Source organism: Arachis hypogaea, chromosome 12 (assembly GCF_003086295.3).
Source record: "Arachis hypogaea cultivar Tifrunner chromosome 12, arahy.Tifrunner.gnm2.J5K5, whole genome shotgun sequence".
NCBI lineage: Eukaryota > Viridiplantae > Streptophyta > Magnoliopsida > Fabales > Fabaceae > Arachis > Arachis hypogaea.
Window position 1 is genome coordinate 101905532 of NC_092047.1, and position 72089 is coordinate 101977620.

General features: G+C 37.5%; 2 protein-coding genes across 5 annotated transcripts; one reads left to right on the plus strand and one right to left on the minus strand.

Moving 5' to 3' along the window:
• Window positions 1-26054: 26054 nt before the first annotated feature.
• On the plus strand, window positions 26055-42833 carry LOC112727940 (disease resistance protein RPV1). Of its 3 annotated transcripts, XM_072209587.1 has the most exons (8): window positions 26055-27058; window positions 36306-37404; window positions 37488-37763; window positions 38015-38782; window positions 39100-39526; window positions 39802-39866; window positions 40417-40500; window positions 42306-42833. In XM_072209587.1, exons 1-7 carry the CDS (start codon window positions 26586-26588, stop codon window positions 40486-40488), a joined length of 3180 nt encoding a protein of 1059 aa, XP_072065688.1. In that variant the 5' UTR covers window positions 26055-26585; the 3' UTR covers window positions 40489-40500; window positions 42306-42833. The 3 variants fall into 3 exon arrangements, with proteins under 3 accessions (XP_072065688.1, XP_072065689.1, XP_025633679.1); XM_072209588.1 differs by lacking the exon at window positions 40417-40500; XM_025777894.3 differs by lacking the exon at window positions 42306-42833 and having other exon boundaries at window positions 40417-40724.
• On the minus strand, window positions 41792-51315 carry LOC112727941 (disease resistance protein RPP2A). Of its 2 annotated transcripts, none has more exons than XM_025777895.3 (8): window positions 50447-51315; window positions 49026-50067; window positions 48315-48784; window positions 47083-48178; window positions 46624-46902; window positions 45862-46542; window positions 42879-43796; window positions 41792-42681 (listed from the first exon to the last, which is right to left on the minus strand). In XM_025777895.3, exons 1-8 carry the CDS (start codon window positions 50923-50925, stop codon window positions 41902-41904), a joined length of 5745 nt encoding a protein of 1914 aa, XP_025633680.2. In that variant the 5' UTR covers window positions 50926-51315; the 3' UTR covers window positions 41792-41901. The 2 variants fall into 2 exon arrangements, with proteins under 2 accessions (XP_025633680.2, XP_072065686.1); XM_072209585.1 differs by having other exon boundaries at window positions 50451-51176.
• Window positions 51316-72089: the final 20774 nt, after the last annotated feature.

Genomic DNA, 72089 nt, shown 5'->3' on the forward strand with positions numbered 1-72089 from the left:
GTAGCTTAAGACATAGCCAAAAGAATGAGGAAATGAATAGTGCTCTTCTTCTTCCTCTCTTCTCTCAAAACCAGTGCCCCTCCCTTTGTGTGTGTGCTGAAAATGAGTTGAAAGCTCATTAAAATGTGCTTTTATATGTTGGGCTTGGACCCAATTTGGGTTCAATCCAACCGCATAGCGTTTTTGGTTCGTTTTGCCCAACTTTGGGCCAAACCTTTAGGATAAGTACCCGGTTTGCTATTTCAAATACTTTTTTAAGGTTTTTCTACTATTTTATTCTCTCTCACGCAGTACTGAACAGACTTAGTCAGTACTGCTGGCTAATCTATCAGTACGTGTTTTTATGCGAAAATTTTCAAAAGAGAACATTTTTCCACTCAGAAAAATTCACTGAATCCGAATCTCACATTTATATTTTGGAAAAATATTTTTATATTTTCAAACCTATTCCGGACAATTAAATTATTCTATTCTACTTAAATGGTTTTACGTGAAAACTCTTGTTCTTACGAAATAAACCCTTATCAATAGATCCTCGAAGGTATCTTAATATACATTTGACACCATTCCAATGTCTTCTAGTTAGAAAAGAACTAAATTTCGATAAAAAGTTTACTGAAAATGCTATATCTGGTCTTGTATTGTTAGCGAGATACATTAGTTCACGAATAGCACTAAGATAAGGTACTTCCAGACCAAGGAACTCTTCATTACTTTCACAAGGTTGAAATGAATCTTTATTCACATCTAATGATCTTATTACCATTGGAGTACTCAATGGGTGTGCCTTGTCTATGTAAAATTTTTTCAAAAGTCCAAGATGGGTGGCAAAGTCCGAATTTTAGAGGAGATGCTGCCAAAATTATTATAAAATTGGAGATCTTGGGTGAAGAAAGATGATTGGTGGAGAAAGATGATTTTGGGTCTTTGAAAAATTATTGAACTTGAGAATGAAATCGAAAGGGAGTTTTAAGCAATTATTTCAAATTTGAGAGATGCTTTTGGAGATTTCAAACGAAATTGAAGAATAGGTTTTTGAAGTTGATTTGAGACTTTTGATTTGGTGAAATAAGTTTTATGAAAGAGAAATAGATTTGAATTACTTTAAAAAAAAGATATTTTGCTATTGGAGCTTCCGGGGTGGACGCAAGGATTGTGGTTTTGTCCTGCTTGCTCCCAGTTGGTATTTGAGTTTCTTGGTTGGAGGTGAGGATGGTGGTGTTGTCCCGCTCATGTAAAGGCGAGCTGAGATTGAGAATTCTCTCTCTTGTGGTGATAGACAAGTTGAGGTTGAGAATTCCCTCTCTTGTTGCAGTGGACAAGCTTGAGGTTGAGAATTTTCTCGCTTATCGCACTGGAAAGTCGGATAGAAGATCGAGGATTTCTATCGGTTCAATTCTGTATTGTTCTAATTTGGGTTATGTTTGACTATGTTGGATTGAAATGAGTTTTGGATTGATATGGTGAGGACGGTGGTTTCATCCTGCTCACGTGTGAATAGCAAGGACGATGGTGTAGTTCCGCTTGCGGACTAATGAGTTTTGAAAGAGATATAGGTTATTATGCCTACAAGGTGTACAGGGCACTCAACCTTGCGAGAAATATAGGCTATTCTGCTTGCAAGGTGTACAAAGCACTTAACTCTACGAGGTGAGCAGAGCACTCAACCCTGCGAGGTTCCCTTTGTCTGCAAGGTGTACAAGGCACTAACCCTGCGAGATATACAGAGTATTAACTCTGTGAGGTGAACAAGGCACTCGCCCCGGGAGGCTATACTATTTATATAGCGAGTAAATAGTAGAGAGGACAATGTTCGGGTTAGCTACCGGATGTGTCGGGTTCTGGCAAAGTAACCGACATGTGAGCTCACGGCCAGTAGGACATGCATGTATCATACTGCATTTGTGTGTATGTTGGGTGTGCATCTTGTATTTGACTTGCCTATTTGAATAATTGTATATACATGCTAATTGAACTAGTTGCTGTAACTATTCTCTCTGTTTGTGTATTCCTTGTATTGTTTTGATTGTGTTTGAACAATTGAGAGATTCCTTATGCTGGCAGTTGTGATGTTGAGGGTTGTTTCTGATGTGGTACTAGTTGCAATTGTTCATTGAGTGTTTTTTCATTGTACCATTTGATACCAGTAATTGATTCTGTTTTGAGATTGAGTCATGATGGTGATTTGATTTGAGTTAGGCCGGAGGCCATATTTTGAGTTGATTTCGGCCGGAGGCCGAGTTGATTTAATTTGGGCCGGAGACTGTAACGAGATTTTATTATATGTTTGGTTGGAGGTTGAAGTTGATTATGTTATGAGATATTAATTGAATTTTGAAATTCTTTTAACTAAAAAATTGAATTTTGAATTTTTGGATACTTAATTATTAATGTTTTTGAATAGATTCATAAGACGAGCGATAATCACTGCAGTTGAAATCAATTCTTTCCTTATACATTTCCTCTTATGACAATTCTTAAAAATTTTCTACTGAGAACCAGCGAGGACGATGTTCTCACCTCTACAGATTTTCCTTTTCAGGACGGACGAAGAGATTAAGAAGTTCCTTCTGTGCATCTGGTTATGTTGTATATCGTTGTATATATTATAGTTTTTCATCGCCGTTATTATTATATATTGTAAGAGGGATAAGAGTTGTAATGATATGTATGCTTATACTATTTATAAGTTACTTGTATACAAAGTCTAGTATATTTGTATGTAAGTATATATATGAGGATTGTGATTTGAATTATTATTATATATAGGAATGTTTGATCAAGAAAAAGTATTTTTCGGTCGTTAAAAGAAAATGACGATACAATTTCGAGTTAAAGGCTCATATCTTATTATTAGATATATGGGAGTCATCGTAACATTCTCACTATCAGAGTGACGTAGCCAAAAGTGTGACATTTTGACAGTAAGGATGTTACACAACCCAATCCCCCAAACCCTCAACTACAACCTCCACTGAACCATCCAATAACCAAAAAGCCCAACCAAAGGATGAATGTTAAGAGACCTCCTCTAAGTGCACCTTCCTATGTAATACCTCCTATCTATCAGGCCTCCATCAACAAACCCTTTCACAAACAATTCTAAAACTATACCTACGATCACACTCCAAACAATGCAAGGTGCTAGTGCTGGGACTACCACTTATTTTATGCAGTTTATGCCTACACCGGATAGAACAACACCTGTTAGAGGTAGAGGAACGCATGCTAGAAAAAGAGAAACAAGTTTTAGAGGTACAGGTAGATTGGTAGTTTCTGGAAGAACAGATGCAGCTAGGTTATCAACCTCTAGTGTGCCAAGTAATGCTATATCAAGTGGGAGCAGTAACGCAACACTAATTCCATAAATGTTTACTTGATGAAAACTATGTTGCAGAATGATATCTTATTTTGGTTACAATAGACTTTTGCATTTCTTTTTTTTTTTGGTATTTTCATGTAATCAAGAGAGATACCATACTCTTATTCTTGGCTTTTGGTGTTTCTATTTACTCGATAGAGATACTAGACACTTATCTTTCTTTATGGAAATACAATGTTTATGATTTACATTTTGCTTTTACCATTGAGGGTTCTATTCTTGTTTAGTCCTACAATTAATATAATTGAATTACAATAATATGGTTCAACTTTGGTATGACATGATTTGTTTCTTAAGAAATGAGTATTTACCTTATCAGCCCAATCCTTACAAGACCTATTTTGTCGGATATGAAAATCATTTATAGTGCAATATGTCAAATAATGAATCATTCATGGGTATTTATGTCAAACATTTATAAATCACATGATTCAAAATCGTATTATTTCAAACCTCTTGTCATTCGATGAACAAGAAACCGTTTGCAACAATCTGTTCCTCTTAACATCAAGTCTAACTTTTTTCATCTTCCTTGCCATCATTGATAAGGCCTCATGATTCTCCTTTCTAACTATAGTGATTTTCAACCCATCTTCATGTCTCGCATAAGAATGCTCGGTATTCCTTTTAACTAACGATCTTGCTAGACCCTCCCAGCAACCTTCTTTGATCTCATCCACCCACACAAAGTATTTGCAGTCTCTTATTTAGAACAACAAAATACCCACCCCAGTGTCAATTAAAATTAAAAAAAGGTAACTGTTACGGCCTGACCCAAACCACTAGCGGGCCGGCTCGACCCAAGCGCTACCTGACCCGGACGGTCGGGAGCAAGACACTAAGTCGCCGACTCGAACACGCGTCCCTACCAGCTACGCTTCAGCTGTGAGAAGGAGGCATCAAGGAAGGTGGGCCTGTCCTTGATGGGCCCACCTCTGACATGGTATATATGGGGAAGGTCTTGCCCTTCCCCTAAGGTACGTTACATGCCACATACCCTTTTTCGCCTGCACATATCACTAACTAGAGTATCGGAGTGTCTTTGCAGGTGACACCCCCTCCTCACGCGAAGTGCTCGGGATGTCACCTACCCCAACCCGGTGACGTACGACCTCGCGAGATCTCCCCCTCTTCAACCAGGATACCAACCCGAACGTCCGGTACCCGACCTACTGAACATTGGCGCCGTCTGTGGGGAACATCGCCTGAATGGACGTTATACTCGGCCCAGAAAAAATAGGTCGCGAGACCGAGCGCAGAGGGAAGCCTCCGCGGCTTCTACCCGGCAGCGCGTGAGGTCCCCTCCAAGACGAACCACACGATCTCCCGAAAGATGCTCTTTCGAGGGAACTGGTGACAACAGCGCCAGAATAATGCAAGAACTACGCCACAGGATGCAAGACCTGGAACGCCAGCTGTCTGACCGAGAACTTCGTCAACAAACTCCCGAATCGAGCTACTCCCGATCCATCTCGAGAAGCCGCTCCCGACGAACAGCTAGCCCACAATCCGAGCCCGAAAATGCCAGGGAGGGAGCACGCGTAAAAAGGCACCATGACCCCCTGATATACGCCAGGCACGACAGGCGTACCACAGAGCGAGACCATGAGGACGCTCGTCGGGAAAACGACGAGGGAAGAATGACCAGAACGCGGGGACCAGTGATATTGGGCGCAACCCCATTCCATCGTTTCATCCTCGAGGTACAGCTACCAAAACACTTTGACAAGCCAACGGACATGAGGTACGACGGAACTCAAGACCCGCAGGAGCACCTTACGGCTTTCGAAGCCAGAATGAACCTGGAGGGAGTGGGAGACGAGGTAAGGTACCGCGCTTTCCCAGTCACCTTAGCGGGACCTGCAATACGGTGGTTCAATAACCTCCCGCAGGGCTCGGTGACCAGGTTCTCGGACATTAGCCGCGCCTTCCTAGCCCAATTTACAACCAGAATCGCGAAGGCAAAGCACCCAATCAATCTACTTGGAGTGACCCAGAGATCTGGCGAGCCGACCAGGAAATACCTAGACCGATTCAACGATGAGTGCTTGGAGATCGACGGGCTGACAGATTCGGTCGCAAGCTTGTGCTTGACGAACGGACTTCTAAATGAGGACTTCAGAAAGCACCTCACCACGAAGCCGGTGTGGACAATGCAGGAGATCCAATGTGTAGCCAGGGAGGACATTAACGATGAAGAAGTCAGTCAGGTCGTGGCTGCCAAAAAATGGCAACCCTCTTACAATCAGGCCCGGCATCACGGGAGCGGGAAAGACAAAAAGAACACGCCAGGGACGACGGTCCGAGTAAGACTCCCAGGACTTTTTCTCGTGTCGGGAAGTTCACTAATTACACCCCCCTCACCGCGCCAATTATGGAAGTTTACCAACAAATAGCCGAGAAGGGGATCTTGTCGAAGCCCCGACCTCTGAAGGAACAAACAGGAGGGAACAGGAGCCTTTACTGTGATTACCACAAGGGCTACGGGCACAAAACACAGGATTGCTTCGACCTGAAGGATGCACTGGAGCAAGCGATCAGGGACAGAAAGTTAGCCGAGTTCTCCCACATCATTAGGGAGCCGAGGAGACGGAACCGAGACCACGAAGGCGAAGACAAGAGCCGGGCAGCAAAGCGACGCCAAGAGCCAGAGGACCACGACCACGGCCTTACCATAGTAAACGTGGTAATGGCGAGAAATGTGGCGCCCAGGTCCAAGTCGGCACATAAGAAAGATGCCAAAGTCCTGGTGGTTTCCACATCCTCTGCGCGAAGCCACAAGAAGCTTCCATCCATTTCATTTGGCCCGGACGACCAATGGTTCGATGAAGTCGCGGAAAGCCCTCCCATGGTCATTACGGCCAGAGTGGGAACCGGCCTCGTCAAGCAGATCCTTGTTGATACAGGGGCAGATTCGAACATCATGTTCTGCAATGTGTTCGACGCCTTGGGTCTAAAGGACGCCGACTTAAAGACTCACCAGCACGGTGTTGTAGGGCTCGGCGACCACTTCATCAAGCCGGATGGGATAATCTCCTTGCCGACCTCCGTGGGACAAGGCCAAGGGAGAAGAACGGTAATGACAGAGTCTGTGATCCTACGAGACTCCACGGCCTACAACATCATCCTAGGGAGGAAGACTATCAACGACCTAGAGGCGGTCATCAGCACGAGGATGCTGATAATGAAGTTCATAACTGAAGAAGGATCAGTAGAGTCTATAAGGGGAGCCCTAGAAACGGCATTCGCTTGCGACAACGCCAGTCTCTCGTTAAGAAAGAAATCCAAAGAAGTATCAGGAGTGTTCCTTGCCGACATGGATGCCAGAGTCAGCGACAAGCTGAGACCCGAACCAGAAGGGAACCTAGAAAAGTTTCGAGTCAGCGACACAGAGGAAAAGTTCACCTTCGTGAACAGAAATCTCCCTCACGAGCTGAAAGAACCTTTAATCGAACTGATTAGGACCAATGGCAACCTATTTGCCTGGACACCGGCCAACATGCCGGGAATAGACCCCAACTCATGTCGCACCATTTGGCCATCAAGCCAGAAGCCAGACCGGTGGCCCAGAGGAGGAGGAAGATGTCACAAGAAAGAGCAGAAGAGGTGGCCAAGCAGACGGCCAACCTCCTTGAAGCAGGATTCATCCGGGAACATGACTATTCGACCTGGCTGTCGAACGTAGTCTTAGTAAGAAAGCATAGTGGGAAATGGAGGATGTGGGTGGATTATTCTGATCTCAACAAAGCATGTCCCAAGGATTGCTACCCCTAACCCAACATTGACGTACTCGTCGACGCGGCGGCGGGGTACCGGTATCTGAGCTTTATGGATGCTTATTCCGGCTACAATCAGATACCGATGCACCGGCCAGACGAAGAAAAAATGACATTCATAACGCTAAGAGGAATCTACTGCTACAAGGTAATGCCTTTCGACCTGAAGAATGTAGAGGCCACATACCAAAGGTTGATGAACAAGATATTCGGCGACATCATTGGGAAAATAGTGGAAGTCTACATGGACGACATCCTGGCCAAGACCACCCGACCCGAAGACCTTCTGAGTGACCTGGAAAGCGTATTCGCGACTCTCTGACAACACGGCATGAGGCTCAACCCTCTCAAGTGCGCCTTTGCCATGGAGGCCGGGAAGTTCCTAGGATTCATGATAACCCAAAGGGGGTGGAAGCCAATCCTGAAAAATGCCAAGCAATACTCCAAATGAAGAGTCCGGGCTGCGTCAAAGACGTCCAGAGACTGGCGGGAAGGCTCACCGCGCTATCTCGCTTCCTCGGGGCGTCGGCTGCAAAGGCCCTATCTTTCTTCAACCTAATGAGAAAGGGAATAGCATTTGAATGGACCCCGGCATGCGAGGAAGCGTTCAACCATTTCAAAAAGATACTTGCAACACCGCCCGTGCTCGGTAAACCTGTAGTCGGAGAACCGCTCTACCTGTACCTGGCAGTAACGGAGGAAGCGCTGGCAGCGGTCTTGGTGCGGGAAGAAGCGAAAGCCCAACAACCAATTTACTTTGTGAGTAAGGCGCTACAAGGAGCAGAACTTAGGTACATCAAGTTGGAGAAACTAGCACTAGCGCTCCTAACCTCTTTCCGCAAGCTACGACAATACTTCCAAGGTCACCAAGTGGTCGGAAGAACGGACCAGGGAATTCGTCAAGTGCTCCAAAAACCTGACCTAGCGGGAAGGATGATGACCTGGGCCATCGAGCTGTCTCAATATGACATAAGGTACGAGCCTCGACATGCAATCAAGGCGCAAGTGGTGCACGAAATTGTGATCATCAATGGCGCCAACAGCTTGGTACGCACAATTGTAATCTCAACTCTTTGTCACAACTTCGCACAACTAACCAGCAAGTGCACTGGGTCGTCCAAGTAATAAATCTTACGTGAGTAAGGGTCGATCCCACGGAGACTGTCAGCTTGAAGCAAGCTATGGTCATCTTGTAAATCTCAGTCAGCCGGATTCAAATGGTTATGGAGAATTGATAATTAAAAGATGAATAAAACATAAAATAAGATAGAGATACTTATGTAATTCATTGGTGAGAATTTCAGATAAGCGTATGAAGATGCTTTGTTCCTCCTGAACCTTTACTTTCCTACTGCCTTCTTCCAATCATTCATACTCCTTTCCATGGCAAGCTTATGTTGGGATTCACCGTTGTCAATGGCTACCTCCCGTCCTCTCAGTGAAAATGGTCCAAATGCGCTGTCACCGTGATAAACCCATATTTTATGATATATATTGTGCTCAATTTAAGTGATTTATTCAACCCTTCACCCACTTATTCATGTAAATTGCATAGTTTTACTTTCCCTTCCTTATTATGTGATATATGTGAAAAACATGTTTCCTATACTTTAAAAATAATTATTTTAATCACCCTTTATTACCATTCGATGTCGTGATTTGTGTATTGAGTAGTTTCAGATCTTCTAAGACAGGAATAACTTAAAGGATGGAAAGGAAACATACAAAAATGGAAGGAAAGCACAAAATGGAGTTTTTGAAGAAACTGGCAGCGACGCGAACGCATGGACGACGCGGCCGCATGCCTAGCGCGAAAAGGCAACGACGCGAACGCGTGACTGACGCGGACGCGCGCCTTAAGCAGAACACAGATGACACGGATTCATGACTAAAGCGAACGCGTGATAAGAAAAACTCCAGATGACGCGACCGCGTGACCCACGCGGATGTGTGACAGATGCCACGCACCAGAAACTGCAGAAAACTCCCCCAGCGATCTCTGAAACCCTTTTTGGCCTAGATCCAAGTCCAGAAAGCACAGATTATAGGTTATAAAGTGGGGGAATGCATCCATTCATGGAAGGCCTTCAGTTATTTACTTTTCATAGTTTAGATGTAGTTTTTAGAGAGAGGGGTTCTCTCCTCTCTCTTAGGTTTTAGGATTAGGATTCCTCTTAAGGATTTAGAATTTCAACTCTTCATCAGGTTCAATATTCCTTTTACTTTATATTTCTCTTTTACTTTCAGATGTTTTAATGCTCTCATTCAATTACTTATGTTGCCAGATTGATTTATGAAACTCTTTATGTTTAGATTTATTTTCTCTTATTAATGCAATTGAGGTATTTCAGATCTAAGATTCTTATTTAGCTTTTTATATTATTGGCTTTAATTGATTGTCTGGAAACACTTGAGTTATCAACTATCCGTGATTGGTTGTTATGTCGGCTAAATTGACTGGTATTCCACTAACTCTAGTCTTTCCTTAGGAGTTGGCTAGGACTTGGGAATCTAACTAATTAGTTCACTTGACTTTCCCTTGCTTTCATAAGGGTTAACTAAGTGGGATTAACTTCCATTCTCATAGGAGTAACTAGGATAGGACTTCCAAATTTTCATACCTTGCCAAGAGTTTATTTTATAGTTATTTATTTATTTTTCTTGTTATTTAATTTACCTGTCCCTTACTTTCAAAACCCCCAATTTACAAAACTCATAACCATTAATAAGAACATACCTCCTTGCAGTTCCTTGAGAAGACGACCCGAGGTTTAAATACTTCAGTTATCAATTTATTTAGGGGTTTGTTACTTGTGACAACCAAAACATTTGTACGAAAGGATTTTCTGTTGGTTTAGAAGCTATACTTACAACGCGAATACATATTTTTACATTTCTTTACCGATAGAAAAACCGATCGTCAAAGTGGCACTGTTGCCGAGGAATTGCAAACGTGTGCCTTATTATTGGTTATTGTAAATATTTTTCTTTTACTTGTTTATTTATTTTCACTCTTCTCTTTTATTTCTATTTAGCTACTATGAGCTCTCACCCCTCTCGCTTTGAGTTTGGTTCTGAATTTGTTGAAGGGAATAGAAGCTATAACAGGAATATGCATCAAGGTCTAAGAAATCAAAGATGGATGGAGCCAAGAGGATCTGATCAACCCTTCCAGCAACAACACCTTCCAAGATATCATGGACAAAGACCATTCTACAATGTATACCAAGCTGATAGATATGGTGGACCTCCTGATAGTCACCAACAAGCCCCACCCTGTGCTTATAGACCACCCTCTCAACATAACTTCGAACCACCACACTCACAAGCTCCTTTTCACCATTCACCACCGTATGATCCTTATTTACTCCAATTCCAATCCAATTACTCCCAAACACCACCACTTCCCTATGTACCATGTCCACATCCATCACCTCGAGAATCACATGCTCGCCTCAAGGAAACAGTAGATCAACTTCATACAACCCTTCATCAGCTGGAGCAAGTAATATATCAATTATCTTCCAGACGTTTAGACACTCAAGGAACTCCAATAGCTTTATGTGGAGAATCTAATGACGAACATAGCATGAAGGAGACACTAGAAACCCCAGTGGGCAGTAATGAGCATAACTTTGTTCTGGAACAATTGGAGGAAGCTCAAATTATCCAAGAAGAAGAAGTACTGGTTGAAGATTTAGGAGATGCTGAACCTCCATGGGAATCAAGAACCGTAAAGGATTCTGCTGAGAAGTCCGAAATTGATGCCAAGGAGGACAGTGCACAACGTCCACAGCATATGCCTTGTGAAAAATTGGACGGAACAGACCAAGAAGTTGATTCCATGGGCAGTGATGATCTTGAATCAAGCTCTCCTAGTCACGAACTCACATCCACAACTGAATTCCTTGAGCCTGAAGAACCTTACTCAAGTGAATATGAAGATGACGTCGAGGTAGATTTCTCTCAACCTCCAACGTATGACTTAAGTGATGAGGAAGACATAGAAGACTTTGATCAGGACGCAATTGCAGCTGAAGAATTTTGCAAAAAAGTGGAGGAATTCACAGAAGATTACAAGGGAGTAGAACTTACAGAACCACTGAAAACACCTATCCCAAGGCCGTTACCACCTAATACAAGCTTCAAGTGGGTACAATCCTTAACCTTTATCTTTACTTTTCCACTTGAATATGGTTTGCTTGAAACAGATGGCCAGCTTAGAGCTCTCTGCGGCTTTAATAGTAAGAGGGAAATGGCTCGTACTCAGAGCTGGTGCGCAAGGTTTAATAAGGTTCCACGCTTCAATTCGAAGTGCACGGATTGGTACCAAGTTCAATTGAATGGGTCTCGGAAGACGTTTGGTCATCTTGGTGAGAATACAATTTCTAAACCGCCTGGATGGAAGAATATATATCAAGACAAGGGCGGATTTAAAAACAAAGTTTGGGATCCTGGAAAATATTATGATATTCGTCACTCCGGGAACCTGAGAATCTGTTTGAAGCTGCTCAGAAGCTTTACATGCCTAGTTTGGGACCCCAGAGACTGTTGGCATTCCAAACATTGGTGGAGATTTCTGGATGAATTTAAGCATAAGCCACCATAACAAGAAGCTCATCAAATGTCCAACTTAAGGACTTTAACTAAAAGTGCTAGGTGGGAGACAACCCACCATGGTATGGTCGTCTCTTTTTCAGTTTTATTTCGTGTTGTTTGTTTTTATATTATATTATTTTTCATTGAACCTGAATATTATTCATTAGCATTACATACTGCATATACGCATAATTGCATAAAAAAAGTAGCGTGTGCGACGCGACCGCGTTGCTCACGCGTTTGCATCAGTTGCGAAACTACTCCCCATGCATCCGCGTCAATCACACGAACGCGTGATCTGGAAATCGGCATAAAAATCCAACGCCCAGAAATCTGGGCTGGAATCGTGCGGCTGGTGTGTGTTTAGCACAAAACGGCTCACGCGTTCGCGTCCATCACGCAAACGCGTCACATGAAAAATACCCATCCCACGCGAAAACGTGAGCGACGCGTCCGCGTCGCGTGAATTGCATACCCCCATAAATGGAGACAGAGAGTTGCGCTGAAACGACGCTGGAATTGTGTGTTTAGCACAATTTTCAGCGACGCGGTCGCGTGCCTCACGCGACCGCGTCATTCATCCTTTTACCCATTCCATGCGACCGCGTCAACCACGCGACCGCGTCAACCCCATTTCCCCTGGCCACGCGATCGCGTACCCCACGCGTTCGCGTGGATTCAAATTCATTAACCCCCAGTGACGTGAAACCTACCCCCATCGCGCCCCATTCTCTTCCCCCCAACCCTTCTCTGCTCCCCACTCCAACACCACCACCCCAACCACCTCCGACCGCCGCACCACCCTCGACCACCCAGCCACGACCACGACGCCACCCCCTCCTTCTTCCTTCCCTCTCCTTCTTCTCTCTCTCTTCTCTTCTTCCCTCCACCACCGCTGCCCCCTCCGCGGCGAACCACCACTACCACGCCATCACCGCTGCGCCTCCCACCACCACCATCCTCATCCCCATTTTTCTTAAACCACCCCCTCCACTGTTAACCCTACCCCCTGCCACCACGAACAGCCACCCACCACCGCGCCAACCTCTCTGTTCCGCAACCGTACCGCCGTGCCCCCTCCCAGCACCACCACTCCGCCACCGCCATCTCTCTGATCCCTACCTTAGTTCATACGCCTACCAGGTTCCGCCAAACGCCATTTTTTTCTTTCATTCGTAGTTAGTTGCCTATTTTTCCAATTATGTTCAAAATAGGCTAGTTAGAGATGCATATTTGTAGTGGATTCTAGGTGGTTAGGTAGCTAGGATGTGGTTAGTGGATTTAGGCCTGATAATTGCGTCGTACTTGCTGTTTGTTTTACCTATTCTGCAATTTTGGTCTGGCTGTGATGTTATTACTATTCATATGTTGTTCTTTCGTATTTCATGCTGCTGTTGAGACTGTTCCTTACTGTTCCTACTATCTGTGTCTATTTGCAGCTCTATTTTGATTCATATGAACTGTTTTTTATACTGTTTATTTCCCGGGAACATCCATTTTTTGCCGGAATGCTGCCCAATTTTCTGTAAATTGTTTTGATTTTCATTCATGTTTTGGTTTTGGCAATTTGAATTTTGCATTACTTAACTTTTACCAAACCAATTCCTGATTGCACGGGCCAGCATTCTTCTTCCTTTCGATTTCCTGGTTAATAAATTGCACTATTGATAATTCGATTTTCATTTTTGCTATCTCTTTATGAATCATCATCAATAACCTGATATTTTTGAATATGAGCTGCCTAGTCTTTAAATTTATGAATTTCTTGTTACTTATGAAACATTTATCAATGCCACTTACTTCAAGTTTCTTTCTCCTAACTCACTGCTTTCCACTTTTTCACTTTTTAACCACTTTTAACTTTCTAACTTCTCCCTTTGCCTTTTTACTAACTCCTTCACCTTTTTAATTCATGGCATGATTCCTGTTTTTCCTAATTAACAGGTATTCTCCTTATAATACATTTTGGATTGTGATTTCTCATCTCAGCTTTTTAACTCTGAAACAATCCAAAATGCACAATTATTCAACTCATTTCATAATTCTACTGCTCTTTTGCCACTATGCGCTTATATTACTATTATTCTATCTGCCTACTTGTTTTCCTGCTTTTGTTCTTCAATTATATCCTAGATTTCTGTTTTTCAGGATGTCTGACCCTCAACGAAAGGGAAAAGGAAATGCAACAACTGGTAAAAGGAAAAGAGGTGAATCCTCTATGTCTATCCTGGATATTATGCATGATGACTCCTGGCGGGAAAAGCACTTTACCCTGCAGGAGAAGGCTGACCAGCTCCTCACTGCTAATGATCTGGTAAAATTTGCAAACAGATACTGTGAGCTGAAGTACCCAGTGTTTGCCACCTCCAGAAACCTATACCTGGAGAGAACTAAAAATTCCAGAAGAACTACAGCAGTACACCTCCGATCAGATCAAACAGAGAGGCTTGTTCTTCTTGGAGAAAAACCTGACAGAGCTTAATGCTTCCTAGGTTAGAGAGTTTTACTGCAACTATTTCAAGACTACCCTGGATGCCGTGCACCTAAGAGGGAAACAGATATTGGTAACTGAAGAAGCCATTGAGGATATTCTGTAGCTTCAGCCTAAGTCAGATCAGCCTGACGGTTACCAAAAGGCTAAAGAGGATATGAGGTTTATGCGATTTGACTGGGATGCTGTCAAGCAGAGGATAGCCCTTGATCCTACTGTCCCATGGGTCATGGAAAAGAACACAAAAATGCCAAAGGGAATCAAGCTTATGTATCTAAATGATGAGGCTCGGCTCTGGCACTAGATCCTGAGCAACTTTGTTATGCCGAGCACTCACGAGACGGAGCTGCCTGCTACTATGATCCCTCTTCTCTGGTGTGTGCTGGAGGGTAAGGACCTGTATCTGCCACGATTCATCCGGCACTATATGGCCAGGGTCCATATCAGAGGCACCCTTCCTTTCCCATATCTGATTACCCAGCTCAGCCGTCGAGCTGACGTGCCTTGGGAGCTTGCTGATGAGAAGCCACCTACTGCAGATTGCAAGAAGATTATCCCTCACAGCAGGAAGTTTCAGGCTTTAGGCTTTAGACCTCCATTCCTCCCCGCTTCTGATGATACAACCACGCCTTCATCTGCCCCTTCTTCATCTACTGCTGCCCCAGCTACCACCACTGCCCCTCCACCTGCCCCTGAGCCCATTTATCACTTAGTGCATCGACTCTTCGCCCACTTGGAACGTATGGAGCGTCGCAACAAGCGACGCTATGAGCACCTCAAGTTGATGATCCAATCCGGCGGTGACATCCCCTCCGAGCCTGACACCCCTTCTGATACACCTGAGGCAGAGGCGAGCGATCATGAGGAGGAGACATATGCCCAGGCTTAGCCAGCAGAGGGAGCCACACCAGATACAGGTCGCAGATCCCGAGATTCCTATCCAGTTAGAGCCTCCACTCCAGCAGACAGATCCTCCTACATTTATCCAGTCTGCAGACCCTCAGGCCTCCACAGAGCCTCCAGCAGCCCATCCTTCCGGAGATGACACTCCTTCACACCAAACTTGAGTGAGCATCGGGGACGATGCTTTATTTTAAGTGTGGGGAGGTCGCCATCTCTAGCGTATCTTTTTGGTGAACCACTACAGACTCTTTTTATCTTATTTTATTTATTTTTCTGTATTTTTATCTTTATTTTTACTTTTTAGTACTTATACATTGTTCTTTTGCTATATTTTTACTTTATTTCTGCATTTTGCACTTTAGTTTATATTTTAGCCATTTAGTTTAGTTTTCAATTCTAAACTTATTAGATATAGAATATGTGGATTAATTAGTATAGTTTACCCTTTTAGCATGTGATAGTTTGGTTTAAATTGAAAATAAAAAGGAAGTAAATTGGAAACTTTAACATAATCAAAACAAGCCACACACCTTGTATATATAGCATTACATGTTAGTTAATTAACAACATTTCATCAAGGAACAATACTAAAACTTTAAAGCCACCCAAAAAAATTTTACATTGAGAATAATGGGAACTCTTAATTTTTATTTGCATGACATATATAACTGATATATGCTGTTTGAGCTGGAAAACACACAGCCTGTGAGTTTTGAGCTTAATTGTATGGTTGCATTCAAACCATAAATTTTATTCATGTGTGTTTTACCCTTCTTTTTCATTCTGATGTTCTTTACTTTGTTTTAATCTATATGTCCAATTATAGAGTATAGATACATACAAAGAGATGATTGAGGCCATCATTTGAATTTTTCCCACTTATCCCAAATTAGCCTACCTTTTTACATCACCCTTGTTAGCCCCCTTGAACTTTTTAATCCCCTCTTGTTCTATAAACCACATTACTAGCCTTAAGCGGAAAAACAAAATAAAAATCCCAAATTGAATCCTTGGTTAGCTTAAGATAGGTATTGTGTATAATTTAAGTGTGGAGAACTTTATGGGAACAGGGATGATAGAAACAAAGTAGGAATTTAAAAAGAGTAAGATGTTTCAAATTAAAATTTGGGAAGCATGCTCATATGAAATCAGAACAATTGAATTACCAGGTGCATATAAAAAAAACTTTTTCAGTAATTGATAAAGGGGATACAAAAAATTCTCCAATTGCAAAATAAAAAGAATCAATGCACATGGAATAAAATTAAAGTTAATGCATGAGCTTGCAATACAAAGTGACAAAATTTTGGGCAAATAGGTTAAAGAAACTTTTGAATTACAAAGTATGTATGTTAGGTGAGATCTTAGACTAATCAAGGATTCACTTATTAGCTCACTTAGCCCTATACATATACCCTTACCTTTACCTTGGCCCCATTACAACCTTGGAAAAGGCCTCATGATTTTTGTATGTCTGTATTCTATAATTGTTGATTGGTTAGATGAAGAACAAAGTTATAGAAAGTAAGGATAAAAAGAAGAATAGAGTGATTAGCCCAATAAACACTGAGTGACTAGAGAGTAAACACAAAATCCAGTGAGGGTTCAATAGCTCATCACCATATATCTCTGCTTAAATTGTTAATTGTCTTGCAAGTTTGTAAAATATTTTACCCATCTCAATTGTAAAAGTGCTTTAACAATATCTAGGATTTGGCTATGTATATATGATTCCTTGAGGATGTGAATTAATTTAACTACATGTAAGTTTTATATACAAGTGAATAACAATTAGAATTGCATGATTCATTTAGGTAGTTGCATTTAGGATGGATTGCATTGCATGAGATTCCACCACTTTAACCTTACCTTACTCTTTATCTTGGACTTAGCATGAGGACATGCTATTGTTTAAGTGTGGGGAGGTTGATAAACCCATATTTTATTATATATATTGTGCTCAATTTAAGTGATTTATTCAACCCTTCACCCACTTATTCATGTAAATTGCATAGTTTTACTTTCCCTTCTTTATTATGTGATATATGTGAAAAACATGTTTCCTATGCTTTAAAAATAATTATTTTAATCACCCTTTATTACCATTCGATGCCGTGATTTGTGTGTTGAGTAGTTTCAGATCTTCTAAGGCAGGAATGACTTAAAGGATGGAAAGAAAACATACGAAAATGGAAGGAAAGCACAAAATAAAGTTTTTGAAGAAACTGGCAGCGACGCGAACGCATGGACGACGCGGCTGCATGCCTAGCGCGAAAAGTCAGCGACGCGGACGCGCGTCTTAAGCAGAACACAGATGACGCAGATGCATGACCGAAGCGAACGCGTGATAAAAAAAAACTCCAGATGACGCGACCGCGTGACCCACGCAGACGCGTGACAGATGCCACGCACCAGAAACTGCAGAAAACGCCCCCAGCGATCTCTGAAACCCTTTTTGGCCTAGATCCAAGTCCAGAAAGCACAGATTATAGGTTATAAAGTGGGGGAATGCATCCATTCATGGAAGGCCTTCAGTTATTTACTTTTCATAGTTTAGATGTAGTTTTTAGAGAGAGAGGTTCTCTCCTCTCTCTTAGGTTTTAGGATTAGGATTCCTCTTAAGGATTTAGAATTTCAACTCTTCATCAGGTTCAATATTCCTTTTACTTTATATTTCTCTTTTACTTTCAGATGCTTTAATGCTCTCATTCAATTACTTATGTTGCCAGATTGATTTATGAAACTCTTTATGTTTAGATTGATTTTCTCTTATTAATTCAATTGAGGTATTTCAGATCTAAGATTCTTATTTAGCTTTTTATATTATTGGCTTTAATTGATTAACTGGAAGCTCTTGAGTTATCAACTATCTGTGATTGGTTGTTATGTCGGCTAAATTGACTGGTATTCCACTAACTCTAGTCTTTCCTTAGGAGTTGGCTAGGACTTGGGAATCTAACTAATTAGTTCACTTGACTTTCCCTTGCTTTCATAAGGGTTAACTAAGTGGGATTAACTTCCATTCTCATAGGAGAAACTAAGATAGGACTTCCAAATTTTCATACCTTGCCAAGAGTTTATTTTATAGTTATTTATTTATTTTTCTTGTTATTTAATTTACCTGTCCCTTACTTTCAAAACCCCCAATTTACAAAACTCATAACCATTAATAAGAACATACCTCCCTGCAGTTCCTTGAGAAGATGACCCGAGGTTTAAATACTTCGGTTATCAATTTATTTAGGAGTTTGTTACTTGTGACAACCAAAACATTTGTACGAAAGGATTTTTTGTTGGTTTAGAAGCTATACTTACAACGCGAATACATATTTTTACATTTCTTTACTGATAGAAAAACCGATCGTCACACCGCACGGCTAATCAGCTGTTGGTTCTCGATCATGTTGGAATAGGATCCATTGATCCTTTTGCGTCTATTACTACACCCTACACTCGCGAGTTTGAAACTCGTCATAGTCATTCCTTCCCAGATCCTACTAGGAATATCACAGACAAGGTTTAGACTTTCCGGATCTCAAGAATGCTGCCAATTGATTCTAGCCTATACTGCAAAGACTCTGATCTCATGGAATGGAAGGCTCGGTTGTCAGGCGAGGCAACCATGCGTCATGAACCAGAAGGCTAAGAGATACGCACTAAAGCTATTGCAAGTAGAACGGAAGTGGTTGTCAGGCACGCATTCATAGGTGAGAATGATGATGAGTGTCACAGATCATCATCTTCTTCAGGTTAAAGAACGAGTGTATATCTTAGAGAAGAAGTAGGCGTGAATTGAATAGAAAAATAATAGTACTTTGCATTAATTCATGAGGAACAGCAGAGCTCCACACCTTAATCTATGGTGTGTAGAAACTCCACCATTGAAAATACAAAAGTAATGAAGGTCCAGGCATGGCCGAATGGCCAGCCCCCATAAAGGTCTAAGATAGCATTAGACTAATCAAAGATGGCTTAAAATACAATAGCAAAAGGTCCTATTTATAGAGAACTAGTAGCCTAGGGTTATAGAAATAAGTAAATGATGCAAAAATCCACTTCCGGGCCCACTTGGTGTGTGCTTGGGCTGAGCATTGAAGCTTTCACGTGTAGAGACTTTTTTTGGATTTAAACACCAGCTTTTGTGCCAGTTTGGGCGTTTAACTCCAGCTTTCATGCCAGTTCTGGCATTTTGACGCCAGAATTTCTATGTTTGAACGCCGGTTTGGGCCATCAAATCTTGGGCAAAGTATGGACTATTATATATTGCTGGAAAGCTCAGAATGTCTACTTTCCAACGCAATTGAGAGCGCACCAATTGGACTTCTGTAGCTCCAAAAAATTCACTTCGAGTGTAGGGAGGTCAGAATCCAACAGCATCTGCAGTCCTTTTTCAGCCTCTGAATCAGATTTTTGCTTAGGTCCCTCAATTTTAGCCAGAAAATACCTGAAATCATAGAAAAACACACAAACTCATAGTAAAGTCCAGAAATGTGATTTTTATTTAAAAACTAATAAAAATATAATAAAAACTAACTAAAATATACTAAAAACATACTAAAAATAATGCCAAAAAGCGTATAAATTATTCGCTCATCAGCAAGCAATGGCAGACTTCCTGGTGGAAGTAACCAAAGACCCAACCGAGGACAAGGGCACATGGTGGAAGCTCCATGTAGACGGAGCCTCCAAGAAGACGTCCGGGGGCGCCGGGATCATCTTAGAAAGCCCAACCGGGGTCATTTACGAACAGTCGGTCAAGTTCGAGTTTCCAGTGTCGAACAACCAAGCAGAATATGAAGCCCTCATAGGCGGCTTGATCTTAGCCCGAGAAGTCGGGGTTACGAGGCTAGAAGTATGCAGCGACTCAAAGATCGTCACATCGTAAGTGAATGGAAGCTACCAAGCTAGAGATTCACTACTACAGAAGTACTTAGAGAGGGTTAAAGAACTGAGCAAACAGTTTGAGGAGGTCACGGTCCAACACGTTCCAAGGGAGAGGAACACACGGACAGACCTCCTATCCAAGCTAGCGAGCACGAAACCTGGAACCGGCAACCGCTCCCTCATTCAAGGCATCACGAGAGAACCAGCGGTTGCCCTCCACCTGACCGAGATAAGCCCCTCCTGGATGGACCCCATCACCGATTTCTTGCAAAGCGGCAAACTCCCTGGAGGCGAGAAGGAAGCTAAAACATTAAGAAGGGAGGCTGCCAAATACATGGTCATACAGGGCCAACTATTCAAAAAGGGACTTAGCCAACCTCTGCTAAAGTGCCTACACCCCGACCAGATGGACTACGTGCTCAGAGAAGTCCACGAGGGGTGCTGTGGTCACCATATCGGGGGTAAAGCCCTAGCAAGGAAGTTCATCCGAGCTGGATACTACTGGCCGTCAATGATGGAAGACTCCAAGGAGTTCGTGAAAAAATGCGTCAAGTGTCAAGAGAACGCTAATTTCCACAGAGCACCAGCCACCGAACTAAGCCTGATGACGTCCTCCCGACCCTTCGCACAATGGGGAGTCGACCTCTTGGGACCTTTTTCGGTTGGCTCAGGGCAAGTCAAATATCTCATAGTCGCCGTCGACTATTACACCAAATGGATAGAAGCCGAGCCACTGGCCACTATCTCCTTGTCCAATTGTAGAAAGTTCATGTGGAGGCAGGTGATAACTCGGTTCGGCATCCCGGAGGTCGTCATTTCAGACAACGGGACGCAGTTCACCGATAAGAAGTTTGTAGAATTCCTCACCGGCTTGGGCATCAAGCAGAAATTCTCCTCGGTAGAGCACCCCCAGACAAACGGACAAGTCGAGTCCGCAAATAAGATCATCTTGCTGGGCCTCAAGAAGCGGCTAGATAACAAGAAAGAAGCGTGGGCTGATGAGCTCACCTCAGTCCTCTGGTCCTATCGTACAACCGAGCAGTCCGCCACGGGAGAAACCCCCCTTCCGCCTAACATACGGGGTAGACACAATAATACCCGTAGATATCGGCGAGCCGAGCCCACGGTTACTTCTCAAAGGGGTGGAAGAAGCTGTAGAGAAGGACCTAGCAGATGAAATCAGAGAGAAGGCCCACCTGTCAGAAGTAGCACTAAAGCAAAGAATGGCCCTATGCTACAACACCAAAGTGCTCAAGAGAGATTTCGAGCGAAACGATCTCGACCTACGGCGCAATGACATCGGCCTACCGACCCAAGGAGAAGGCAAACTGGCGGCAAACTGGGAAGGCCCTTACAGGGTCAGAGAAGTGCTTGGCAAGGGCGCCTACAAAAGTGGAGAGGCTTGATGGAAGGGAGGTCCCGAGGACTTGGAACACGGGTAACCTGAGAAGGTTTTACCCCTAGATCAAGCAGGCCGGCCAGACAATCTAACAAACTTAATCACTCACCTTTGTATCTACCATGGTAACAGACTTGTTTAATTACCGGTTAATGTTTACTTGTCATTTCTACCAATTTTACTCATATTTGTTCTCTTTCCTACTTACACATCACGCGACAACAAGTTCCACGACGCGTTAAAACGGAACCACGATACGGCACCCTGGGACTGATCACCCCGGGGGCCACCTAAACCAAAGCCATTACAAACGGCTACAACGATAGCGAAAGGCCACGACCTGGCTCCGCCGAACTACCAACACAACGGTAAACAAACACGAGCGCAAAGCTCACACCAACAAAATGGTAACACGACGAAGTAAAAACGCTACCAGAGGCAAAGACGACGATAACAATAAGCCGACCAAGCAACTTTTAAAGTATAACAATATAAATAAGTTCTACAACAAAAACCACAAATCCATACAAAAACACAAGGCACAAGAGCTCATTTCTTCGGCATGTCAACGACCTTGCCATCCTTGATCGTCTTGAAAACTCCAATCGCTGATGTATCAAAGTCGGGAGCCACGTTCTTCACCTAGGCCTTAAGGGCCTCCTCAGTCAAGAAGATCGCCTTCTTTCCCTGCTGTCTAGTTGCCATGTGTTTCTTCTTAAGCTCTTCAACCTCGGCCTGAACAGCCTTAGCCAACGAGACGGCCTCGTCACGCTCTTTCTCCAAGGCCACCACCCGACCTTGCGCGGCATTCAGCTGGCTCTCTAGAGTCATCTCCCGCTCGGTTAAACAGGACACGGTCTCATCGGAGGCTTTCATCTTCTCCTCGGCAGACACAGTTTTCTCCTCAGTAGCCTTGAGTTTTTCCCCCGCCTCGGACAGCTGCTCCTGAAGCAATTCGACTTGAACTTTGAATTCATTGTTGGTCGTGGCAGCAGATTCGAGCTTTCTTCGTAGTGACTGCATCCCTGACAACTCGAACTCGGCCTTCCGAGATATTACAGCTCCACGAAGCAGCGTGCGATACATCCACCTCGCCTGCCCCGTCAGTTCGGTACCGAGGAAGTGATCTTCTGTGTCGGGGATCAGTTGGGAGTCGATGAAAGCTCCAGCATCAAAGTTCCTCTCCATCACAGTGTGAGTCCCCTCAGGGCTGGAAGACGCCCTCTGCCTCTTGGGAGTGGGGATAAGTTTCAAGTCGGGATCCTCTTGTCGGGAGGAGGACGAATGCCCGACGCCGGCTGTCTCCTCGAGAATTGGGGAAGCATGCGGCCCGGCAAAGTTTTTGTCAGACATCTTAGTGTCACGAGGTGAAGGCACTGATTGATCCTTTTTCTCCTCAGGAGGGTTCTCCGGTTTCTTGTTAACCTTCTCGTCGGCCTTCTCCTCATCACTCTCCTCCAGGAAGGTCTTATACAAACCCTCAAGCCCCGTCACCGAAGCCGACATCTCCACTGCAACGGACAAACAAACGTGTTAGTCGTGAAGCCGGCAAAACCAAATAAAGCTATAACAATGCAAAAAATACAAGACAAAGCAGCTCACAAATATAATTCCTAGCGACCTCCCGCTCACCCATGAGGAGGTGGGGGTTCACATGGTTCTTCCCGAAAATAGCCAACAACACGTAGGCAATTCTCTTGTCCGTGGCAGACATTCTGTTATAAGTCACCTTAATGAAGGTGTTAGACCTAGTCCCAAAACTCCAGTACGTCGGGATAAGCTGTTCCCCCTCCAACGACAACCAAAAGGGGTGGCGACCCTTGACTGGACGTACCTTAAAATACTTATCCTTGAATCCATGACATGAGTTCTCGAACAAGCCAAAGATCCTCTGACCCTGGGCAGATCGGAAGGACATGAACCCCTTCCTCACTTTCCCCTCCTTGGAAGGATTTATAAGGTTGAAGAAAAAGAGAAAAACATCAACAGACATCGGCAGCTCCAAATACTCGCATACCATATCGAAACAATGGATGGAAGTCCAGCTGTTCGGGTGCAGCTGTGACGGCGCAACAGATATCCGGTTAAGGAGCACCATTTGAAAAGAGGAAAACGGGATGCGAACTCCCACCTAGGTGAACATGGCCTTATAAAACCAGATCCAGTCGGCAACCCTGGGGGAGTGGAAATTAATTTTGTATAACCGCTCGCTGGGGGCAGGGACGAAGACGTCATAATTAGCCTCCTCGTCTGTCCCTCCGCACAGGTACTCGCCTTGTCGGAACTCCGTCAGCTCCTCCTCGGCCATTTGGTTTGGAGAGTCCTTTAAGTCGGAAACAACCCAAGCGTATGGGTCATAGCCCGCGGCGGAGGTGGAAGCTCGTGAGATGACGCGAGGCATACCTACAGTGGGGTTACCACTCGGTTGGTCTAACAGGCCGGGAGCTCGGAAAAACCCAGAAACTATACTCAACCTACCCAAAAACTAAAATCAAGTATGGCTAAGGCACAATCCAAGTCAAGAAAGTGGACATCCTGGAATGGTAACCCCCTAACGCACCTATTTAACACTAAAACTATCTAACATACGAATCAAACAAGCAGCAAGGACAATAAGCAAGCACAAACAGCAAACGTACAGAAATGCCAACAGTAAAGACAAGAGAACCTTGAAGCAGAAAAGAGAAGGGATCAATGATTACCTGAATTGGTTGCGAAAACTTGGAAGAAAAAAGAGATGCACAAGGATGCTAGAACGAGGCTTTGGGATATTTGGGAGTGAAGAAGAAGAAAATAGGAGAAGCAAGAGTGGGAAAGGAAAACAAATGCAAAACTGTTTAAAACTGCCACTCAGGAAGCGCGAAAGGCCTAGGGGCAAAATGGTCTTTGCGTACAGGGTTTTCCAACCGATTATGAGCATTTAATGCTCCGCACGAGAAACGAGGTGACAAACGGTCACCTCAGCAACAAACAGTCAGCGCGCAAGAGGCACGTCCCCTCCACGGGCGACCGACCTGGCGACAACACACAGAATAAGAGATAACGTGCCACCAACCACCTTCACAATCATTGCTGACACGTTGGGGGCACTGTTACGGCCTGGCCCAAACCACTAGCGGGCCGGCCCGACCCGAGCGCCACCCGACCCGGACGGTCGGGAGCGAGACGCTCAGTCGCCGACCCGAACATGTAGGGGTGGCAACGGGGCGGGTAGGGGCGGGTTTTTGCTCTACCCGACCCCGCCCCGCCTGACAAAAGACCCGCATAAAACCCGCCCCGCTCTACCCGCGGGTAGTAAAATGTTAAACCCTACCCCGCCCCTGCGGGTACCCGCCCCGCCCCTACCCGCCCCTATAATTATTAAATCCAACAAATAAAATAAAATTTTAAAAATTATATAACCACCATTTACATACATAACATAAATTAAAGTAAAAATTTATATATGATATAACATTATTAATCATTTTACTAATTATTTTATATATGTTACATATATTATATATTAAAAATATATATATTTATATATATATTATATATACCGGGGCGGGTAGGGGCTGGTTTAACCTAAACCCGACCCTGCCCCGCCCCGTTAAAACCCGCCCCGATGCGGGGGCGGGTAATTACCCGCCCCGAGTGGGTAGAGGCGGGGTGGGTACCCGCAGATTCGGGTAGTGTTGCCACCCCTACGGACATGCGTCCCTGCCAGCTACGCTTCAGCTGTGAGAAGGAGGCATCAAGGAAGGTGGGCCTGTCCTTGATGGGCCCACCTCTGACATGGTATATATGGGGAAGGTCCTGCCCTTCCCCCAAGGTACGTTACATGCCACATACCCTTTTTCGCCTGCACATATCACTGACTAGAGCGTCGGAGTGTCTTTGAAAGTGACACCCCCTTCCTCACGCGAAGTGCTCGGGACGTCGCCTACCCCAACTCGGTGACGTACGACCAGACGAGATCTCCCCCTTTTCAACCAGGATACCAACCCGAACGTCCGGTACCCGACCTACCGAACAGTAACCTTCACAAAAAAAAGACACATAGCCATTACCTTCTAGAGAGAACATTGGACGAGCCATCTATTTGGGTTCGTCATTGTACCAGACGCTATTAATGTAACTTCCATCCCATAGAAGCATCTTCTGGAAAGCTTTTTTTCCATTCTTCTTCTTCGAACTCGAAGCGCTGCAACTTGTATTACTTGTAGCAGAGTAAAATCTGAGCAGAGACATTTCTAGGGTTAGAGGGTTCTCTTTTGTCGCGGTTTGTATTTCAAGACCAAAGAAAAATAAAATGTTGTCAATTTCTAGGGTAGGATTCAAATTGTAGAAGAAAGGGATGCTAGAGTTTGAATTTCTATATTATCTGACTCTGAAACACTCACATGTCAACGTAACAATACATGTAGATAGGTTTGGAGGGATTTTGTTGCCACATAAATTCGAATACTAACGAAGCAAGTGTGTTACTAGTGTCAAGATACTTCTGTCACATGGAAGTCATTTTCTGTGGTTACAAGATAAATTTCTTTCTTCTATGAGTACAATTATCAACAACATCTTTTATGGGTACAAATGATAATTTATTCTTTTTTTGTTTTGTTTAAGGAAAAAAAGAATTGGGAGAGAGAAATTTATTTATTAATATTTAAAAAAAATTATACAATGATCCATTACAATAAATTAATTACAACTACTCCTATTATAGTTAAGTATTAATTTTAGTTAAATTTAAACAACTCAAGATACTTATATAATTAATAAATAGATTAAAATATCAACTAATCAAAAATTAACATCACATAAAATAACTTACATATTATTTTAAAAAATAAATAAATAAAATTTACCATCTTTAATTATATAATTTTTATGAATAAATTCTCTAACAACATTTGAAATTAGGTCGATGTGATGTTGGAAAATATTAGGAAAGTGGTGTGTTGAATTCATCAATTCAACATTGTCTAGTTTGGTTCGCTCGTTTTTTAATTTTTTTATGCTAAACAAGAAATAATTCAATTCCATGATCATCGGCTTCCATGAACCTTCTATTGAGCTATATACAATAGTCCAAGTTGCGGATTACTGCATAGAGAATTAGAGGAGAATTCAGTGTATTCTTCATTGTTTTTTATTATATCGATTTCTATGTCTGCTTCTTCCGAGTCCACAAGATGGATCTACGATGTATTCTTGAGCTTCAGGGGCAACGATGCTCGCAACCCATTCATCTTTCATCTCTACAACGCTCTCACCCAAGCCGCGATTCACGTCTTCAGGGACGACGAGGAGCTCCAGAGAGGAGACGAGATCTCCACCTCGCTGACTCGAGCCATCGAAGCTTCTAGAATCTCTCTTGTTGTCTTGTCACAAAACTTTGCGGCTTCCAAATGGTGCCTGCAAGAGTTGGAGAAAATAATGGAGTGCCATAGAACCATAGGCCAGAGGGCTATTCCGGTGTTCTATGATGTAGATCCAGCGGAGTTGCGCCATCAGAGAGGCACCATTGGAAGTGATTTGCAGTATCACATGGAAAGGTTCTCAGAGGAAAAAGTCAACGTCTGGAGGTCGGCGCTCCGGGACGTTGCTAACCTTTCAGGATTCGATTTGCAAAATTCCAGGTAAGGATCTTATATAAGGTGATTACTAGTTTACTACAATCTCTAAAATAGCCCGTATCTAACTTATTAAAAAAATTAAAAATTAAATATTAAATTAAAAAGTATAAAATTGGACACGGTATTTAGAGTAAAAAATATCTAAATATATAATAATATTTAAATGTGGTCAAATATGTTTGGCAAATAATTTTTTATTTTTATTTTTTATTAAGACATGATTGAATATAAAAAAACAGATTTATTACACATCCAAGCAATATTATCATTTAAATTTAACTAAGTAGACCTAACAACAACAAAAATTATTCTCATTAAAAAGAGTGTGATTATACGCGCACACACCATTTACGTTATCGTCGTCGTCTTCTTTTTTTTTTTTACGTTCCTCCTCCTCCTTCTCCTCCTCCTCCTCCTCCTACTTCTCCTCCTTCTTCTTCTCTTCATGCTCTTTCTCCTTCTCATTTTCCTTCTTCTCCTTTTTCTTTTTCTTCTTCTTCTTCGTATATTTTTTTCTCAACGTCATTCTTTTGTTGCTGCTGTTATTGCGGTTATTGTTGTTATTGCAGTAGAAAGTGAGGAGAAAGAATTTTAAATTGTGCAGGCGAGAACGAGTCCAAATATACCTTAATTCACTCAGCAATGAACCTAAATTATATAATAGACTGCGACAAAATTAACTCATAAATGAACCGAAATTATATAACAATTGTGACACAATTAACTTAGAAATGAATCGAAATTTACCATAATGATTACGACACATAAACTTAGTTGAAAAACAAGTGCACAAATAAGACTGAATCATGAACAAAAACACATCTAAAATCAATTTTGGATCAGAATATTTCTTCTCTTTTTTTTTTTTGATTTTATTCCTCTTAAGTGAGTAAAATAAGAAGAACTATAAGAAAATAAAAAAAAAGAAGGAAAAGATAAAGAAGAAAAAGATGAAAAATATGAAAAAGAAAAAGCAGCAGCAGAAGATGCGGATGAAGAAAAAAAGGAGTTTTGAATTGTGTAGGACAACTGTAACACCCTACTACACAGAGTTTTACGCTTAAGTCGTAGAATAGAGATAGTGTGGTGTTACGGACCTCTAAACAGTAAAATATATATACATAATAGTGGAAAAAGATAATATACTAGTAGACTTGAAAAACAGGTAAAACAAAATCGAAAAATAAAAAGCACAACGCTCAAGGAATAGGATTATTTGCGTGCTAAAAAACCTAATATGAAATGATAAAGATAAACAAGAGAGTAAAGGAAAGTCAAGGAAACAGCATAACTAGCTCTTGACTCAGCCTGCGAAGCTAAGGCTGGCCGGAGAATATATATACATACATATACAGATATCCCAAAATACTCAAGACTCAAAATAAGGTCCTAGCTCTCCCTTCCTCTATGAGGAACAAAATAAACAAGTTTCTTGGAGAGCAAGCTAAGTACATAGGTATATATATATATATATATATATATATATATATATATATATATATATATATATATATATATATATATACAATCATAAAGCCCAAAATTAACCAGGGACTACTCCGCTTCAAGATCCAGACGCCTAGCGAGGAGCCTCTCGACCTGCATCTGAAAACAACAACACAGTATGGGATGAAAACCGGAGGTTTTCAGCATGGTAAAAGTGTCACGCGTATAATAAATGAGGTCCTAGGAATGCCAGAGGCAATCCTAGAACTCCGTCATACAATTGTAAAACTTAATTGCTAAACAGAAGCCAGAAATATGGGTAGGTAATCTAAACCTGCCTAAACTCACTCAATTTTAAACCTAACGTAACACCAAACCATTTCACTCTTTCCTCCATCCCTCCGTCATCCATAATTCAGCAGAGACAAGCAACCAAAATAAGTTCACGCACAAGTAATAAGCAGATAGTGCAAATAGCAAGTATAACAGATAGCAGGAGGTATATATTCAATTAGGCAAACCCAGAAAATGCATAGCAATCAAAACAAACAAATGCACATGATGCATGCCTGTCCTATGGCTGATGAGGCTCATCTGTCAGTTATCCAGCCAACCCGACAAGTTCGAAAACCTTAGATTGTCTCTCGTCGTGCATCCCATGAGTCTATGCATAGATTTCACATTCAATCATCATTCAAATCACTCAATGGGGGCTATCCATACCCGGGAATTTATACGTATCCGGTCACCCTTACGACGTAGGGTCAACAGAGTATCGAGTTTCGACCTGGAACATGTGGTGGCAAGACATGATTCTTACCCAGGAAAACTCGTATCTCAGATATCACTATTCATAAGCCATTTCATTTTGATAATCAATATACAATCATTTATCAAGTCATGGCATTAAACTTCATTTAATATTCTCATCTCCTTCATATAACTCATCATTTTGCCTCTTACTTCACCCCCAAATTATCTTATTTTCCTAGCTTCAACTAGCTGCTAGACTTAGTACTATACCTTAAGTCTAAAAGGAAGAAAATAAAGGTTTAGAAGTGGAAATCTGATTTAAAATTTTCAAAGTCCAGTTTTGCAGCAAACAGGGGTCACGCGTGCGCATGAGTCACGCGTACACGTGACGTGCTATTCTCACCACGCGTGCGTGTGGCCCATGCGCACGCGTGACCCCTGTTTGCTGCAAAACTGGAAGAAAGTGGAAAAAAGAAGCGCGTGATCTAAATCACTTGGATGACCTTTGAAGGTTCCAGAAGGCTTAGAGAATGGGAGGTTTAATCTATGGCCTTCTTTAACTTTGATTAAGTCTTATAACCAGAAATTAAACTTGGCTACTGTTTGGTCTGCACAGTGGATTATGCAGGAGACAATTTTATTTTGTCTCATAAAAACCAGAAAAACAGAGCTAAAGCAAAGATGAAGAAGGTGACACAGCCATATATTCTGGTTTAGTTGCCTTGTACAATGCAACCTACATCCAGTCTCCACTACAATGTTGGTAGAATTTTCACTATCAATCAAAGTATTATATACACTAATTTCCTAGGACTCAACATAATCCTATCTGGACACACAAGTTTCAACATAAACTTGACTTGACTATGCAATTACCTAGACTCATCATACTAAGTGCTTACCCAACTTAGAAAGGGATACCTCTCAGGCATATGACATAAAAGTATAAAACAGAAAATACAACAAAAAAAAATCTGAAATCACTCTTAGCTTTTCTCTCAAGTATTTCTCTCAGCTTTTTTCACTCTATGGTTTTTTCTCAATGCCTCTGGCTCTTTCTTGCCTTTTACCTCTCAAAGAAAATTAAGAAAGATATACATTGAAACTGAAATACAAAACAATAAAATATGGAGATAACGATTCACAACCTTGACTCTATGTACTGAACTCAGCATCTGAACTCATAATCTTGTTCTTCATCTTGGCGGAGTTCACCCTTTAGTGTAGGTGCAATGCTTCCAAGACTTCAAACTCAGTAGTGAGGATTCATTCTCTCTCTCTCTCTCTCTCTCTCTCTCTCTCTCTCTCTCTCTCTCTCTCTCTCTCTCTCTCTCTCTCTCTCTCTCTCTCTCTCTCTCTCTCTCTCTCTCTCTCTCTCTCTCTCTCTCTAATGAGAATCATTTTTCCTTTTGTACCTTAGTCTTTTGTACCTTAGTCAGAGCCATGGTTAGGGTTCCTTTAAAGTCAACTTCTTGGACCTTGGGCTATCAGACATCATTCCTTCTTTTTCTTCAATCAACCCCAAAATTAGGAATTTCAAATATGGTTCTTATTTGACCGAAGAGTGCAGAACAGCAAAAATTTGTTTGTCCAGTGACAATTCCAAATCCAAACCCTTAAAATTGTGCTTTGACTCTAAGTAACAATTTGAGCCATTAATTAACAGCAAAGATAATCAACCACTATTTTCTTCATCTTTTTCAAAATGACATTGTAGAAAGTAGGAGAAGATGTAAAGAAATAAACTTGCATGCAAATGAAAATAATCTACCTTTTTTTATTTACTTTCTCTTTCTTTTTTCTCTGGTGTTAGCTCGAAGATGAAGCGCGCACTCTCTCTCTCTCTTGTGTTTACCCAAAGTGCATAGGTGAATCCTAGCTTAGGTTTGATTCACTAAAGCTTGGTTGGCATTGGGTTTGGTCTGTGAATCCTTTTTCCTTTCAACACACTTGAGTGCATTTAGCTTCATTTGTTTAGGCTGCATTCAAACTATTTTGGCCTGCATCACTAAATGAAACAATCAAACTCAATTGGGTATTTAACCCAATAAATCAATGTTTGTCATCATTAAATTAATTATATTCTTAACTCAACAAACTTGGATATTAAAATTGCTTGGATGTGAAGAATAATTTTACAAAGAGAAAGTCTAGGGAGCCAGCACTTTTATTTAAATTTAGCCAGTACTTAACCAGCAAAAAAAAAAGTAAGTAATCCCACACCATTAGATGTAATTCTACACTATTAAAAATACTAATAATGACAAATTGATGGCTACAAATCACAAAATCTGCTGGTCTCCTAACACTCCTCTTTATAAAAAAATATGTGTGTAAAAAAAATTTGCACATGAACACTACAACTAACAAAGTGTCTTACTTTTTAGATTTTAAATAATTCTTTAATTATATTCTTTATATTTAAAGGATTAAAATATATATGTTATATTTTAAAAATATAAATAAGATCATTTTTGAAGAGTCAAAATATATTTTTTTTCTTTCAAAAATTATTTTGTCAAAAATTATATCTTAGGATCAAAATAATAATCAAATAATAGTTTACTCTTAAAATAATAACAATTTTTTTATTTCATAGTATAACTCTTTTATTTTAAAGATCAAATCTTCAGTTTAAAGGATTTGAAATATAATTTAATAGAGTAGTCTCATTATATATCTATATGTTCTTGTATTATGTATTTTATGTCTTTGTTAAAATGTAAGGGTTGAAATTAGATATCTAATACATTTCTCAAAATTTATTATCAAATTACCATTATTTTCAAATTATTTATTCGTAGCAGTTTTTGTTGCAGTGGTGGTATTTTTTTGTTTCTTCATATGCCACGATTTTTGCTACACTGGCAATTTTATTTTTCTTCCTGTAGAGTGCATAAATAGTAGCAATATACATGGAAAAATAATGTTAAAACATCCATAAACTCTCTTGATAAATTTTAGTTGGCTTTTTAAGTTTCTTAAAAGCTTAAGGTGTTAGGTTGCATTTAGATTTTCTTTTCAAAAAAGAAACATAAAAAAAATAGAAAGCAGAAATAGAGGAACAAAAACGAATATATTTTATTCCCACTCTCTTAAAATTTAAAAGTATAAAAATTCAAAATTTTGTTTTCCTTAAAATTAAAAAAAAAACAAAAAATAATTATGTTTCTGTCCATATCAATACAACTAAACAAATTGGTAAGGATCAGGGACGGATCCAGGAATGTTATCATGGGGGGGCCAATAATATATATATAATATAAAAAAATATATGCAAATAAATTATAATGTAAGATGCATTACAAAAATATACTGATAGAGAACATATATTTAAAGTGCAAAAAAAGTGTACTTTTTACTAACGAAGTGGTACACGTCGATTCTTCATATCATAAAATTCATCGATAATAGAATCTGTGTCAAATCTTTCAGCAATCTTCTTCTCAATGTAAATCAAAAGACAATTAGCAAGCAATTCATCTTCCATTTTGTTTCTGAGTCTATTCTTCACAATATTCATAGCAGAGAAAGATCTCTCAGTTGTAGCAGTTGAAACAGGGAGAGTTAATACCAAGCGAATCAAACGATCAATCAAAGGGTATGTTAAAGACTTTCCTGTCTTCGTTAATCCTTGACATAACTCCGAAATTGTGCACAAGTTAGTTAATTCAACATGATTAGGAACATCAAGTTCATAATGTTGAGCTTGCATTCTAATGTGAAATTTCTCTTGGTCACTGAAGTCACCTGGATAAAACCGTTCTACTAATTCACATACTTTGTTGACACTGAAGAACTTATAATTATCTCTGGGATCTAAAGTTGAGCTTAAAGTAAGCAATTCCACCATATTATCATTGAATCTTCCATTAAGCTCTTGCAATTGTGTATCAATTACAGCCAGAAATAAATTAACACGGTAATGATGCTCTACTGAAATTTGATCAACAATTTTGCGAGTTCGGCCTCTTCTAGGAATATGCAATGCATTCATATCAGGAACTTCAACTTCATGTTTCTCACAAAATAATATTACTTCTTTTATGAAAGCCTCCCAACTTGATTCTCTCATTCTTTGGATTAAAGTCTTCGTAGTAGAAACCAGAGTTAAAGCATTCAATATGTCTTGATTTTTTCGTTGCAAAGCTTGACAAAGATCATGACTAACTTCCAAAATATTTCTCATCAAATGCAAAACAAAGACAAATTCAAAGGATGTGATAGCATCATAAGCAGCACTAGCATCACCACGAGTGGAGAAATTACCTTCTTCGGTGCTTTTTTCAAGAACTTCACAAGTAGCATCAAACATGCATAACAAGCTACGTACAGAATTCAAATGAGACCCCCATCTAGTATCTCCAGCTCTTTGCAAAGTACCAATTTGATTAAGTCCACTTCCTGTCACAATTTGATCATTGGCAATTAAGTTTGCAACATTATTTGCTTGAGCAACCCTTAACTGATCATGACGTTTAGGAGAAACAGTCACAACATTCACAATTAGTGTAAGTTTTGAAAAGAATTGATGAACATAACAAACTTCTTTGGCTGCAGAAACAAGTGCTAATTGTAATCGATGAGCAAGACAATGAATGTAATAAGCAAAAGGGCAATCTTTCAAAAATAGAGCTTGCAATCCATTCCATTCACCACGCATATTACTAGCTCCATCGTACCCTTGTCCCCTAATATTTTGGACATCAAGATTATGACGAGAAAGAACTGATGAAATTTCTGTTTTCAATGTCAAAGAACATGTATCAGAAACATGTATAAGATCAAAAAATCTTTCTTGAACACAACCGTGCTTGTCTACAAATCTCAAAACCACAGACATTTGTTCTCGCTTTGACTCATCTCTTGCTTCATCAATAATTATACAAAATTTAGAATCACCAATTTCTTCTCGAATTGTTGCACGCACTTTTCTAGCAAAGATATGCAATATATCTTTTTGAACACTGGGAGATATATATTGAGCATTTCCAGGAGCATTTTCAAGGACAACATTATGAACATTCTGATTACAGGAGGCTAAAAGCTTAATTAACTCAATAAAATTCCCCCTATTCAAAGATCCAGGACTTTCATCATCGCCTCTAAATGCACATGCTTGAAATGCAAGCCATCGAATAGCATTAATAGATGTCTTCAACCTTAAACGGTTATTTGCAATAGTTTCATCACTATGCCTATCAAGAACTTTGTCTATATGCTTAGATTGAGCCATTAAATCATCACAAGATTTCACACATAAATTATGGGGAGAATTAGGAATAGAACCCTCGTGACATACAAATGCACAATTTACCCCATTATTTACTTTCTTCCAGTTACTAAATCCTAACTCTGAAAATGCATTTTTTCCATCATTGCGAGCACCATAATGTTTACCAAACAAGTAGCAAGGCAAACAATAAGCAGCATCTTTTTCTGGTGAATATTCTAACCAACTTGGAAATTTCTTAAACCAAGAAGATTGAAAATATCGACGGTGATTGTTATTACCAGAAGCTGGATAGCTAATATTTGTTGGTTGGTATGGCCCAGCTATTATGTATGCTCTACGAATTTTATCACGTTCATTGACATTATACTGCCAAATTGGACGTCGCTTTCCTGGATCCCTTTCTAGTAAAGAGATATCAACATCTCTTTCTAATCTTGGTACTTTGGTTTCATGTTGATATGTATTTTGAGTAAGATTAGAGAGCTCACTTACTTGACCTTCTTGTGAAATAGGATTAGAGGGTTGACTTGTTTGAACTCCAACATTATCAATAACCTTTCTCTTAAAAATTGCATCAATTTTACTTTGCTTTTTCATCATAAAATGTTCTAATTTCTTTTTACCTGAAAAAAAAAACTCAAATAATTATATACTTACATGAATAAACAAAGTCTAAGTATATTTTATTAATTAAATATCAATAATAATAATTTTTCATTAAATCACTATCAATTTCATTAAAAAATAAAATAAAAAAATAAGAGAGAATAAATCTTAAAAATAAGTCAATAATTTGCCTATGTAATGTAAATACAAAAGAATAAAATTAAATTATTTCATAATAAAACAATGTACTTTATTAATTAATAATTTTATGTAATTATATAAAAGAATTGAAAAATAAAATAAATACCTTGAGTCCTTGACTTCACTAAAGACTGGCAATGGACAATGGCAGTGTCGCAGTGATATGACCTACTAAGAACTGAGGACGGCGCGTGTTACGGTGTTAGGAAATAAAAGGATTAGAAAAGAATAGAAAAAGTGAAGAAACAGAATTAGTTTTAGGGATTTTTTTAAATTTTAATGTTTTATTTATGTTAGGTTGGGCTTCTAACTAGTGACTACTATTTTTTTTTTTTAAAAGCTGGGGGGGCCCAGGCCTCTACTTGCCCCCCCATGTATCCGTCCCTGGTAAGGATTTATATGTAATTATTTTTATAAAAAAATAATTAAAAATTATTAAATAATAATTTAATCAAATTTTTTAAATTATTTAATAATTTTTAAATATCAATTTCACATAGAAGGTTGCACCGAACAAATCTCTTTATCTACTTTCTTTCTCAACGACATTATCCTTGTACATGAACAATTTTATACTTAGACAACTTTCTTTTGTTTCTCCTTTAGATCTTTCCCTCTCAGCGTGTTGTTTCTCTTACACACACCCTTCCAAGCATCGCATGCTCTCTTGTAAATTACTCGGATGGTTTAAAATCTCTATCAATTTACAAATGTTGTCCTCTCCCTGGGGTTGGATCATGGATCTATTCTTTTTTCTAGTAAAATTTTTCCTCTTCGTTCTATAAATGGACTAACGACTAAGTATATGTTATTTTATTTTTCAGAAGATAAGAGTATACATTTTATAAATAGATGGGAGAAAGTGTCTTTAGAGTTTAGATATCTCACGAGAAGGAGAGTATTATTTTCTCTGATATTAATATTGATAATAATAATAATCTAAAGAATGATTCTTTATCATAAAATCAATTATGCCTCTTTTATGTAATGGTTCATTTTGTTTTGTAGGAATCAAGCTGAGGATATCAATAGGATTGTAGAAAGTATCACTGCTTTGCTAGACAATACAATCTTGTTTGTTGCTCAACATCCTGTTGGAGTAGAGTCTCGTGTACAACATGTGATCAATCTGTTAAACTCCAACAGATCCGATAATGTTTTGATATTAGGAATATTGGGAATTGGGGGAATTGGAAAAACAACTATTGCCAAAGCCATTTACAATCAAGTTCATGGTTGTTTTGAGGGTTATTGCTTCCTTCCAAATATAAGAGAATTTTGGATGCAGAGTACTAGCCAAGTTCATTTGCAAGAACAGCTTCTTTCAAACATCTTCAAAGCTACAAAGATAAGGATACATAACATCGACTCTGGAAAAATTATATTACAACAAAGACTTTGTGGGAAAAAGTTGTTTCTTATCCTTGATGATGTTGATGAATTAGACCAACTAAATGCATTGTGTGGAAGTCGAGAATGGTTTGGTCCAGGTAGTAGAATAATCATCACAACAAGAAATGAACATCTTCTTAAAGTTCTTCAAGTTGATCACATTTCTAGGATGTCAATATTGGACCATGATGAATCTATTGAGCATTTTAGTTGGCATGCATTTAAGCAAAAATGTCCCAAGAGAGAATTTCTTGAACTTTCTAAGAAGGTAGTTGCCTATTGTGGGGGATTGCCACTAGCTCATGAGGTTATTGGGTCTTTGTTGTTTGATAGGATGGAAAAAGTGTGGGAAAGTGTATTGGAGAAACTCACAAGAATTCCTAACCATGAAGTGCAAAAGAAGCTAAGAATAAGTTTTGATAGTTTAGTTGATGATACAATCAAAGAAATTTTCCTTGACATAGCATTTTTCTTTATTGGGATGAGTCGAAATGATGTGATACACATTTTAGATGAATACAATGCTGAAATTGGAATAGACATCCTTATAGATCGAAGTCTTGTGACTGTTGACAACAATAACAAGCTTGGAATGCATGATTTGCTGCGAGATATGGGAAGAGAAATTGTTCGCGAGAAATATCCCAAAGAGCCAGAAAACCGTAGCAGGTTATGGTTACAAAAGGAAGTGATTGAAGTGCTACAAACACATATTGTAAGCTAAATAAACATAATGAACCAGTATATTATCTAAGCTACTTTTTAATTTTTTTTTATTTGTCCATTTTATTTTCACAGGGGACAAGAGCAACTGAGGGACTAGTCTTGAAGTTGACAAGAACCAATACAATTTGTTTGGAGGCTAAAGCATTTAAAGAGATGAAAAAACTCAGATTGCTTCAACTTGTTGGTGTACAACTTGGCAGAGATTTTGAATATATCTCAAGAGATTTGAGATGGCTTTATTGGCATGGATTTCCTTTGAAAAACATACCACCAAACTTTTCTCAGGAAAATGTAGTTTCCATTGAGTTAGAATCCAGTTGTCTCAAATTAGTGTGGAAGGAACCGCAGGTATAAATTCCTAGTTTTTGCATTATCTTTCAAAAAGGATTAGATTTCGCTGCCTACATTACACACTCTGGTGAGGCACTTTTCCAAATTCTGTGTGGGATACTTCTGCTTCCAACTGTCTTTCCAGAAAGGATTATCTCAATTTTTTTTCTCTTTTTTCTAGTTGTACTTGTTATGATTAAGCTATGCTCAAGATTTTCATAGCCTATCTTGATCATTTCTAATATAATTTATCACTTTTTTTTTTTCAGTTTCTGGAGAAGTTGAAAATTCTGAATCTCAGTCATTCCCAAAACCTGAGACAAACCCCAAACTTTTCATACTTGCCAAATCTTGAAAAGCTGCTACTCAAAGATTGTTCAAGGTTGTCTACAATTTCAGACACGATAGGACATCTGAAAAAGATTCTTGTAATAAATTTAGAAGACTGCATTAGCCTTGGCAACCTGCCAAGAAGCTTTTATAAGTTGAAATCTCTGACCACTCTCATCATTTCCGGATGCTCAATGATTGACAAATTGGAAGAGGACTTGGAACAAATGGAGTCATTAATAACTTTAATTGCAGATAAGACTGCAATAACACAAGTGCCATTTTCAATAGTAAGATCAAAAAGCATTGGATATGTTTCTCTGTGTGGTTATGAAGGATTCTCACGTGATGTGTTTCCCTCTCTCATTTGGTCATGGATGTCACCAACAAATAATCTTTCATCTCTAGTTTCTGCCCCAGAACTTGTTTCCTTCTTAGATTTACCAAAGCTTCAATATCTTCAAGTAGAGTGCAACTCAGATCTTCAATTAGCTGAAGGTGTAACAAAAATTTTGGAAATATTGTATGCCACATACTACAATGAATTAGAAGCAATTCCAACAACATCACAAGTCTTGAATATTGAAACTTCAACAATAATTGATTTTCGCAGTGAATTTCAAATTAATGGATTAGTGAAGTCTCTTTTAATTGAAGTGGGAGCGAAGAGCCAAGTCAGTGGTATTCTTAAGGAAAGAATCTTACAGGTAAATTTCTTATCTCTCGCTATAAAAATTATTCTTTATGAGTCTAAACATTCAATTACAATTACTTGGTAGGAACATCGATTATTACACTAAACTTTTAAAAAATTGAACTTTTTAATCTAACTTTTTATAGCTTCAATTTTAGTTTGTTGTATAAAGTATGATGTGGCAAATTACAATTAAATGTTGTATTATGTGGCAAATCTAAACATACATCGTTCTTCTTCTTCTTCTTTTTTTTTTTTTTTTGGTTATTTATTTCTCTCTTTGTTTCGTACTTGCTTTTAAACCTATTTTCTTTTAATTTCATTGTCCAGAAATTAAATACGAATGACCATGATCGTCAATCTGTGCTGCCCGGTGACAATTATCCTGATTGGTTGACCTTCAATAGCGAAGGTTCATCCATACACTTTAAAGTTCCTCACATTAACGGGCGTGACTTGAAGACAATGATGTTATGCGTTGTTTATTCTTCTTCCCAAGACACAATCTCATCAAAATGTCTTCAAAATGTGTTAATCATAAATTACACAAAGTATACCATTCAGGTCTATAAACGTGACACATTAGCCTCTCTTCAAAATGAGGACTGGCAATGCATAATTTCAACTTTGGAACCTGGAAACATTGTGGAGGTTCTTGTTCTTGTTTATGGCTTTGAATTTGTTGTGAAGAACACAACAATTTATCTCATATATAGTGAATCAACTAATGAGGAAATTGAGCATAGCAACAAAACAGGTAAGTATGTTGTTTGGCATACATGAACATGTTAGAGTCTATTTAGTTTGTATTTTTATTTTCATTTTTTACATCATTATTAGTGAAAATTTTTTACGATGAAACTATAATAAATCACTTTTAAATTTTATTATTAAAAATTTAAAATAAATATAAAAACAAACAAATATTATGCCTATTTTATAAGTATCAATGACTTGTTTAAACCTTAATGAACGATAATATGATAGCTACTAAAAAATGTTAATGCAATATTCATGGTGATCATATGGCAGGAGATAAGGATTCAACTTATGTGCCAGAAGTTAAGAATGTTGTTGCTTCGACTAGTGCTAAATCTGTAAGTTGTTATATCCTTATCATACTCATTATTTAAGTTGCTTAGCTTGTTTAGTTGTTTAAATCTAGTTTGTGTAGACTCTATTTATATGATGACAATTACAGATGTTAATTTTAGACTAATTTTACATTGAATTATTTTTGTATACATTTTTTTGTGTATATCTTTTTCTTTTATTATTATTCAAAATGATTGATAAGAATTGAGAGAAGATTAAAAATTTATCAGTTATACTATAAAAGAATAGCTTACAAAAAAGATAAAGAATAAAATTTGCTAAAATATTTTTTTCTCAATTAACATATGACATGTTATGTATATCTTGCCAAAGTGATATAAGCAGAAAATTATAGTTGTCTAGCTAATGGTTAACCAACAAAGAATATAAATTATCCATGAAATATCATTTTAATTATCAAAATTGATATTTTAAAAATTTTGAAGATCAAAATAGAAATGTTTAAGATTTTAGAAATAAAATCAACTCTTTAGTCTCAGTTTCCTCATTATGACTATTATTTTATTTTACAATTTTTGTTTGTGAGCTTAGAGATTGTGTGGAGCCTTGACTCTTGCTTCCTTTCTGATCTGGAAAAGTCGGCGATCTGGCAAACGAAGTTAATTCCAATTTAAGGTGCCAAGTCCCAACCTCAATTGAGGAGTTCTGTTGCATAGCTTTGGATTCGTTTCTTGTTCCTTATTGAACCGCGTTAACTGTATAAGTTAGTTAGTTAGTTAAGTGGTTGAAGGTAGTTAGTGATTAGCACTGCTTTACTGTCACGTGGGAAAAATTGTAAGTTGGTTAATTCTGTTACAGCTTGTATATATGGGTGAGCTCACTTCTTTCTTGTTCCGCAATCTTCTGATCTTTCTTCCTCACATCAACTTTTCCACAAACCGAAAAACAATCATGGTACTTTGTACTATTGCTTTCAGTGTGAGTTGATCAAAAGAGAATGTTTTATAGCCAAAGTCTTCAACGAAGGAAAACAACAACTTTTTCTAAAGGCTACATAACAGATCAAAATTTTGGTGTTTTAATAGCAAACTACCTTCCTCTTCAAATTCTTCATCGATACTTGTGGTCTACTACAAGATATCACATTTGAAAAATCAATGCCTTGGAGCTGAAACCGAAAGCCCCATGTGAGAAGAGGGAGTTAGAATCCACTATGAAACTTTGTGAGGTTGAAACTGTCAACATGAATAGGAAAGCTGCTTCTTGGGCGAAAGAAAGTGAAGAGGTTGAGAGCACTCCTATGCTTCAGAGTCTGCCTTCAGAAATACTGAATCATCAAAACAAAATTATGAGAGGAACAAAAAGTCAAAGCAATATCCTGTTTCTATGTTTTCATTTGGAGTTTTCTGCTATGGGTCTTAACTTTTACAAATCACTTAATTGATAAGTTTGTTCTGACCAAAGAAAAAAAAACGAAGATAATCAATGAAGTTTGTTCTGACCAAAGGAAAAACAAAAGAAGATAATCAATGAAGTTTGTTATGACTTTCTAGATCTCAATGTAGAAGACTAGAAGTATTGGTGTGTCTTACATTCTTCAAGAAAGACTGAGGCATGAAGTAATTTGTCGGTTTTGGATGTTCGAAAATACAAATTTTGAATGTCTGAATCAAATTGAGTAATGATTAGGAGTCTTATTTTTGTAGAAAGAATGAGAATTTAAATGAGAGGATGGGTGATTATGGGTCTGAGTGAGTGAATGATGTCAGGAATTTTTCTGTGTGAGTTGAAACATTGGTAAAAGTTTTGAGAGTTAAGAACAAGAGTGAATGAGTAAGGGTTGGAGGAGGCGCTGGTGGTTGCGTTGACCAAGAATTGAGTGGGTACAGGTTTCCTTTTTTAATTAAAGAAGAATGGATTAGTGCAAGTGAGTGTGTCTATAAAATTTGTCTTAACCCTTAAGCCATTTCTTAAATAACTGTTATATATGGCAGTTGTGCAAACTATGGCCAACACCAGTCTATAACTTTTTGATTAATATTAAGTGTTCTAATTATTACAAAATTGAAGAAAATTCTAATGTCTAGTGTTGCCATAAAGAGCTTGCTTCAAGACTGCTAGCTTCCTCTCATAACTCTGCTTTGACAACTCAGCCTTTCTGAATGCAGATTCTGATTCTTTGAGAGTGCTCACAACCTCTTCATTCTCTTTTATCAAAATTTCCAAATTCTTATTGATGTTTATAGATTCAAACTCACAACATTTCACATTGAATTGTAACCTATTCCTCTTCTCATGCAAGACTTTTAGTTTCACCTCCAATTCATTGATTTCTTTTGACATCTCATGGACCCTTTCTTTTCCTTTAGAAATTGAAGCAGAAAAGTGTCCCTGTTTGGCCTTAGCCGCTTTTAACTTCTCTTGAAGTCCATTCTTTGAGTCGATCAATCTTTGATGATTGTCTAACACTTCTTGAACAGGTGGAAAATCATTGAGAAAATCTTCATAGAAGTGACTAATCTCAGTAACCAAAGAGTGAAGATCTTTAGGAACTTGTGATGACTCTATTATTTGGCCTAATTGAGCCACATAGCCAAGAAGCTGATTCTTGATGTTAACATCTCCTACCAAGGCTTCTAGTTCATTATCCAAAAGAAGTTGCATTTTTTGGAAGATTGAAATTACAGAGAGACTTTGAAGTTCTAATGAACCAGGACTCGGGTACAGAAAGTAGCTCTCTGACAATGTTTTATCCAACTCTGCAATAAGCAAATCACTATCTTCATCAAGCTCATCTTCTTCTGAAACCATCATGGTTAATGTAAGCTCAGAAGATGTATTAGCATCAAGAGGGACCTGTACAAGAAAGTAATTAAATAGTTAGAAAAATGAACCAACAATTCGGGATTTAATTTTTAAATGTGTGTCAGTGTGTGTATGTATTAATGTTAAAAAATAGTTGTTTAAACCAAATCAATATTTAAATCATTCAAAATTTTCACATGGAATTAATACTAGTGTAAACCAAGCTGCCATTTTATATCCTTTCTTACCTGAACTAAGGGAATAAGTCCTGTCGACTTTGACTCGGATGTCTTGGTGGTTGAAATGTCTTCAACTTGCTGTCTTTTTACCACGGAAGCAACATAGAGATTATCACTTACATTTTTATCTCCAATGGCAGCAACATCATCATCATTATTATCATCAACATTTGAAGAACTTTCATTTATATCAGTTCCTACTACATAATTAGCACCAAAACCATTAGTAATTGGTGGCATGATATCAGTACCAGAAGTAGAAGCATTTCTATCCAGATTGGCTACCGTATCATCATCAACATTTGCAACAGTAACACCATCCTTATCTTCTGCCATAGCATCAACACCAGAAACAATTTCATTCATACCAGCTACTGCATCATGAACACCAAAAACAGTAACATCTTCATCATCATCTGCTGCAATGACATCAACACCCAAAGTGCCTTCATTTACAAAAGCTACAACGTCATCACCAGTAGAACAAACAGTATCATCCTCATCATCATTGAAGTGCTCCAAGTTTTCCTCAATTGGTGGTTCATCGTCATATATGAGATAAACTATGGTCTTCTTCACAATGAACCCAGATCCTAAAGCAACAACAATCCGCATGGTGTCACCAGGTTCTAGACTTGACATTAGGATTTCCCTGTCCTCATCTTTGAATGAAGCTAACTTATCTCCCTTAAATACATTGGACATGTCCCTTGAGAGATTTAGGATTTGCACATTTTCAAGAATCAGACCTGTTGTAGCGAATGTGGAAGAAGTAGAATAGTAAACAATGTGCAACATCATGGACTTCAAGTTGCGCCCATCCATATGAAGGACTTGAAAAGTCACAAAGGAACCTTCACCACTGAATGTTAACAAACCAGGATTATTGTTGTCATAAGGGAGCAGGTAATCTCCAAGCTCATTGTTCTGCGATTTTACATAACAAAGCATATATGCTTCACAAATCATTTATTTCATTAACAACATAAATGATATTTCACACAACTTTAGAAGTTATTTCCACTTCGGATCAAATTAAATAATTTTTGTATAAGATATGCTTTTATAATTTCTTTCCACGTAGAACTTTTTAACTCCGCCTATACTACACCTGTGGTACATAGCCGGTTTCAAGTTCGGATAAAGGAAGAGGGTTGTGTTAGGCCTTCGACAGCCTATATAAAAACTTAGTCGAATCTTCATGACATTGGAGCAAAGACGTTATTGCGCTAAAGCTAGGTCGTTGCCCAGAAGTAACGCGCTGTATGGCTCGTGTACAGTGTCAAATGAGCAAGAGCCACTGCATCGGTGCCTGGATGTAGTGTTAAATAAGCAAGGGTTCCCACGTTTTCGTGAATGGACGAGGGTCAATAAGTTAGTTCACAAAAAAAAAGGTAAGAATAGGTCAGAGCAACAAAATATTAAGATTTGGGACATGAAACATAGGCACTCTAATAGGAAAATTCATAGAGGTGGTGAATATCATGACAAGGAGGAAGATTAATATCACATGCCTACAAGAAACAAAATGGGTCGGTATGAAGGCTAGGAAGTTTGATACTTTCGGGTTCAAATTTTAGTATACAGGAAAGTGAAGAATCAGAATGGGGTAGGTATTATTGTAGATAAGCAGTGGAAAAATGACGTAATAAATGTCAAGAAGGTGGGATATCGGATCATCCCTATTAAACTTGTGGTGGAAGGAGGTACTTTTCATGTGATTAGCGCATATACACCGCAAGTGGGTTCGGACGAGCAATACAAGATAAGGTTTTAGGAGAATCTAAAGGGTTTGGTTCAAGACATACTTTTGGGATATAAGATTTTTTTAGGAGAAGATTTAAATGACCATGTTAGAAGAGAAGTGATTGGGTATGAGTATTCACGGAAGTCATAGTTTTGAGGTGGTCAATACCGAGAGTAAAACTATTTTAGACTTTTCTTCGATCTTTGACATTCTCATTGCAAATACATATTTTAAAAAGAGAGACGAACATATTATAACCTATAGGAGTGGTATGACAAGCTCTCAAATCGACTTCTTCTTGTTGAGGAGAGTCAACCAAAAATTTTGTATTAATTGTAAAATTATTTTAGAAGAGAGTTTAACAACATAATATAAGATGCTCTTCATGGATTTTTGCATTGAGTAAAAGTTGAGGAAAAAATATCACACAAAAGATGAGGAACAAAGAAGCTTTCGAAGACGGGTAGGAAAAGAGGCAAAGTGGGATGGGGATGAAGGCGCGGAGGAGATGTGGAGGGAGATGACAGACATTATTAGAAGAATAACAAAAGAAAAATTAAGACAAAAAAAGTGCGTCTGATTTTATATGTAACAAAAAAAGTGTCTTTAAAACTTAAAGGTAAATTCTATCACACTGCTATCAGACCAGCTATGCTTTATGGTACATAGCGTTAGGCGGCCAAAGGGAAGCACGAACATAAGTTAAGTAGGACAGAGATGAAGATGTCGAGATTGATGAGTGGTCATACGCGATTAGATAGAGTAAGGAACAAAGATATAAGAGAGAAAAAGTTGGAGTTGCACCTATTATGAAAAATATGGTAGAATCGCGTCTTAGATGATTTAGACATGTGAGAAGAAGACCGACAAATCATCCAGTCATGAGGGTAGATGAGATGAAAGATGGACAAGGAGTGAAAGGTAGAAGAAGACCTAGGAAGACCTAAGAAGACCATCCATAAGGTGGTCAAACGAAATTTACATGTAAACGGTCTCTCTGTAGACATGATACATGATAGAGCATAATGTCGTCGTTTGATCCATGTAGCCGACCCCACCTAATAGGACAAGGCTGTATTGTTGTTGTTGTTGTTTCAATAAAACTTTTTGTAGTTTGAAACAAATTCTTTTCCAAAAATGTTAAATCAAAGACAAATAGATGATAGAGTAGATATTATCTTTTAATTCATCTTTTAGCATATAGAACCAAATAAAAGAAATTATTTATAAAAGATAGGGACAAACCTGTAAAATAGTCTGTTGAAGTATCTCTGTGGTTGAGTTTTCCACCCCCATTTGAATCAAAAGGGAATTCAAAGAAAATTTTGGTTCAGAAATATCCATCCCCAATTCATTGCAATTTGCCACATTATCAGTATTCAAAGATACATCTCCTTTTATCTGAAGCCGTGGACGCCAATTTGCATAAGTGAAAACATTTGAACATTTTTGCATAACTGAAGACAACATATTATTTGGTGAAGTCCATAACCAAAACATAATTAAAGGAATCACATCACATGCCAATCCTTCATAGCCACACACAGAAACATGTCCAAGGTTTCTTAATCTTGCTAGCGCACTGGGCACTTGTGCTATGGCAGTGTTATCAGCTTTTAGCATTGCCAAAGATTCCATTTGTTCCACATCTTCTTCTAACTTATCAATCTTTAAACACCCAGAGAGGATGAGAGTTTCAAGAGATGTCAACTTGTATATGCTTCTTGGAAGTACACAAAGGTTTGTACAACCTTCTATATTGATATGAAGGATGTTTTTTAGAGTTCCAATGGTATAGGAAATCAAAGACAATTCTGTACAATCCTTGAGTACTAACTTCTCAAGATTAGGTAGGTATGAAAAATCTGGGGTTTTGATCAAGTCATGTGAATGACTAAGATTTAAAATCTTCAGCTGTTTCAACAACTACAAGAAAAGAAAATTTCAAGGCTTATGTTAGAATACAATACAAGCTTATGAATTATATGTACGCGTTAGGATTCTTACCCGGGACTCCTTCCACAGAACTTTGAGTTTGCTGTTTTCTAACTCAATGGAAATTATATTTGGTTGATAGCAGTCTATGGGAGTGTGTCTCAAAGGAAATCCATGCCAACTCATCCATCTAAGATATCTTGAAACATGTTTGAACTCTCCATTAGGTTGTACACCGGCGAGTTGAAGCAATTCAAGTTTAGTCATATTCTTAAATGCTTCTTTACTCAAACAAATGGAATTGGTCATTGGCAACTTCAAACTCAATCCCTTAGCCTTTAAATCTGTTCCCTAAATGAAATGAAAATGGAATATTACTTATTGGGAGCTGAAAATTAGCAAAAGCAGTATAACAATTAGATTTAATTTTTCAACAAATAATGCTTATTTCTTCCCCCATCAAGGGACTCTTAATGTTAGCTTTGACAGCACTTTTATTGAAACTAATTTGATCTAAAACGTAAATCATACCTCATGATTCTCTAATAGTTCAAGCACTTTCTCATCGTACCATAATCTACTTCGCTCTTCAAGTTCAGGTGATTGCTCACAAATTATTGCTCTTCCCATATCTCTTAACAAGTCATGCATTCCAAGCATATTATTGTTATCAACAGTTACAAGGTTTCGCTCTTTAAGGGCGCTGATTCCAATTTCTGCATGGAGTCCGCAACCATTTAATATCTTCACAACATCATTTCGATCCATCCCAATAAAAAAGCATGCAATGTCAAGGAATATTTCTTTTTCATAATTCTTACTTAAACCATCAAAACTTATTTGTAGTTTCTTCTGGACTTTATCATGGGGAATTAATTTCAGAGTATCCAATGCACTTTGCCATTCTTTTATTCCCATATTAAACAAATGGGACCCAAGAACTTCCAGAGCCAGTGGCAATCCATTAGAATATTCAACTACATCTGTAGATAGCTTGACAAACTTATCTTTTGGACATGCTTGTTTGAATACATGCCAGCTAAAAAGTTCAAGGGATTCAGCCCCATTCATCTCTTCTAGATTGAATGTGAGTTTACACACTCGAAGAAGATCATCATGTCTTGTTGTGATGATTACTACGCTCCCAGGACGACACCATTCACCACTACCACACAAAGCATTGAGTTGGTCCAAATCAGTCACATCGTCAAGCACAATGAGTACCCTTTTAGCACCAAGCCTTTCCTTTAATATTTGCTTCCCTGAATCAATGTTACTTATGTGTATCCTTGTTGCAATGAATATATCCTCAAGAAGTTGCTGTTGCAAGAGAACCTTTCCATTATCTTGCTGCCATGTTTCTCTAATGTTCAGGAGGAAGCTCCTGCCATCAAAATCGCGACGAATTTTGTTATAGATGGCTTTGGCAATAGTGGTTTTACCAACGCCCCCCATGCCTTTTATCCCAAGTATTAGAACATCTTTTATCTTTTGAATGTTTGATTCTTCAATCAACTTTTGCACACGAGGTTCTACTCCCACTGGATGCGCTGCAACGAACAACTCTGTCTTATCTAATAAACGAGTAACGTGTTCGACAATTCTTTTGATATCTTCACTTTCGTTCCTATAAAATATAGAGAGCAGAGATAAGCAGCAAAGTCAGTCATCACATTAGCACAAGATGAAATAATCAATTAGAAAACTCTAAACTATCTATCAAATAATATATAAGTGTGTATGAGACTTCTAAATACAAATACCTGGAGTTGATCACAGTCGTCCCTGAAAAGCTACTAACTTCACGAAGATCTGTTCTCCAACTTTGCACCTTATCTTCTTCCACTGATCTCCGACTTATAAGACTTTCAAAAGCTTTCCCAAACTCGCTCTCTTTCTTTTGATAACGTACGTCTGAGGGATCTACTTCATAGAATATGGGGTAAACCACTTGACCTTTTGTTCTATGGCATACCATGATATTCTCAAGCTCTTGCAGGCACCATTTTGAATCAGCATAGTGGGTTGAAAAAACAATGACAGAACATGCAGACAATCCAATTGCTTTTAACAATGCGATTGAAATCCGTTCTCCCCTTTGAAGTCCATCAACATCATCATCATCCTTGAAAGCAGTAATTCCAGCATTTTGGAGAGATGTATGGAGATGCGATGTAAACGTTGGACGAGTGTCCTTGCCTCGAAAGCTCACAAAAACATCGTACCTCCTTCGCTGCAAAATAATTATAATAAGAAAAAGTTGAAAATCATATCTTGGACTTGGATAATAAGAAAACATAGTAATGTATAGCAAGGAATGCTAGAGGGTCATTACATTCGTTAGCCCTTAATGTTTAAAAATATGGACTAAAGTATGCTGTTGAATGAATAGATTAAAGGAATTGGATTAATGATTAAAAGTGATGGCCAAAACCAATTAATTCTGATGACTGACTAGCATTTCTTATATATACCTGAGCATCAGTTTGTGATTGCTCTCGAACGATTTCTCTTCCAATGTCTCGCAGTAAAGGATGCATTCGAACTCTATCTTTCTCATCAAATGTTATAAGACTCCGCTCTTCAAGGAAACTAATTCCATGTTCGCTAATTCCAAAACCATAATTTAGTGTTTTCAGTACCTCCCCCCTTTCCATGCCAATACAAAAGCTAGCTATGTCAAGAAATGTTTCTTTCTCTCTGTCATCATTTAAGCCATCAAAGCTTATTTTCAAAACTTGGTGTACATCCGGATGGGGAAACCTTTTGAGTCCACCTAATACATTCTCCCACTCGTCTTTCATCTTTCCATACAATTGACAACCAATTGTTATAAGGGCCAATGGCAATCCCCCACAATATTTAACTACATCTTCTGCAAGTCTAGCAAACTCTGTTAAAGGAGTTGCTTCCCCAAATGCATTCCAACAAAAAAGTTCAAGAGATTCATTGTAATCCATTTCTTTCACTTGGTACACATAATCAACTCCAATCATACGAAGCAGACCTCTATCTCTTGTTGTGATGATTATTATACTCCCTGCACCAAACCATTCTGGACTTCCACACAAGGCATTCAACTGGTCTATATTATTTACATCATCAAGTACAAGAAATACCTTTTTCAGGCGAAGTTTTTCCCTTAATAAAGCTACTCCTGATGCGATGTTTTGTATGTTTATCTGTGCTTTGCAAATACCATTCAATAACTGTTCTTGCAGAAAAACCTGTTGGTTATTCTCCCACATCTCCCGAATGTTTGGGAGGAACATTGGCCTATCAAAACCGTGAGGAATTTGATTATAAACACTTTTCGCAATGGTTGTTTTACCCACTCCTCCCATCCCCCATATCCCCATTAACACGACGTCTTCTAGTTTATTAGAATGAAACTGTTGAATCAAATGTTCCGTGCGAGATTGTACTCCCACTGGATGGCTTGCGATGAACAAGTCTTCCGAAGCAAGTAGAGTAGTTATATGTTCAACAATCCCTCCGATAATGTTAACTTCATCACTGCAAAAATCAACCAACGATTTTACGCAATTAACGATTCTAACTTTTTCCAATGAATTCAACTAAACTAATGAAAGTAATGTATTTGTGGATAAATATATAAATTATGTATATTTTATATTTGAATATCTATTTTTATACTTGTAATTAATTTAGTAGCTTATTTTTTGTGATATAATTGTCTATTTTTGGAACATTTTGAAAATAAAAAATATAAAAAAAAAAGAAAAAATATATATTTCATTGTTTTTTTTCCATTTTGAAAAGAAAAGTGTTAGGAACAACAAATTTTGTAATTTGTAGTCATTAATTAGTTATTATTAATATTTTTAATGATGTGAGATTATATGAGATTTCTCACTAGCAAAAATGGAATTACCTGCCTCTATTGATTACAATTCCAGGAAGGTTAGCAGCATCAGTGAGCGCAGCCCTCCATGCGTGGACTATCTCATTCTCATATGAGTATGTTTGACTAAAAGCTGGACCTAACTGGCGGCGTACATATTCGGGATCAACATAGTAGAATAGCGGAATGACAGTTTGACCTCTAGTGCTTCTACACTCCATTATTTTCTTCAACTCGTCCAGACTCCATCTAGAACCAGCATAACTTTCTGAGAAAACAACAACCAAAAGTCTAGAAGCTTCGATTGCTTGAATCACTGTGTATGTCATCTGGTCTCGTCTCCCATACACCACCTCATCGTCAATGAAAGCATGAATCCCAGCTCTCCTCAAAGCGTCATAGAGATGTGAGGTGAATCCGTAGGGACTGTATGGGCCTCGGAAACTCAAATACACATCGTACTTCCATGATGGATCGGGGATTCTTTCTGCTGATTGGTAGTAAGACATGGGCGATGATGGATTAGAATGAAGAACAAAGGGATTCTTCGTTGGGTAACTGATGAAGAAACTTTATATGATTATAAAGTCAACGCACAAATCAGATCACAGCATTTGCATATGCAGCTCTATCTACGTATACTGCTTAACGTTTTGTTCATATGTTGGAGATTAGAGATTAGTACATGTACAGTAGTAATAAACAATAAAGATTAGATTATTTTTGCTCCACATATATTTGCTGGTAATTGTTGAGCATCATTTAGCTGTATAAACTAAAGGGTCTATTATACATACTCTATATCCTGATAAATTTATTTAAGGTAGTTATCACACATTTTCTCTTATATATATAAATAATAATTTTTTTTCGTTTTGAAGTATCAATAATTACACTCTACACATTTTCGTGGTGAATGTCATTGTTTATTGAGCTAAAAGATTCCAATTTGTTCGTTATTACTTAGAGATGCTCACACTCTTGTCTATGTTGTTAAGACAACTTTACTTGGGCCAACAACATATGAAAAAAAAATGTAAAAGGACATTTATGGTTGTTCGTTATTAGATCAGACATGCACCGTCATAAAATTAAAATTATAATTTTAAGTTATTTTGTTAAAATTAATTTGAATTATAATAATTTGAAACTAATAAAAAAGTAATAAGTTATGCATTGTTTATTTTTTTTAATTTAGTGTTAATTGTATTAACTCTAAAATAGTTATTAACCGATTTCAGTAATTTATTTTTTTCAATAAATTAGACATATATAGTTATATACTGAATCTAACCATAAATAATCTAGTAATCCCTAAATCCACCAACAAATTGTTATATGTGTAAGAACATATCAAAATCAACTAAAAATGAACAACAAATTATTAGAGAATTTTAATGCAGAAAGTTCTCCAATAAACAATAAATAATTTAAACCCACGAAATAATAACTCAACACTATCCTTTGATGCCTACAAAATATATACATGAAACAATACTATATCAATGTTAGTATATAAAATGATATGATTAACGTAATTATAAAATTGTTTATCAGGAGAATAAAATAATACGAATTTTTTATGATAATTCTAATATTCTCAAGTTATAAATGTACTGTAACACCCTACCATACAGAGTCTTATGCTTAAGTCATAATTCCGAGATGGCAAGGTATTACGACCTCTAGAATAAAAATTTAATACATATAGTAGTATGAATGATTGATTATAACTAGGAGCCTTGTAGAAAAAAGGGGTAAACAAAAACCGTAACTCGAAAGCGCAACACTCCGATCGATAACGTAACGAACAGGTATAAACTAACGCGAGATTATAGATATACAAAGGAGTGTCAAAAACAGGAATATCAAGACTCAAAGTCCGGTTGCGAAGAATACCGGTCCGAGCATAGCAATATATACATATGATAAAATAAGGAAACCCCAAAGGAAACCCAAAGGGACACAAAATACAGAAACCTATTCTCCAAAATCTCCTATAAGAGGAGTCATCACAGTTTGTATTATGTAAAGGAGATAAAAGTATCTAAGCAAAACATATAAACCAAAACAGAGTCCCGAGAACAAAGGATCTTCGCTAATCCAGAAGTCTCCAGCATGCCTCAGCGAGAAACCTCACGTCCTGCATCTGAAAACCACAAAATCCGCATGGGTGAGAACCAGAGGTCCCCAGCATGGTAACAGTTTCCACATATATAATACATAATAATAGAGGAAAGCCGAAGGCAATCCTAGAACTTCCTCCAGATAATATCAAAGCTTATAAACAAGCTAAACCATAAGTGGCAACTGACTAAAGATCCTTCAATCTAACTAATACTTTCCTTTCCAATTCCTTCAGACCTCCCAACCACCAGCAGGAGTATAATATAGCAAACACAGTTATATCAGACAAGAGATTTACAAATAGGAACAGATAAGGCATTTAGACAATTAGCAAGTAATATGCAGTCAAATAGGCAATCTCAAACAATTCATATAGTATGCATATGATGAATGCCTGTCCCTAGTGGCTGATGATATCATCTGTCGGTTATAGAGCCAACCCGACAAGTCCTGGTAGCTAACCATTGGACTGTCCCTCTGTCGTGTCTCCCCAACTCGAGTTATACTCAATATAAATTGATCATAATCATGATCCATATCCATCACCCTCACTGGTGAATATTCATGGGGGTGAGCTCATCCGGGGCTTTCATAGTGCCTGGCCACCCTGACGACATAGGGTCAAAAGAGCTTCGAGTCTCAACCTGGAGCACGTGGTGGCTAGCCACTGCTTCCTCCCAGGGAAACCCTCATCTCCGATAGTGGAAGTGCAAACATTCACAATTCATTCAACAGCATATATGCATTTATACTTAGCCATAATCATGGCTCCGCCATAACACGGCAATAATCCAGCCATCCGGCTCACGGTTAAATCCATAATCAGCCAATTCATTAACAATTGCGGCCCTTCAGCCCATGGCATAACAAGCACTTCCACCGCCATCCTCCGCATCTCACATAATCATCTTTGATCCTCATAGATCATTCATTTTTCCCTTGCTTCACTCGCAAGTTACCACATTCACTAGCTCCTTGTCTCATTGCTAGGCATATCATAATGATTTAAGACATAAGTGGTGAGATCGGAGGCTTAGAAGTATGAAATTTGGCTTTTAAAACTCAAAAATCAACTTTGGGATGAAAACAGGGCCACGCGTACGCGCACTCCACGCGCACGCGTGGATGGCCACAAAACTCATCGACGCGCAAGCGTCATACGCGCGGACGCACGGGTTGAAAAATAGCCAAACGACGCGCAAGCGTCAGCCACGCGTACGCGTGGGTGCTCTTGCGCCCCAGGCACAAAACTGGCACAACTCTGGCCCAACTCTCTGGAAAATGGCTGGGCATTTGGTGCAGCGCATCGACGCGCTCGCGCACACCACGCGCACGTGTGGATGGTACTTTCTCGAAGAACGGCGCGTACGCGCCAAGTGCGCCTACGCACGGGGGTCATTCTGCTAAAAATTTTCTAAGTTAAAAGCTGCAGAATTCACAGATTCAACCCCCAATCTTCCGACGGACATAACTTTCTCATTTTAAATCGTTTTTCACCCATTCTTCGAATGGCATGGACATCCCGGATCCAATTTTATTTCTAAATAGATTTGGCACAAATCAGAGATCCGTAGTCCAAGTTATGCCCCGTCAAAGTATATCCAAAAACCATGTTTTCATACAAAACCACAAAGTGCCATTTTCAAAACAAGCCATTTTCAACTCTTTTCAAAATCAACCAAAACATGCCAATTTCAACCCTTTTTGAAATCAATCAAAATGTACCAAAATCAACATCAAGCCATTCTCAACTCACACATTGACACTTTACCAAAATTTCCAAAGTCGCCATCTAACCATTTTAACACTTCTCAATCAAATGGCAAAAGGGCAAACACAATATCATATCATACCTCCTTCCTCATCCCAATCTCCAATAATACCATTTCTAATCAACCATCATTATACATAATCAACATCATACTCACCATCAACATGTTACCACCCATCAATTCAACCTCAATCATCCATCAAGCATATATCACAACATGCATTTCTCATATATCACACAATCAAGGCATCAATATTCATAATCACATATATTATCACATCATATATCTCAACCATTCAACAACATCAACAATTCAATTCCTATCTTAGGGCCTCTAGCCTAAGTATTTCCTACTACATTACATATTAGATACGGGAAACCGAGACCATACCTTAACCGATTTCCCAAGCTCAACCGGAGCACTTCCAAACCACTTGTCCACAAGCTCTCAAGGTATCAACACCTCCAAGAATAGATTTTATCACACAAAATCCTCTTCCAAGCTTTCCAAAACCACCAATCAAGCTCCAATATTCACATACACACAACCTAAGCCACAATCATCATACCCATACACAACATCTCAATACCCAAACATCATAGAACAACAAATTACACTAGGGTTGAGAATCTTACCACACCCAAGGTCCAAGGAGACAAGATTAACCTTCTCCTTTAAGAGAGTTGGGTCCTATAACATCAAAGAACCCAAAATCTCAACATTTCACCTATGAAACTCGAAAACAAGGGTTGGAATTTCGAATAGCAAAATATGGCTTACCTCAAGATTGATTGTATGGGTTTTGTAGAGCTCTCCGCGGTGAACGCGTGGCCACAAACGGTGCGGCGATCGGAGCTCTAGATCAAAAGTTATGATGGTTTGAAGATCAACCAAGGGAGAGAACTTGAGAGAGTGTTCTTCCCTTCCTCTCCACCATTTCAGCGTGTTTGAGTATTGTGTGAGGAGAGAGAGTGCTGAAAACTAGGGTTTTGGTTTAGTTTAGTTGGGCCAAGGGCCCACTTTTGATCCGGTTGGCCCGGTTTGGCCCGTTTGGTCCAATCTTAGTCCGATTTCTATAAAATTGGTACCGAAATTCTCGTCTCAAACTCCTCTATCACATTTAGCCATAAAAATAACATTTTTGGCTTTCAAGAATAAATTCTCATTTATGGATTAATTAGCCGTTAATTAACCGAGTCTTACATGTACAATAAGAATGCATTACCCATTAGCACCTAGAATTTGTCAATTTTTTAAATTGATAGTAATAAATTTTAATAAATTAATAAATTTAATTAAAAAATTTCGTTATCATCTCTTCATTATAAGCTCTAAAAAACTTCTCTATATACCACATTCATAGTGCAGTTATCTTCCAAGTGTTCGTGATCTTGCAACAGCACTTGCAGACCATCTTTACTCGTTACTCTTGCCTTTATTTTCTAAAATTTTTCATTACATAATCTACCGTAAGTAATACTGTTGATAGAATCGTATGCCATTATTAGGTATGAAAAATAATAAACAGAAAATGAACTATGTCTCAGGTACGAATTTTCTAGATGATAAATAATTGTTACAATTCACGGTTACTCCTTATATATATATATATATACACACACTCATTGTACACGATAATAATTGGCCAATATTTTTAATGGAGATATTTGCTACAATTAGATAAAAATTATGCCATTATCTTTTATTAACCTTTATGATTAATTCAATGGAGATACTTGCTCAATATATATATTATCTACATTAATTATGTGCCAATATTTTTAGGAAAGAACTAAAAGAAGAGATATATAAATATATATAATATTGTTACTCTATAGGAAGCAGATATAAATTGTTGCGTTCTTTTTTATTATGTTATACAACTTAAAGTTATAGTATTATGTTACTATTAATTATAGATACATACTTGCTACAATTATATCAAATTTAATTATAGATCTAAATAAATAAAATAGATAACAATTAATATATTTTTTTCTTTTTTACATTCAATATTTACTGTAAATATAAAAAGTAAAATAACTAATGAATAAAAATATGAATAGAAAATAAAACATAATAATTAAAATTTAATTTGTTAAGTAATTAATCTTGTGTCCACACAATATTATTATTATTATTATTATTATTATTATTATTATTATTATTATCCACTAATTAAAGCAAAAGATAAAGAATCATATAATTAACGAACCATTATTAGGATGGGTGAAAATTATAGCATGAATTATTGTGAATACAGCTATCTACTAATAAAATTGTGGATAGAATTAATTATTGTAGATACAACTATCTACTAATAAAATTATTATACATAAATGAGAATTAGAACTATATCAATTAATATAATAAGAATGAATAAAAATATTGATGATTGATAATTAGTTTAATAATGCATTGAATATTAATTTTATATAATTATAATAAAGATATTTTCTTAAAATAATATAATTATACATTATTCATGAGCTAATTGTAATATAATTAGTGTAACATTCCAAATTTTTTTATTACTATCCTACCCTCAAGTTTTATCAAAATCCCTAAATTATCCTTATCCCTCTTTTTCCAACCTTAACCCTAATCCAAAATCCCCAAATTTGCCCTAATTTCATTACAACACATACACCCACAAACAAGAGAAAGAAAGAGAGAAAGGGAAGAGAACAGAAACCAAAGGGGCAAACCCTAACCCTTAGTTCATCCGCCACTCTCACTCACGGACAGCACTCAGACGCAGAAGTGGGGAAGAAGAGAAAGAAAGCGCCATTGTCACACACATTGACGCCAAGCTACTGCCCTATCGCCGTTCCGTCAACACTGCACCCCACCGCGTCTGTCGCTGCCATTTCCAAGCGTTGCTGTCGTGCCTTGCTTCTGTGACCGCCGTCCATGGACCTTCGAGTAGCGCCGCTGCCGTTGATTGAGACCGTCGCCGTCCCGGCTGAGGTCATCGTCATCGCCAAACAGGGCAGAAAAGGAGGGCACGAACGGGAGAGAGAAAGGGGAGCTCTGTTGGAGCTCGTCGCCGAAATGCTGCTGCCTTCCACCACCGCGACACAGAGCCAGCCGTCTGTTCTTTCACTGTCATTGCGGTTGCCTCCGTTGCAGGTGGAAGAGGTCACCGGAGAAGGGATTGTCATGTTCTGCTTCTGCTTTTAATTTTTCATTGGTTGTCGAAGTCTATATGGCCATGAATGTTGCTGCCGGAGTCGTCGAAATTGTTGCCGCCAAGAGCCACCACTGTTATACCTTTACCTTGAAGTAGTAGCGATGCTGCTGTTGTTGTCAAGATTACATCGTGACGTAGTCGTTGCTACTATTTGAATTGAAGTTGCTGCCACTGGCTCGGTCCAAATTCGGCGTTCTTTTGTTCCATTTTATTCCATCCTTTCTCACATTTTAATTCGGCACTTCGGGTTTGGTCTCTTCGGTCCCTTGGGATCAAGTTGTGAGTAGGCTTTACATTTATAATTATTTGGCTTTACATCTATAATTATTTTGATATGTGCTGCTTGAATTTATGATTATACTTACAAGTTATCAACCAAGGACTTGAATTTGATGTTAATAATGGATTTATTAGAACTAAATATTTATTTTTGTGAAATTCAGATTTTTAATCTGCACATGAGACTATATATATGTTTGATGAAGTTTTGTATTATCTCAGAATATTCGATTTTATTTGAATGTGTTTTTGTAACATTAAAGTGTTATGGATATTCACTTATATGCTCTGAATTTGTAAAGTATATTCGACATTTCATATGATTGAAAAAGATTTTTGATTAAAAAGTATTATTGATTTGATTTGATACTATATATATTTGAAAGATCAAAGATTGGTTGTATTTGAAATTATATGTTTTGAAATTATATGTTTTGAATTGGTTTGGGAGACTCGTATTAGAAAACCGTAGTTAATGGCGATTATGACGTTAACCTAGATGCATCTGGCTCAGACCTCAGCTAGTAGGGGCGTTGCTAGCCTAACGTGTAGGCCACACGTTGGATCTGTTATTCCGTACGGACACACTAGAGGAAAGGGCTACCCTTAGAGGTGGAGCCGCCTAAGTGTGGACTATTTGATTTGATTTCTGTATGAGAACTCCCTTATTGATTCGCTTATTCATATAAATTATTATTTTCTAACTAAAATTATTTTCATAATAATGTTTAGATGGTCTCATGTGAATTATAGATGTACTGTCTAGTCACTGAGTTGCAAAACTCACTCCGTTTTCCAAAAATATTTTTCAGGAATAAATATTTGATTATGTGAGCATTTTTATTCAAGGTAATGATCTGCAATGGGTATCTGTTCTTTGTTGAGTTCTTAGACGTCATCTGCTCCATATGTCACAGGCAGGATCCTCTATATTATTTATTTTATTTTTGTTAAAAATCTGTAATTATTCATTCTAGAAACTGTAAATTTATTTAAAATATTTGTAACATTTTTATTTATTTTATATTCGAATCTGTTAGGCTTGCTAGAGAACTATTTCCCTGAGCGCCAGTCGTGACTCATTTTGGGCGGTGACAATTAGAATAAATTCATTTGAAAGAAAAAAAATGCATGTCTAATCTTCATAAATTACAATAATTTCTTTATTCATGTATACATATATATTAATTTTTTAAATAATTCTAAATATTTTCTTATTTATACATACATATATATTAATTATACATAAAATATTTAAATCACATATATTAAATATTTTTATAATTATATATATATTATTCCACAATGCGTGTAATAAGCTTTTCTGTTTGATATCCATATATAGCGTCCAATCCCAACCACATTCATATGCAATCTCAATACAACTTTTTTAATAGAGCAATTTTAATTTTTTATTTTATTTTCTTTCATGTACATTTTCTTTTTCCTTTAAATAGTGATATTTTAATTTTTTTTTTGTTTTAAGTACACTTTTATTAAGAATTGCATTACTAATCTAAAATACAAAAAGAGAAAAAAAGGTGATACATATATTCAAGAAAAAAAATAAACTTAAATATCAGAAAAAAAATTTATATTAAAACATTTAAAAATAACATATCAAATAAAAATAGTCGTAATATATAAATTGAGGCAACAATTTAAATTTAAATTAATGTAAAACGAATTTAATCAAATACCAATATTAGAAACTAAATTACTTAAATAATATTTAATCTATTCTAGTCCTTAGACACGTATAGATTAGAGTCATTCTCGTAACGACAACCAACTGAAACATCATAAGTTTGGATATTTAGAATTCGTGCAAATTTAGACAATCCTCTTGTTAAATAAGCTTCATCATCTGCTATCCATGGAATACGGCAAAATATAAAATTGCCACACTGAGAAACTAAACTGGCCCTTATTTCCCTCAATGGCATTGCATTGATGCAAAAGAAGGGCGGTAATTTCTGAAAAAAAATCACAATATGTTATAAAATTATTTTAATAACGAAAAGCTTAAAATAAAAAAATTTAAATATATTACCAATCGTTGAAATTGCATATCCAAGTTTGACACGAATTTAGCAAAACTGAACTTAAATTGAGGGAATTCAATCTCATTATATGCTCCACTTCAAAGATCTCCGGGCAGACGTACAAAGCATGGAGGGGATGGAGCTTGAACTTGGCCTACAAAGTTTCGCAAAAATAATTCCTCAATCAAAAATCGAGCTCCTCCTAAGAAAACTAATTTTACCCACATTCCATTAGGTTGATCATAATATGTGAGTAGATTCAACCATCCTTCGATAAAATAGAGCCTACTGCCTCTTCTTTGGACGCTTACATCCATGTAGTTAGAACCCGAATCAATGAATACAACTCGATGAGGTATTTCATGGATGTGATGCATTGTGAACGATTGCGGCAGAAGACAATCGCACTGAAACATTAGACGAAAAGAATAAGTTGGAGTAAGAACAATCATTAAATTATCAAAAGAATAATATAATAAAATGAGTATATAAAAAATACTATACAAAATTATAAATTGTACCTTAAAAGAATCAACTAGGATGAAAAACGAAGAATACATTCTATGAAGTAGTAAAAGAAGAATAATAAATTTAAAGAAAATGAGTTTACTCTCAGATCTAGACTCGTGTACCACTAAAAAACTCTTTATATATAGGCTTTATTTAAAAAAATTATGTAAATTAGTTATTATTAAGGTAATTTTTTATTATTTATATTAGTTATATATCATATATTTATTTTGTTAAAATTATATGATTTTATGATATCGTATTATGATTAGAATCATTGGCTTTTTATCATGAATAGAGTAACCGGGCCAACTTCATATCATTATCATACTATATTATTATTATTATTATTATTATTATTATTATTATTATTATTATTATTATTATTATTATTATCAACATAAATAGATCACCATTAAGGTAACAAGTTGCCATTAATAAAATTATTGGATAATGAATAAGAATTAGAATTGTATCAATATAATTAAAATCAATATAATTAAAATGATTAAAAATATTTTTGAGTGATAATTAGTTTAATAATGTATTAAATATTGATTTTATATAATTATAATAAAGATATCTTCTTAAATTAGTATAATTATGCATTATTCATTAAATACTAATTGTAATATTGTAATATAATTATAATAAATATATTTTTCTAAAATAAATTTATTTAGAGAAATATAGATTGGTTATTAATATAATTATCATATAATTATTATATCATATTATTATTGTAATTAAAATAATTAAAAATATTTTTGATTGATAATTGATAAGTAGTTTAATAATGCATTAAATATTGATTTTATATAACTATAATAAAGATATTTTCCTAAATTAGTATAATTATGAATTATTACTTAAATGTTAATTACACTATAATTAAAATAAAGATATTTTTATAAAATAAACTTAGAAGAAAAAATAGTGCATTCATTTTGGCGGAAAAATGAATTCATGATGAGGAATCGACACCTACCTCACTTCCATTAGTTGGGGAAAAACCCAGTTTTAATATATTAAGTACACTTTTATTAAGAATTGCATTACTAATCTAAAATACAAAAAGAGAAAAAAAGGTGATACATATATCCAAGAAAAAAAACTTAAATATAAAAAAAAGAAATCTTATATTAAACATTTAAAAATAACATATCCAATAAAAATAGTCGTAATATATAAATTGAGGCAACAATATAATTTAAACTAATGTAAAATGAATTTAATCAAATATCAATATTAGAACTAAATTACTTAAATAATATTTAATATATTATAGTCCTTAGACACGTATAGATTATAGTTATTCTCGTAATGACAACCAACTGAAACATCATAAGTTTGGACATTTAGAATTCGTGCATTTAGACCATCCCCTTGTTAAATAAGCTTCATCATCCGCTATCCATGCAATACAGCAAAGTATAAAATTGCCACACCGAGAAACTAAATTGACCCTTATTCCCCTCAATGGCATTGAATTGATGCAAAAGATGGCTAGTAATTTCTGAAAAAAACCACAATATGTTATAAAATTATTTTAATAACGAAAAACTTAAAATAAAAAAATTTAAATATATTACCAATCGTTGAAATTGCATATCCGAGTTTGACACAAATTTAGCAAAACTGAACTTAAATTGAGGGAATTCAATCTCATTATGTGCTCCACTTCAAAAATCTCCGGGCATACGTAGAAAGCAAGGGAGGGGATGAAACTTGAACTTGGCCTACAAAGCTCCATGGAAATAATTTCTCAATAAAAAATCGAGCTCCTCCCAAGAAAACTAATTTTACGCACATTCTATTAGGTTGGTCATAATATGTGAGTAGATCCAACCATCCTTCAGTAAAATAGAGTTTACTGCATCTTCTTTGGACGCTTATATCCATGTAGTTAGTACCCGAATCAGTGAATACAACTCGATGAGGTATTTCATGGATGTGATGCATTGTAAACGATTGCGGCAAAAGACAACCGCACTGGAACATTAGACGAAAAGAATAAGTTGGAGTATGAACAATCATTAAATTATCAAAAGAATAATATAATAAAATGAGTATACACAACTAGAAAATGGATTAATACAAACAGATTTATAGACAGATTTAGTCTTTATTACAGACAGATTTTTTGTTACCGACGAAATTACCGACGGATTTTGTCCCTCTGTAAAAGCCCCATCAGAAATTATTTACCAACGGATTTTTTCCGTCAAAAAATTACAGACGGATTTTTACCAGTTAATGACGGATTTTCTTTCTGTAAATTCTCCATCCATTTTCCGAAGGCGACGAACTTTTCGATGAATTTTTCATCTGTAATTACAGATGAATTTTCAGACGGATTTTCTGTCTATAATTACAGACGGATTTTTTGACAGATTTTCCGTCTGTAATTTGAACTTTGGAAAATCATCTCACACTCTAATTACAGGCAGAAAATCCATCTGTAAATCCGTCAGTAAGGTAAGATATAATTTTTTTTTATTTTTCTAATTGCAAAATAAACTTATTTTCATACAAAATAAATATAAATTTAATACAAATGTTTATCTAATTTGTATTCGAATATTTATAATATTACAAAAAATAAACAAATTCATCGTATTATCAAACTAAAAGAAAAGTACTATAAACAAGCAAGTCAATATAATTCAAAACATAAACAAAATGTATTGATCATCAACTATAATTCCTAGTATATTGTTCAACCATACTAAAACTATCAGCTATAGTCTTCAGTGTCATCTTCATCCTCATCATCATCATAGCCCTCATCCGAAGACATTAAGGGTGGCGGCAATGGCGGTGGTAGTGGAACTGCACTAGAACTACTTGACGCTCTAACCTTCTCATAATAGCTAGCTAACATAAGCCTCATTCCATCTCTTCTGTTTCAGCTTTTCCTTCTTGGCCTTTCCAATTGTCCGTTCCAACTTTTCTAACTTCTTTTGAGTCTTTTCCAAAGGAGCCAAGCGTGTATCTAACAACTTACTAATACGCTCATCTGTTTGTTGAGTAACACACTGAAAAATCTCTTCATTGAGATTATGAATCTGTTCTCGCAAATCAGGAACAAAATTTTGATTCTTGGTGCTCTTCCAGATACAGAATTGGCAGAAGTGGTTCCAGACTTGATAGAGCTAGAAAAGAATGACTCTTTTTCGTAAACTCGATTCTTCTTTTGCCCACCACACACTTCCTCCCAAATCAAGTCTTCATCAATTGGTTGTAGCTCCATTCCCTGTGCTTGAACCTCGGCATGTTGAGCCTGAACTTCTGCCAACTTTTTTATAAACTTCTCCTGTTGCACAATGATTATATCAGTTATATTATTATTAAGACAAATAGCCATACATATCGCACTGCAGCAAATGCAGATTATAGAAAACTTAATTTACATATAACGGGAAAAAGAAAAGAAAAAGGCTTCTCCTCTAATTGGCACATGGCTGACATCTCTTATGGTTATGGTCCATTTTATTCCTCCCTAATAATAAATGAGTTGTAGCATTCCTCATCGAGTAATAAATTAATAATGAATTGGTTTACCAGGCGTGTAAGCTGCATAAACTTGGAAGAAAAGAAACCAACTATAAAATCACAAAGCACAAAGCTGAATAATAATAATGTTGAACATAGTTAGGACCACTAAATACAGTAATGTTAATGCCAGACAGCTAGAAATTAGTTAAGAATGTTGACATAGGAGGAGTATTTGTTAAAGGGAATCAAACAATAGTGATTACATTTATTTATCAAAAACATCAATAGAAATGCGTGTGAGAGGGAAGTATAAACTGTGGAAAACATGACCAAAAAAACAAAAGGGTATATAAATATTCAAGTGGTAGCATGTACATTAATTTAACATTTATGCTATATCTCACATGAGTGTCTTGAGAGCGCTTGTCCACCCATTTAGACTTGTCACTTTTAAGTGTCTGGGTTTCTTTGAAGACCTCCTCATGGGTTGGTGTACGGCCCAACTACTTCTTCTGTTCCACATAAAACACAAAATAAGAAAAATTTTACATAAATAGATGTCTATTAAATAAGATCTAAAGCCATTTAAATTATGTTTTCATCCTCTCTATAGTTGAGCTCAATGGAATAGAACCACCGCAATGGACAGAACCACCTAAGAGTGACGCTCGATTCTCTCTTGCTTTTTTCCTTATATTTTTTCATTTCTCATCTGTTTTCCAGTACCTTTCCAACACCTTTTTGTAAGCAGGAATTAGCCATTCGTGGGTTGTATCCACACCCTCATGGATATCTGACATTATTTGGCTAAATCGCTTACTTGTCCTATACTTGAAAGCCCTCCAGAAAAACTCATCATCATCATGATCAATAAGAAAGTGGCTCTGCACATACTCATCAAGTTGCTACTTATAAGATTCAAATCACATGAACAATATTCAATCAAGTTATGATTAAAGACAAGTTATGATTAAAAAAGAAAGAACAAAGAAAACAAAAAGCACATAACTCTCTCACTTTGACTATATTACACACAGAACAAAAATAGGAACAACATTATAAATTGCTACAAATAGAAATTGGTGCTACTATTGAAAACTAGGGCCTGTGTTAAACCAAATTTAAAATAGTTTCTCACTTGTTCTATCAATCCAAATAACAACTATCAATCTCTCCATGTTCTGTCCAAATCCAATAATTTGGCATAAACCCCTTTTCCCACAAATGCATCTTAATAATGTTCAGCTCTTTATAATTTGTACATCTACACTTAACGCATGGGACTCTACACTTTCCTTCCGACTTCACAACATCTAACTTACTAATTGTTTTTATAAACTCCTCAACCTTGTCATAAAACTCAGGTTTAATACCCCCTCTTGTTGGATTCAACCTATCATACATCCACACTCGATGGTGCCAAGACATTTCTTACGAATTTGATATTTTTAGTACATATAAATCATCCAACACAAGCAACATTTCATCTACCTATATTAAAAAAAAGGTTTTTCCCCTCTATTTTTTTCTAGTTGATTCAGTTTTATAGCAACCAATAAATAATTACTAATTACATCAGAAAATTGTGATAAAATGAAGTGGTTTACATACCAGCGATGCAGACACTGGTTTTATTTTTGAGGTGTCATGGCCTTTAAACTGTGCAACAGCCTTGGCCATTTGAACTCGCGATACCTTATCAGGTCCACCAGCATTGAGTAGCAATTGTATTTTCTTATCCTCTGTAAAAAAAAATCAGAAAAATAGAAATCATGGCTGCAAAATTAGTTCAAAAAGAATAAGGAGAGCATTTGAAAAGGGCTAAAAGAAAATGAAAATTCCAAGGGAAATCATATTTACATGAAATTTTGTATTTATATGTAACTCAATTATAATAAGGACACCATCCATCCCCTGCATCAAGAGATAGATTTAATTAATAACATCGAGTAACTATTAATTAATAACATACAAAGTTCAAATACTGCATATCCACCTGAATTGGAAGAGATTTTGGAATAGGTGAGACTTTTTGTGGTTCATAGATGATACTGCTTCTCAAATCTGATAGTTTGATTTGTGTCTTCTACATCTTAGTTAAACACAATATACTTCAATAACACTGTAAAACACTGCCTTCTTCCTATATCAAAAATAAAAAATAAGCATAAAATTCTAAAAATATATTTTAAAAGTATCAGTTATCTAAGACAGAAAATTGCTGGAAATGGCCCAGTTCTTCTAACCAATATACTTAACATCCAGGCAGCTGAAAACACAAGTGAAATACAAAGGATAATCTTTAATAAACCAAACTAACCAAGAGGATGAGGAACTCACTAGATTGCTATTTGAGTATATTTGAGTCCTTAGCAGATCAGTTTGAGGCCCAATTGCAACTGGTAGTAAAAGTAGAAGTAATACATTAGCCAAACAAGAGAGAAAACAAAGTCAGAGATTCATATAACTCATCTAAAAGAAAACAACGTGACAATAAGCAAGAGCATCAAGCAAAGACAAGTTAGAGTAATATAATATTGAGCAGAACATGCAGCCAAGAAAAGAAGCACATGTTCCTAACTTGATCTACTCATCTTCAGATCCAATCATACACAATAATACTTTAAATAAATGAAAAAAAATACTATACAAAATCAATACAAGAAATAGCTTAATTAGATCTTCATCTCTTTAATTAGCCACTGATATACCATAAGAATATATATAGGATTAACACCAAAATGAAAATAAAAAATAAAGATCCTAATAAATACAAGAATTAAAAATTGAATTATTAGAATGTTTAGAAGCTAGCTCTCTTAAGAGAAGTGAGGGTAATCTTAGAGCCCAAGGGTGAAGTTCCAACTTGAATCTCAAAGAAATCATAACGAAGGAAGAGTTCAACAACATCATGGTAATTTGTGATTAGGAGTAGTTAGTAATAAAATCAAACTATGATGTAATTCACTAAAACCTATCATGACAACATCAAAACCTTTCCCTCACTGGATATGGCTGGATGCATGAATCAAGCAAAGCTAAGTGATTAGGAGCCGCAGCATCATCCATCAACCCCAAAATAAATCAAATCAAATCGGAAAATAAAAAATTTGAAAAAAGAAAAAAAGCTTATCATCATAGAAGAAAATATACTCCATCAAGCAAACAATACAAAAAATTAATATGAATAAAAAATAAAAAAACAGTAATTATAACAGTTAACAAAAGAATAAACAGAGAAATTAGGTTTGAAAAACTGAAAGCGGTGGTGGTGAAGAGTGGCATCTGAAGCAAATTTTGAAGATATGAATCACCACATTTACCAAACTTCAAGGTTGGTCAATCGTCAACTCCTTTGCACAAACATCAAAGCCAATACACACAGCAACTACTACCTGAACAAGAACAAGAACAAGTTGTTTGGCTACTAAGAAAACAAGAGAGAGAGAGAGAGAGAGAGAGAGAGAGAGAGAAATGGAAATAAGAGGCAAAAGCGCAGATCAAGCACCTTTGAGAATTAATGGAAGCAGAGATTATATCACAAAATCGGAAATAAAATCACAAAATCAAAGGCAAATGCTAGCTTAATCCTAAATCAAAAACGGCAAGGAGCAAAGAATTAGAAACAACACACGGCGAGGAGGGGAGGTACACTTCGCGACGGCGATGCCACGAGCTCAACTCAGAACTTCGTGCGACAGCGAGGAGAGGAGGAACGATGCGAAGAGGGCCGAGTAGAGCTTCCCCAGATGACGAAGGCACCCACGATCTGTCCCCGCCGGCGGCGACAGCACCTTCTACCGGAGGAGAAGAGTTCGAGGGATGAGGGCTGCTGGCAACGTTCGAATGGAGTGTTAATGGGTGGTGATAAAATTAGGGTTACCTTAATATTTCCGACGAAAAATTTAAATTACAGACGGATTTTTTGTTTGTAATTATTTAATAAAATGCAGTGTTTTGTCTATTTAATTACAGACTTTTTTCGTCTGTAACTGTAACACCCTAACTTTTAGCATGTCATGATCGTGCTAAAAGTAAGGCATTACTAAAAAATGAAGCATGCAATGCTAATTGGGTGTTAATGATCATGATTTATGGGAAAGGTGATGACAAGTCATCCTAGCCTATTTTAGCTAGTCTTTTTCTTTTGTTTTCATTAGAATTATGCACTTTCTTGAGCTACAAGCAAGCTAATTGAGTAGATTTTCATGTTTCCCTTGATTGAATCAACCATATATGAATTCATGCCATTTCATGAGGTTTTATGCTATATTTGTTGCATATTGTGAAAGAATGAATATCTCATGATTTTGAGCATAGCTTTGATGTGTTTGGTTGATTAATGATAGGTGAAGAAAGCTTGGAGAAGGGTTGAAGCAAGAAGGAATAGCTAGGAGTAAAGAGAAGACAATGGAATAAGTGAAATTGAACCAGGAAGCAAAAAGCTGGACCTAAAGTTAGCATCAAACTTTTGCACAAACTTTTGGTTGAAAAGTTAGCCCCAACGTTAGCCCCCTAACTTGGAGGCTAACGTTGGAACTTGAAAATTCTCCCCTGGGCTCCAAAAGTTTGCGCCAACGTTAGCCCCCTAACTTTGAGGCTAACGTTGGCACATGAATTTCTCCCCTGGGCACCAAAAGTTTGCGCCAACGTTAGCCCCCTAACTTTGAGGCTAACGTTGGCACATGAATTCCTCCCTAGCCAACCAACGTTTGCGCCAACGTTAGACCCCTAACTTGGAGGCTAACGTTGGCACATGAAAATTCAAGGAAGAGGAGCAAAAGTTTGCGCCAACATTAGCCCCCTAACTTGGTGGCTAACGTTGGCGCCACTAGCACATAAGGCAAGGCCAACGTTAGGGTCAAAGTTAGACCCCTAACGTTGGCACCAACGTTCATACCAGTAAATTGTGCTAGCTGATATGAAAAGTTGGAGCCAAAGTTAGACCCCTAACTTTAGCTCCAACTTTTGGTCCAACTTTTGCTAACCTCAAAACCGGTTCAATTGGTTCACTTTGGTTCTTCTCCAAACTTCAAGAGCAATCAACCAAGGCCTCTTTCAACCCAATTCCACCAAGAGCAAAGGCCCAACTCAAGGCTTGAAGATCATTTGAAGAAAGTGTATAAATAGGATAGAATTCAAGTTCTTTGGAGAGCTTGCTTTTTGGAATTTTCATAATAGTTTTCGGAAGAGCTTTTGAACTTTAATTTCTTTGTTTTCATTGCTTTCAATTTCATTTACACTTGTCTTGGATCTTGGATTGGAGAATTGAAGAAATTCTGTTTCAATCTCAATCTTGGATCTCTCTGTTTCTTTACTGTTAATTGAATTTCATTTCCGGTTAATTGCTCTTCATCTATTCTCTTTGCAATTTACAATTCCCTTTCAATTGTTCTTATTGGATCTAGGAAGGCATTGAGATCTAGACTTGGTTTTCTAGTCTCTGGGTCCTGAGATCTGATTTCCCATTTCATTTCTCTGTTTACTGCTTTCTATGTTCATTTACTTTTCTGCTTCATATCCGGTTCAAGTCCAAACACCTTTTACTCTTCTGTTTGATGCAAATTTACTTTTCGTTGTTTAATTTCTGTAAATCCACGTCCCAATCCCCTTTACATTTCAAGCAATTTACATTCCTTGCACTTTAAGATTCCGCAATTTATATTTCTTGCACTTTAAGCTTCTGCCATTTAATTTCTTGTTCTTTAAGATTCAGCAATTTAATTTCCTGCTCTCTTTACTTTCATGCAATTTACATTCTGCAAATCACAAATCCCCCAACCAACACTCAATTCGCTTGACTAAATCGACCACTAAACTAAAATTGCTCAATCCTTCAATCCCTGTGGGATCGACCTCACTCCCGTGAGTTTTTATTACTTGATGCGACCCGGTACACTTGCCGGTTAGTTTTGGGTGTTTTTGGAGAAATTTATTTTTCCTCCAAAATATCTCATCAAGTTTTTGGCGCCGTTGCCGGGGATTGATTAGATTGACAATGATTAAGTGAGGTGGTAATCTAGATCAAGCATTTTTTCTTTAAGTTTGATTAACCCACTAACTGTTTGATTTTTTGCTTAAACTAACTAACACTTCAATCTGGCAGTAAATTGAAGTGTCACTGGTTTTGTGCATTTCTCATGCTCTGCTTGTATGTCAGGTACAAGAAGAACCATACCCAATTTTCATGAACAAGACGAAAGAACTCTCAGGAGGTTAAGAAGAGCTAAAAGAGGGAAAAATATTGTTGGAGAAGAGGAATCAGACGAAGAATTCCAAGAGATGGAGGAACACTTAACCAATCCACCAGGTGGAGAAGACAACAACAATGGCAACCCACCCCAGAGGAGAGTTTTGGCTTCCTATACCTTTGCAAATCCTAGACATTGTGGGAGCAGCATCTTGGCTCCAAATGTCAATGCTAACAATTTTGAACTCAAGCCACAACTCATCACTTTGGTTCAGAACAACTGTTCTTTTGGTGGAGGACCACTTGAGGACCCGCACCAACATTTGTCCACTTTCTTGAGGATATGCAACACTGTCAAAACTAATGGAGTGCCCCCTGACAGTTACAAACTGATGCTATTCCCATTTTCTCTCAGGGACAAGGCCACTCAATGGTTGGAATCGTTTCCAAGGGACAGCATTAACAACTGGGATGATTTGGTAACTAAGTTCCTTGCAAAATTTTATCCACCTCAGAGGATTATAAGGTTAAAGGCTGAGGTACAAACATTTACACAAATGGAGGCCGAACCCATCTATGAGGCATGGGAGAGGTACAAGGCTCTGATAAGGAAATGTCCCCCTGCCATGTTTAATGAGTGGGAGAAGCTTCAAAACTTCTATGAAGGCTTAACACTAAAATCCCAGGAAGCTTTGGATCATTCAGCTGGAGGTTCCTTGCAACTCATGAAAACTGCAGAAGAGGCTCAAGAACTCATTGATATGGTGTCCAACAACCAATATTTCTTTGCTCATCAAAGAGGCCGCCAACCATCACAAAGGAGAGGAGTAATGGAGCTAGAAGGAGTGGATTCATTCCTAGCTCAAAACAAGATGATGCAGCAGCAAATTCAACAACAATTTGAGCAAATGGCCAAGAGGATTGATAGTCTCCAAGTTGCAGCAGTTAACACTAGCCAACCATCAACCACTTGGGGACAGAGTGAAGAAACTCAAGAAGAACAACAACAAGAGCAAGTACAGTATATGCACAACCAAGGACCAAATGAAGTGTATGGTGATACATACAATCCATCCTAGAAGAACCACCCAAACCTCAGATGGGGAGATAGCCATACCCAAAACCAACAACCATGGCAGAGGAACTCAAACCAACACAACCCAAGAAGCAACCAAAACCACAACCAGCAGCAAACTAACCAAAACCCCTACAGAAAACCTCAAAATAACTACCCCAACCTCAACCAATACCAATCTAATAACCAACCCACCAACCAAAACCCCTACCATCCACCACCCACATCTCATAACCCACCTCAAGTATCACCTGAAGCCCAAAGAATCACTCACTTGGAGGCCATGATAGACAAAATGTTGAAACACCAAGAAATGGTAACCAAGAATCAGGAAGCCTCCCTGAAGAGCCTAGAGAGATAGATGGGGCAACTCTCCAAGCAAGTATCTGTTGAGAGACCTTCAAACTCACTGCCCATTGACACAATTCCAAATCCCAAGGAGGAATGCAAGGCAATACAATTAAGGAGTGAGAGAACATTGATAAGCAACAATGACACTACAAAGAAGCAAGCAGAGAACATCAAAGAACCAACGGAGGATGAGAAGCAAACAAAGGCAGATAAGGCTAAGGAGCAAGTTGTGATGCCAAACAAAAGCACTGAGAAACTTAAAGAGAAGAATAACCAGCCACATAGCTCAAAGGAAGTAGCTCAGGTACAGCAGCAAATAGGAAAGAGCATCACACCTCTACTGCCATATCCCCAGAGGTTCAACAAAGAGGTTAAAGACCAGCATTTTCACAAATTCCTTGAGATCTTTAAGAAGCTAGAAATTAATATCCCCTTTGCTGAAGCAATTGAGCAAATGCCTCTATACTCCAAGTTTCTGAAGGATCTCATCAACAAGAAAAGAAGCTGGGATGAAAAAGAAACCATAATGATTACTGAGGAATGCAGGGCCTTGATTCAAAAGGGGCTTCCTCCCAAGCTTGAGGACCCAGGGAGCTTCCTGTTGCCTTGTACCATTGGGGAATTGACAATCAC

Bases quoted from the DNA above. Each gene is read 5' to 3' on its own strand.
- LOC112727940 (XM_072209587.1), top strand. From the start codon at position 26,586: ATGTCTGCTTCTTCCGAGTCCACAAGATGGATCTACGATGTATTCTTG. The intron at 27,059-36,305 runs GTAAGGATCTTA...TTTGTTTTGTAG, and splicing joins TTCGATTTGCAAAATTCCAG to GAATCAAGCTGAGGATATCA. The intron at 38,783-39,099 runs GTAAATTTCTTA...TTCATTGTCCAG, and splicing joins TTAAGGAAAGAATCTTACAG to AAATTAAATACGAATGACCA.
- LOC112727941 (XM_025777895.3), bottom strand. From the start codon at position 50,925: ATGTCTTACTACCAATCAGCAGAAAGAATCCCCGATCCATCATGGAAG. The intron at 48,179-48,314 runs GTATTTGTATTT...TATATTTTATAG, and splicing joins ACGACTGTGATCAACTCCAG to GAACGAAAGTGAAGATATCA. The intron at 46,543-46,623 runs GTAAGAATCCTA...CTTTTCTTGTAG, and splicing joins TTCTGTGGAAGGAGTCCCGG to TTGTTGAAACAGCTGAAGAT.